The 72,089-nt window shown below is 45.0% G+C and overlaps 1 pseudogene; it reads right to left on the bottom strand.

Moving 5' to 3' along the window:
* Positions 1-32,087: 32,087 nt before the first annotated feature.
* Positions 32,088-34,003, bottom strand: LOC125539120 (UDP-glycosyltransferase 73D1 pseudogene; annotated as a pseudogene).
* Between the last annotated feature and the right edge of the window lie 38,086 nt (positions 34,004-72,089).

The raw sequence follows: 72,089 nt of genomic DNA, 5'->3' as shown, positions 1-72,089 counted from the left end.
CACGTTCAGCTCGATGACGTCCCTCGAACTCTTGATCCAGCAGAGGGTTGAGGGAGAGTTTCGTCAGCATGACAGCGTGGTGACGTTGATGGTGATGTGATCCCTGCAGGGCTTCGCCTAAGCACTACGACGCTATGACCAGAGGAGTAAACTGTGGAGGGGGGCACCGCACCTGGCTAAGAGAACAATTGATGTGCTATGGGGTGCCCCCTGCCCCGTATATAAAGGAGGGGAGGAGGGGCGGCCGGCCAGGAAGGGCGCGCCATGGGGGGAGTCCTACTAGGACTCCACTCCTAGTAGGATTGGCCCCCTGTCGGTGTCAAAACCGGCCTATCTCGGGTAGGGGGTCCCGAACTGTGCGTCTGGGGATCGAAGGTAACAGGAGACAAAGGGGGACACAATGTTTACCTAGGTTCGGTCCCTCTTAATGGAGGTAAAACCCTATGTCCCGCTTGATTGTATTTGATGAGTATAGGGGTTACACGAGTTGATCTACCTCGAGATCGTAATGACAAAACCCTAGAAGTCTATCCTATATGAATTCTGGAAGCCCGGTTTATATAAACACTGGAGGGGCCTAGGGCTGTACAGAGTCGGTTTACAGAGAAAGGAAACTACACATCCGGACGTTAAGCTTGCCATCCATGCAAAGGAGAGTCCCACCCGGACACGGGGGAAGGCCTTCTATCTTGTATCTTCATGGCCCATCAGTCCGGCCCATGCTACATAGCTCGGACACCCGAGGACCCCATAATCCAGGACTCCCTCAGCAGCCCCCGAACTTGCCTTCAATGACGATGTAATATTCGGCCCATGTCTTCGGCTTTGCAAGGCATGTTATTCATTATAAGCCGGACCAATAACAATCTGGCGATAACCTCGATGTCTTTTACGACCCCCTATCGACGCTTCGATTTTCGTGCGTTGGGCGAATACGAACGGTCCATGCTTTAGGCGCGACCTCCCTGAATTTTCCAGCGCTCCTCTAAAGAAGCGCCTCAACTGGCATCCCCGAAGTCCCAAGGAAGAGGACAATGTGGAGATAAAGAGGTTGGTCAACAAGGTCAGGCTGCTCGCCCATTCCGAACTCTTGATAGTTGAGGTCATGGCGATTACAATAAAGAGGTGCGTGCAGCCTCTCCAATCTAGAGTAACTCCCGTATGGTATTACAATGGAGAAGACGATGCGTCCCGTTACTGACGGCAGGGTCCGGACACCCCAGCCAAACTGGCTTCAATTTTGGCTGATCTGTACAAGGGCAAAAAAGAAGATTTTCTCTAGTTAAACTGCCGGGAGGCTTATTCCGTGTACACCCCTATTGAATGGGTAAGATCTCGATCGTCTATTCCTATTTCATTGCGTTGCAGACACTAATCGAATTTACTTTTTTTTTGCCACCAACCAGTCATGAAGGAGGATGACCGAGGACGTCCACTGTCCTGCTCCCCAGCTGGAGGATCATAATCATGATGAAGATGCCGGCTTTTGAGAGGATCTGGATATATATATATATATATAGAATGAAAAAATGGGGTATTCTATCAGGCGAGCTTTGACGGTTCGGAAGTGGCCATGACCGCCGACTATCCTCGCCTTTACCCATTCTGCATCGTGAGTATGCAGAGGCTTCATAAGAAGAGATCCTCATCTTCATCGTTACCTCTTGTACTGATCCGGATTTTAACAGGATCGGCGCTCTAGGGACCGTATCTCCTCGAGGGCGGCCCCTACACAAGGCCGTTGTTCAAAACGAAAAGGGACCGGGAGTATAGCGGAGATCTCACAATCCTCCAAGAGGTATGTGTGCTTTAATGCATGCCTAGGCATGAGTCTGGGTTGTTAAGAGTCTCCCTTTTTATCCTTGACTTCAGGAGGAGTACGCGGAAGACTGTGGGAAAACGCCCAATTAGCCAGATGTCCACTAATTCGGTGCCGGACTCGTCAACTTGGACGCGAGCCGATGCCATGCCCGTTCTGCCTCCTCAAGAGGATTTGGATGACGTATCGGTCACGAATTCCGAAGTGGAGAGCGTGATGTATCACCGTCGATTCAAGGAGGCTATGCGTGCTTCGGCCGTGTCTGAACAAGAGTTCGCCGCATTGAGTTCGACAGATGCATATATCCGAGCCGCTCGAGACGGCCTTGCCGGAGTTATTCAGTTATTCTCAAAGAATATACATGTAAATTTGATGCAGTTTGCATGGCCATATGCCAGTAGCCCACGATACTTGAAATAGTGAAGCAAACCGATTTAAGGATCGATAATTTTTGCAGGTTCTGCAAGAAAATAACACTATGCTAGCTCAGGAGTTGAACACAAACCAGACGCGACTGAGTGCAGTCACTGCCGAACTAGCGGAATTTAAAGAGACCACGACGAGCGCGTCTAGGGAGAAAAAACATGAGGAGGAAAATGACAAACACTCCAAAGAGATAGAGAGCTTGAAGGCTCAGCTATCAGCCGCTCAGAAGGAAAATGAAAAGCTGAAGGGCGGCATGTTCAGTATGTCTTCCCCTCTTATTCAGGACCACCATAGGTACTCATGTTTAGTCCATAATGCGGAATATCATGAATTTGTTGCGCCAGGTCTGTTAACTGGCCGCCAGAGGAGGAAGTGTCCGAGTTTCAAGGCGACGTGCTAAAGGAGTTTTCCACCATGGATGCTCGGGCCGGGAAAGCCATGAGGAGTATGGTGAAGGCGTTATGACCATCTGATACCCCTCCAGAAAGTATGGAGGGCCTGGCAAACCTGTTCAAAGGTGCCCGGTGCCGGTTTGAGCTATGGAAGATGCCTGCCTGCCGTGAAGGCGCACGAGAAGCCTGGGCCATGGTGAAGACACGCTTCACGAAACTGGACCCGAATCATATGGCGCGAGTAGGACCGCAGGACCAGATGGGAAGGAAATCCCTTTAAATTTGGTCTATGATCAAGTAATGATCGCTGCGAAATATTCGCAGGAAGACTGTAGATTAGACAGCCTTATAGACGGAATAGGGAAGGAATAGGGTTTTGATTTAATGTATCAATGTACATTTATGATCAACCTTTGGTTAGATCCGAACATGTGAAATGATTTTCTCATTGCAGGATTTTAGCTTTAACCTCCGGATCAGAATGGTGGAGTGTTTCCGGATACTTAAGACAAAAGGAAGTATCTTTCTGGAAACCAGGCAACCTAGTCATTATGCTCAAACAGACAAAAAAAATCTGAGTTCGGGATGTATGTTATATTACGTATGTAAGAAATATCTTCCAAGGAAAATAGTTCCGTTAAAGGTTCCTTTCCTTGGGTCGGCATATTATAATTTCACGTGCCGGAGCGTGTGGTCTGTAATACGTAAAATTGTCTCGAAGTGCTTTAAAATAGTTGCGGTATGACAACAATTTGTCGTTTAGTTGCCGGCCAATTATTCCCTTAAGAACGCTAGCTTTCGGCTTCACCTGTCTGAGGTACATGTCCATATAACCCGGTTGTAACAATCGCAGAGGTGCTCCCTTTATGCCCTAGCCAAACAATCAGGAACGTAGGGCATAAGCACAGGAGCGAGGCAATCTAGCTTGGCAAAAAATTAAGTCATAGAGGTGCATATAATGTCAAAAAGGATGTATATCCGCAAACGACACATATATTGTGAGCTCTAGGCTTGGTATAATAATGAGCTTCTACTTGCAGAAGCCCCCAGTGATGGCAGGGTGTGTACATTTAAGGATGTGTACCCCTCAAGTCTTTAGCTTATTTGAACACACCATCGGAAACGTATAAAAAAGAAAAAAAGAAAAAATTGAAAAGAAGACAAAAGAACGAATAAGAAGCATGGTCATACTTATGCGTAGAATCTTCGGAGCCAGGCAGCTTTCCAAGGGTTCGGCTCTAAGCGATTATCCGATGCATTGCGAAGGCGGTAGGCTCCTCCCGTGAGAACTTCGTCTACAATGAAGGGACCTTCCCATTTTGGTTTGAGTTTTTCCTTTTTCTTCTCTAGGAGGCGTAAAACAAACTCACCGACGTTATACGTCTTTACCAGCACTTCTCTGCTTTGGTATCTTCGAGCTTGTTGTTGATAGAATGTGGAACGAGCTTTTGCGACATCAGGCTCCTCCTCCAGGCCATCTAGGTCGTCCTGCCAATCGAGCTCGGCCTCTCTCTCTCTTCATACAGGTGCACTCGAGGTGAATCATGAATAATGTCGCAGGGCAAGACAGCCTCTGCACCGTACACCATGAAGAATGGTGTGTATCTGGTCGTGCGGTTGGGCGTGGTCCACAGCCCCCAGAGTACGGAATCGAGTTCCTTGACCCAGTGTTTATCTGACTCCTTAGAGAACACACTACTCTGGGTTTTATGCCGCTCATTATCAGGCCATTAGCCCGTTCGACTTGACCATTTGTTTGAGGGTAATATACAGAGGCGTAATCGAGCTTGATGCCCAAGTTAGCACACCAATTTTTTTACCTCATTGCCTGTTAAGTTAGAGCCATTGTCAGTAATAATGTTGTGCGGGACACCATAACGGTGTATGACACCGGATATAAAATATATCACCGGTCCGGTTTCAGCAGTTTTTACTGGTTTGGCCTCTATCCACTTAGTGAATTTATCCACCATGACCAGTAAATATTTCTTCTTATGGCTTCCCCCTTTAAGGGGTCCGACCATGTCTAGGCCCCAGACCGCAAAAGGCTAGGTAATGGGGATAGTTCTTAGGGCAGCGGGCGGCATATGGCTTTGATTGGCAAAGAGCTGGCATCCAACACAGCGTTGTACAAGGGCCTGTGCATCTGCTCGGGCTGTGGGCCAGAAGAAGCATGTATGGAAGGCCTTACTTACGAGGGCCCGAGCTGCAGCGTGATGGCCACCGAGGCCAGCATGTATTTCGCCCAAGAGTTGTCGCCCCTTCTCTTCGGAGATGCATCTTTGAAGAACTCCGGTAGTGCTTTTCTTGTAGAGTTCTCCTTCATGAACTTTGTAGGCTTTGGAGTGTCGAACTATGCAACGGGCCTCGTTCTGGTCATCAGGGAGCTCCTGCCTATTAAGGTAGGCTAAGAAGGGTTCGGTCCATGGAGCAATAACTGCCATGATTACATGGGTGGAAGGTGTCGGTTCAGTGCCTGAGCCCTCGATGATATCGGAATCGTGTTCGGCCTCCGGGGGTGTGATCAGTGCCGGACTGGTATTTCCGCTCTCATCTTGCCATACCACGGATGGCTTGAAAAGCCTTTCCAAAAAGGTGGTAGGCGGGGCGGGGTCGTTTTTAGCGCCCATTCGAGCAAGGATGTCTGCTACCTGATTACTATCCTGAGCCACATGATGAAACTCGAGGCCCTCGAACCGAGCTGATATCTTGAGTACGACGTTGTGATAGGCCACCATCTTTGGATCTTTTGCATCAAATTCTCCATTTATTTGAGATATCGCGAGGTTCGAATCCCCACGCACCTCAAGGCGTTGTATGCCCATAGAAACGGCCATCCAAAGTCCATGCAGTAGTGCTTCATATTCGGCTGCGTTATTGGAGTCCGTATACAAGATTTGTAATACATAACGGACTGTGTCCCCTGTAGGGGATGTTAGGATGACACCAGCCCCCAATCCGGCTAATATTTTGGAGCCGTCAAAGTACATCACCTAGTTGGAGTATGTACTGTACTCTTGGGGGAGTTCGGCTTCTGTCCATTCGGTGACAAAGTCGGCCAACACCCGAGATTTAATAGCTCGGCGTGGCTTGTATGTCATTTCAAATGGTAAGAGCTCCATAGCCCATTTGGCAATGCGGCCGGTGGCATCTCGATTGTTTATGATGTTGTTGAGTGGCACTTTGGAAGCCACCATGATCGAGCACTCTTGAAAGTAGTGTCGCAGCTTTCAAGATGCCATGAAGACCGCATACGCTATCTTTTGATAGTGCGAGTATCGGGATTTACATGGTGTAAGGACCGCGATACATAGTATACTGGTTTTTGGAGTGGGAATTTGTGTCCCTCTTCCTCTCGTTCGACAACGAGCACATCGCTCACTACCTGGTGAGTTGATGATATGTACTGTAGCATAGGTTCGCCGACGTTTGGTGCGGCAAGGATTGGGTTGTTCGGTAACAAAGTTTTTATTTCTTCCAACCGGCCGTTGCTGCATCTGTCCACTCAAAATGATCGGTACATCGGAGCAGGCGATAAAGTGGGAATGCCTTTTCTCCCAATCTGGAGATAAAGTGGCTCAAGGTTGCCACACACCCAGCTAGTTTTTGGACCTGATTTAGGTCTGTTGGTGTTGCCAATTATGACAAGGCTTAGATTTTGGCTGGATTTGCTTCGATTCCTCTATTGGAAACAATGAACCCGAGAAGCTTTCCGGCCGGGACGCCGAACACGCATTTTTTCGGATTGAGCCATATGTCATATGTTTAGAGGTCGTCGAATGTGAGGCACAAGTCGTCCACCAATGATTCGACATGTTTTGTTTTGATGACTACATCATCTACATATGCCTCTACCGTCTTGCCAATTTGTTTTTCCAGGCATGTTTGAATCATGTGTTGGTAGGTGGCGCCGACGTTTTTGAGTTCGAAAGGCATAGTGTTGAAGCAGAAAGGCCCATACAGAGTAATGAATGCCATTGCGGCCTGATCGGATTCCCTCATCTTAATTTGATGGTATCCGGAGTATGCATCGAGGAAGCACAGTGAATCGTGTCCTGCAGTTGCATCAATGATTTGGTTAATGCGGGGCAGTGGGAAGGGGTCCTTAGGGCAGGCCTTGTTGAGGTCTTTGAAATCGACACAAAGGCGCCAGGATTTATCCTTCTTTGGCACCTTGACCAGGTTTACTAGCCAGTATGGGTGTTTGATCTCTCTGATGAACCCGGCTCCAAGTAGTTTGGCTAGCTCCTCCCCCATAGCTTGTCGCTTGGGTTCGGAAAATTGTCGCACTATTTGCTTGACTGATTTAAACCCTTTTATTATATTGAGGATGTGTTCGCCCAGTCTGCGTAGGATTCCTGGCATATCCGAAGGATGCCAGGCAAAGATGTCCCAATTTTCGCGCAGAAACGTTCTTAAAGAGATGTCCATCGTTGGATCCAGTTGTACTCCATTGGCTGATGTTTTATTAGGATCCGTTGGGTGTACCTGAAATTTGACTATTTCGTCTGCTGGCTTAAAGGGAGTGGATTTGGGCCTCTTGTCGAGGATTACATCGTCCTTGTCCACTGTAGAGCGCAGAGTGGTTAATTCCCCAGCCGCAAGGGCCTCGGATAGCGCCTCGAGGGCCAGGGATGCGGGTTTTTTGGCGCGGAGTGCTATATCCGAATCACTAGTGATAGTGATAACTCTGTTGGGCCCTGGCATTTTGAGCTTCATGTACCCGTAATGGGGTATGGCTTGAAAGCGTATGAATGCTTCTCGCCCTAACATGGCGTGATATCCGCTGTGGAAAGGTGCCATGTGGAAGAGTAACTTTTCAGGCCTATAGTTCTCCAGCGTGCCAAATACGATGTCGAGTTTGATCTTCCCCGAGCTTCATGCTTCTCGACTGGGGATGATGCCTCGGAAGGTGGTGCCGCTTTGCTCAATGCGAGTTTTGTCCATCTGCATTTTCTGGAGCGTATCTTCATATATGAGGTTCAATCCGCTGCTGCCGTCCATGAGCACTTTGGTGAGCCGAAAGCCATCTACTATTGGGTTTAAGACCAAAGTGGCTGGTGCTCGGACTGATCTGGCCTTTGGCTCGTCATCGGCGGTGAAGGTTATCGCCATGTTGTTCCAAGGATTTATTGCGGCTACCTGGTTGACTTCGACAAGGTAGCGTAATGCCCTTTTTCGCCGGTTGTTGGAACAAAAGGTCTCGAAGATCGTAAAAACGTTGAGATCGGCATCCTCCAAAGAGTGCCACACTATAGTAATGCTGGTGAGGATGGCCTCACCGCTCTTAGCCACCTTCCGGAGTACCCAACATGCCCGAAGGCTATGTGTTGGTTCGATATTCGGCGTCGTATGTATCTGACCGGGTTTATCGAGCAGATCGTCAAGGATAGTTCTATGTCCCATAAAGGGCTTGAATTTTTTGTCCGTGGGATCATGATCAGCTGCCCCGTAAGGGTGCATCCTTTTTGTCTGTTCAGTGGGCTGCTTGAAGGCAGGAGGTTCCCACCGAGCTGTTTGGGCCTTCCAGGTGCTTTCCATTGCGTTGTACTTCTATACGATGCGTGCCAAATCTACAAAGTGCAGTATGCGGCGGCGGTTGAGGGTGTTAAGGATTCCCTTGTCCGTACAGTTGCGGCAAAATATTGAAACCGTGTCGTCGTCGCAGCAATCCTTGATCTTATTTTAGACAAGGAGGAATCTGGCCCAAAAGTGGTGGACCGTTTCCTCAGGTTTGCTGTTGTACATACATTAGGTCGCATACGTCTGGAGGACCTGCATTGCTTGGGGAATATTGCTTGTGGTGGGTGGGCGGGCTAAAATCCGAACCCTGATGCATTATTGCATCCGAAGTTTGAAGAATTTGCGAGGTCACCGACCCAGGGTCCAGAGTGTCCTAGCGGTCTTCGGGCTCAACACTCGGTTCTATGTTCAGAGGACATGAGGTCTCTTCCCGAAGTTGGGTATCTGGCTCGCAGGAGTCGGAACTCCGAACATAGCTTGTTCTTAACTTAGGGGGAGAAGTATCATCGGCTTGTTCCTCTACGGCCGCTACAAGATGGGTGATCGGCGGGGACCTGATTTCCCTCTGATCGGGTTTAAGCCCAATCCGATTGTAGTCTGTTGCAACTCCCAGGGCGGCGATGCGATAAAGTAGCTCGTTTAAGGACGAGACATCTGCTGGATCCATGTTTTCAGGGTATTCAAGGCCGACGCGAAGACGATGTTTAGCGATCTCGAGGGCTGCCTTTGGCTTAAAGGCCGCATGGGCGCCTATGGTGAAACCGCCGAGTTGGAGGAGCTGTCCTCGAGCTAGGGCCTCTCCAGAGGTAATGTTGTCATTAATGAAAAGGCGAGCCATCGATCCTGCTGTTGATGACACAGTGGAACTCTCAGTGAAAGCACCAATGTCGATGTCAAAACCGGCCAATCTCGGGTAGGGGGTCCCGGACTGTGCGTTTGGGGGTTGAAGGTAATATGTGACAAAGGGGGACACGATGTTTACCCAGGTTCGGGCTCTCTTAATGGAGGTAAAACCCTATGTCCTGCTTGATTATATTTGATGAGTATACGGGTTACAAGAGTTGATCTACCTCGAGATCGTAATGACTAAACCCTAGACGTCTAGCCTATATGAATTATAATAGCCTCTACGGACTAAACCCTCCGGTTTATATAGACACCGGAGGGGCCTAGGGTTGTATAGAGTTGGTTTGCAGAGAAAGGAAACTACACATCCAGACGTTAAGCTTGCCATCCACACAAAGAAGAGTCCCACCCGAACACGGGGGAACGCCTTCTATCTTGTATCTTCATGGCCCATCAGTCCGGCCCACGCTACACAGCTCAGACACCCGAGGACCCCATAATCCAGGACTCCTTCACCCCCCCTTTTTCCTTATTTACAGGAGGGGAAAAGAAGGAGAGGGAGAGGGAGAGGGAAAGGGGGGCCGCGCCCCCTCCTCGCGGGCTTCCCTCTCTCTCCCCTAAGGCCCATGTAGGCCCAATACTTCCCCGGGGGGTTCCGGTAACCCCTCGGTACTCCAGTAAAATACCTGAACCACTCGAAACCATTCCGATGTCCGAATACTACCTTCCAATATATGAATCTTTACCTCTCAACCATTTCGAGATACCTCATCATGTCTGTGATCTCATCCGGGACTCCGAACAAACTTCGGTCACCAACACACATAACTCATAATTCAAATCATCATCGAACGTTAAGCGTGCGGACCCTACGGGTTCGAGAACTATGTAGACATGACCGAGACACATCTCTGGTCAATAAACAACAGCGTAACCTAGATGCTCATATTGGTTCCTACATATTCTACGAAGATCTTTATCGGTCAAACCGCAATAACAACATATGTTATTCCCTTTGTCATCAGTATGTTACTTGCACGAGATTCAACCGTCGGTATCATGATACCTAGTTCAATCTCATTACCGGCAAGTCTCTTTACTCGTTTCATAATGCATCATGCCGCAACCAACTCATTAGTCACATTGCTTGCAAGGCTTATAGTGATGTGTGCTACCAAGAGGGCCCAGAGATACCTCTTCGATACTCGGAGTGACAAATCCTAATCTTAATCTATGCCAACCCAACAAACACCTTTAGAGACACCTGTAGAGCATATTTATAATCACCTAGTTACGTTGTGACGTTTGATAGCACACAAGGTGTTCCTCCGGTAGGAGTTGCATAATCTCATAGTCAGAGGAATATGTATAAGTCATGAAGAAAGCAATAGCAATAAAACTTAACGATCATTATGCTAAGCTAACGGATGGGTTTTGTCCATCACATCATTCTCCTAATGATGTGATTCCATTCATCAAATGACAACACATGTCTATGGTCAGGAAAATTAACCATCTTCGATTAACGAGCTAGTCAAGTAGAGGCATACTAGGGACACTTTGTTTTTTCTATGTATTCACACATGTATCAAGTTTCCAGTTAATACAATTCTAGCATGAATAATAAACATTTATCATGATATAAGGAAATATAAATAACATCTTTATTATTGCATGTAGGGCATATTTCCTTCAATATTCACACATGTATCAAGTTTTCGGTTAATACAATTCTAGCATGAATAATAAACATTTACCGTGATATAAGGGAATATAAATAACAACTTTATTATTGCCTCTAGGGCATATTTCCTTCAGTCTCCCACTTGCACTAGAGTCAATAATCTAGATTACATTAATTGTAATGATTCTAACACCCATGGAGTCTTAGTGCTGATCATGTTTTGCTCGTGGAAGAGGCTTAGTCAACGGGTATGCCACCTTCAGATCCGTATGTATTTTGCAAATCTCTATGTCTCCCTCCTTCACGGATGGAGTTGAAGCATCTCTTGATGTGTTTGGTTCTCTTGTGAAATCTGGATTCCTTTGCTAAGGCAATTGCTGCAGTATTGTTACAAAAGATTTTCATTGGACCTGATGCACTAGGTATTACACGTAGATCGGATATGAACTCCTTCATCCAGACTCCTTCATTTTCTACTTCCGAAGTAGCTATGACGCTTCACACGTAGATCCCGCCATGACGCTTTTCTTAGAACTGCACAAATTGACAGCTCCACCATTCAATATCAATATGTATCCAGTTTGCGACTTAGAGTCATCTAGATCAGTGGCAAAGCTAGCATCGACGTAACCATTTACGACAAGCTCTTTATAACCTCCATAAACGAGAAACATATCCTTAGTCTTTTTCAGGTACTTCAGGATGTTCTTGACCGCTGTCCAGTGATCCACTCCTGGATTACTTTGGTAACTCCCTGCTAAACTTATAGCAAGGCACACACCAGGTCTGGTACACAACATTGTATACATGATAGAACCTATGGCTGAGGCATAGGGAATGACTTTCATTTTCTCTCTATCTTCTGAAGTGGTCGGGCATTGAGTGTGACTCAACTTCACACCTTGTAACACATGCAAGAACCCTTTCTTTGACTGATCCATTTTGAACTTCTTCAAAACTTTATCAAGGTATGTGCTTTATGAAAGTCAAATTAAGCGTCTTGATCTATCTTTATAGATCTGGATGCCCAATATATAAGCAGCTTCACCGAGGTCTTTCATTGAAAAACTCTTATTCAAGTATCCTTTTGTGCTATCCAGAGATTCTATATCATTTCCAATCAACAATATGTCATCCACATATAATATTAGAAATGCTACAGGGCTCCCACTCACTTTCTTATAAATACAGGCTTCTCCAAAAGTCTGTATAAAACCATATGCTTTGATCAGTTCATCAAAGCGTATATTCCAACTCCAAGATGCTTGCACCAGTCCATAAATGGATCGCTGGAGCTTACACACTTTGTTAGCACCTTTAGGATCGACAAAACCTTCTGGTTGCATCATATACAACTCTTCTTTAAGAAATCCATTAAGGAATGCAGTTTTGATGTCCATTTGCCAGATTTCACAATCATAAGCAATTGCTAACATGATTCGGATAGACTTAAGCATCGCTGCGGGTGAGAAGGTCCCATCGTAGTCAACTCATTGAACTTGTCAAAAACCTTTCGCGACAAGTCGAGCTTTGTAGACAGTAACATTACCATCAGCGTCAGTCTTGTTCTTGAAGATCCATTTATTTTCTATGGCTTGCCAATCATCGGGCAAGTCAACCAAAGCCCATACTTTGTTCTCATACATAGATCCCATCTCAGATTTCATGGCCTCACACCATTTCGTGGAATCTAAGCTCATCATCACTTCCTCATAGTTCGTAGGTTCATCATGCTCTAGTAACATGACTTCTAGAACAGGATTATCGTACCACTCTGGTGGGGAATGTACTCTGGTTGACCTACGAGGTTCGGTAGTAACTTGATCTGAAATTTCATGATCATCATCATTAACTTCCTCACTAGTTGGTGTAGGTATAATGGGAATGGTTTTTTGTGATGAGCTACTTTCCAATTCGAGAAAAGGTACAATTACCTCATCAAGTTCTACTTTTCTCCCACTCACTTCTTTCGAGAGAAACTCCTTCTCTACAAAGGATCAATTCTTAGCAATGAAGATCTTGCCTTCGGATCTATGATAGAAGGTGTAACCAACATTTTCTTTTGGGTATCCTATGAAGACGCACTTCTCCGATTTGGGTTCGAGCTTATTAGGCTGAACCTTTTTCACATAAGCATCGCAACCCCAAACTTTAAGAAACGAGAGCTTAGGTTTCTTGCGAAACCACAGTTCATATGGTGTCGTCTCAACGGATTTAGATGGTGCCCTATTTAATGTGAATGCAGCTATCTCTAATTCATAACCCCGAAACAATAGTGGTAGATTGGTAAGAGAGATCATAGATCGCACCATATCTAATAAAGTACGGTTACAAAGTTCGGACACACCATTACGCTGTGGTGTTTGATAACCCACAAGTATAGGGGATCGCAACATTTTTCGAGGGTAGAGTATTCAACCCAAATTTATTGATTCGACACAAGGGGAGACAAAGAATATTCTCAAGTATTAGCAGCTGAGTTGTCAATTCAACCACACCTGGATAACTTAATATCTGCACCAAAGTATTTAGTAGCGAAGTAATATGATAGTAATGGTAAAGGTAGCAAAAAGGTAACAGTAGCAAAAGTAATATTTTTGGTGTTTTGTAATGATGGTGACAATAGCAATGGAAAAGTAAATAAGCAAAGAACAATATATGAAAAGCTCATAGGCATTGGATCGCTGATGGAGAATTATGCAGGATGCGGTTCATCATGTAACAATTATAACATAGGGTGACACAGAAATAGTTCCAATTCATCAATGTAACGTAGGCATGTATTCCGAATATAGTCATACGTGCTTATGGAAGAGAACTTGCATGACATCTTTTGTCCTACCCTCCCGTGGCAGCGGGGTCCTATTGGAAACTAAGGGATATTAAGGCCTCCTTTTAATCGAGTACCGAAACAAAGCATTAACACATAGTAAATACATGGACTCCTCAAACTACGATCATCACTGGGAGTGGTCCCGATTATTGTCAATTCGGGGTTGACGGATCATAACACATAGTAGGTGATTATAGACTTGCAAGATAGGATCAAGAACTCTAATATATTTATGAAAACATAATAGGTTCATATCTGAAATCATGGCACTCGGGCCCTAGTGACAAGCATTAAGCATAGCAAAGTCATAGAAACATCAATCTCAGAACATAGTGGATACTAGGGATCAAACCCTAACAAAACTAACTCGATTACATGATAAATATCATCCAACCCATCACCGTCCAGCAAGCCTACGATGGAATTACTCACGCACGGCGGTGAGCATCATGAAATTGGTGATGGAGGATGGTTGATGACGATGGAGACAGATTCCCCTCTCCGGAGCCCCGAACGGACTCCAGATCAGCCATCCCGAGAGAGTTTAGGGCTTGGCGGCGGCTCCGTATCGTAAAACGCGATGAATCCTTCTCTCCGATTTTTTTCTCCCCGAACACGAATATATGGAGTTGGAGTTGAGGTCAGTGGAGCATCAGGGGGCCCACGAGGCAGGGGGGCGCCCCCACCCTCGTGGTCAGGTGGAGGCCCCCTGACGTGGATTCTTCTTCCAGTATTTTTATATATTCCAAAATAATTCTCCATTGATTTTTAGGTCATTCCGAGAACTTTTATTTCTGCACAAAAATAACACCATGGCAATTCTGCTGAAAACAGCGTCAGTCCGGGTTAGTTCCATTCAAATCATGCAAGTTGGAGTCCAAAACAAGGGCAAAAGTGTTTGGAAAAGTAGATACGACGGAGACGTATCAACTCCCCCAAGCTTAAACCTTTGCTTGTCCTCAAGCAATTCAGTTGATAAACTGAAAGTGATAAAGAAAAACTTTTACAAACTCTGTTTGCTCTTGTTGTTGTAAATATGTAAAGCCATCATTCAAGTTTTCAGCAAAGATTATAAACTAACCATATTCGCAATAACGCTTAGGTCTCATGTTTACTCATATCAATGGCATAATCAACTAGCGAGCAATAATAATAAATCTCCGATGACAACACTTTCTCAAAACAATCATAATATGATATAACAAAATGGTATCTCGCTAGCCCTTTCTGAGACCGCAAAACATAAATGCAGAGCACCTTTAAAGATCAAGGACTGACTAGACATTGTAATTCATGGTAAAAGAGATCCAGTCAAGTCATACTCAATGTAAACTAATCAGTAATGAATGCAAATGACAGTGGTGCTCTCTAACTGGTGCTTTTTAATAAGAGGATGATGACTCAACATAAAAGTAAATAGATAGGCCCTTCGCAGAGGGAAGCAGGGATTTGTAGAGGTGCCAGAGCTTGACTTTAAAGCAGAGATAAATAATATTTTGAGCAGCATACTTTCATTGTCAACATAACAACCAAGAGATGGCGATATCTTCCATTCTACACACATTATAGGCGGTTCCCAAACAGAATGGTAAAGTTTATACCCCCCCTCCACCAACAAGCATCAATCCATGGCTTGCTCGAAACAACGGGTGCCTCCAACTAACAACAGTCCCAGGGGGAGTTTTGTTTACAATTATTTTGATTTGATTTGCATAAAGCATGGGACTGGGCATCCCGGTGACCAGCCATTTTCTCATGAATGAGGAGCGAAGTCCACTCCTCTTGAGAATAACCCGCCTAACATGGAAGATACGGACAACCCTGGTTGATACATGAGCTATTCGAGCATACAAAACAGAATTTCATTTGAAGGTTTAGAGTTTGGCAGATACATATTTACTTGGAACGGCAGGTAGATACCGCATATAGGAAGGTATAGTGGACTCATATGGCATAACTTTGGGGTTTAAGGAATTGGATGCACAAGCAGTATTCCCGCTTAGTACAAGTTAAGGCTAGCAAAAGACTGGGGAGCGACCATCCAGAGAGCGACAACAGCCATGAACATGCATTAAAGTCAATGAACATTGAGTGCAAGCCTGAGTAGGATATAATCCACCATGAACATAAATATCGTGAAGGCTATGTTGATTTTGTTTCAACTACATACGTGAACATGTGCCAAGTCAAGTTACTTAAATCATTCAAAAGAGGATACCACCCTATCATACCACATCACAACCATTTTAATAGCATGTTGGCACGCAAGGTAAACCATTATAAGCTCCTAGCTAATTAAGCATGTCATAAGCAACTATAGTCTCTAATTTTCATTGCAAACATGCTTATTCATAATAGGATGAATTAGGAATGATGAACTAATCATATTTACAAAAAAGGGAGGTCGAGTTCATACCAGCTTCTCTCATCTCAATCAGTCCATCATATATCGTCATAATTGCCTTTCACTTGCACGGCCGAACGATGTGAATAACAATAATAGTGCATGTGCATTGGACTAAGTTGGAATCTGCAAGCATTCAATAAACAGGAGAATACAAGGCAATATGGACTCTTGGTTAAATCAACAATAATGCATATAGGAGTCACTTCAACAATTTAATCATGGTCTTCTCCTATCGACCCCCAAAGAAAAGAAAAGAAATAAAACTATTTACATGGGAAAGCTCCCAACAAGCAAAAGAAGAGCAGGAAATCTTTTTGGGTTTTCTTTTTAAGTACTACTACAAGCATGGAAAGTAAGCTAGTTAAAAGCTACAACTATTTTTTTGGTTTTTCTTAAGGTTTATTAAACACACAAGAAGAAAGCATAAAAAGAGAAAATAAACTAGCATGGATGATACAATGAAAAAGTATGAGCACCGACAACTAGCAATGAGTGTGTGAACAGGAATGTAATGTCGGTGAGAATTACGTACTCCCCCAAGCTTAGGATTTTGGCCTAAGTTGGTCTATGGCCACGGCTGGCCAGGTGGATGTCCAAACCTGTAACTGGGCTCGTACTGTGATGTAGCAGCTATTGCCTCATGGGCTACCGCTTGGAGATGGGCCGTCTCTGTCCTCCTCTTATACTCGTCCGCCTCCTCCCTGGTTATAACATATCTCCCTTTTGCTTAAGAGTCAAAGAAAGCAGGAGCAGGAAGAGCGACGTGATAGGTGCATCGTTTGTCAAAGATTAGTCGGTACTGGAGGAACTGACCGTTCCTCTCAACAAACTGATGACGAACCATAGCCTCATAATCCATATAAACAGGAGGCAACTCAATATCATACCCATGTATGGGTATATCAAGAAAATTAGCTATTCGGGTTGCATAAATTCCACCAAAGAAAACTCCATTAAATCTATTATTATGCAACCTATGTGCAACAATGGCTCCCAAATTATAATGTTTATATCCTAATACAGCACTCCTGAGAACACTGAGGTCACACACACACATGTGACATGCTTCATCCTTATCATTTATGCACCTACCTATGAAGAGAGCAAAATAATGTATAGCAGGAAAATGAATGCTCCCTATGGTAGCCTGTGTTATATCTCTAGACTCCCCCAAAGTTATACTAGCAAGAAAATCTCTAAACTCAGATTTGCGAGGTTCATTAGTACTACCCCATTGTGGAAGTTTGCAAGGAGTGGTAAAATCCTCTAAGTCCATAGTATAAGAATTTTCATAGAGATCAAACAGGACAGTTTGAGAATTGCGTGAAGATGAAAATTCAAACCTCCTCACAAAGGAACTAGTGAGATAGTGGTACTGACGGCACTTTTCTGCCTCGAAGCTCACAAGATCAGTGTTACGCAAATATGCGTTAAATTCTTCCTTAATTCATGCTCAATCCATGAAGTCCTCTGAAGTCCATTCACAAGGCCACACTGGGGCGTCCCTTGGTGGTTCATCATCAGCATCACGCATTGCAAGCCTGGGTCCTTGCTTCCTTGAAGTACCACCGTGGTACATTTTCCTAAACATATTTCTTCCTCTGAAAAATTTCTGAATTTTTTAGTAACTTCAAATAAAAGTGAACCAAACTCAACAAAATTGATAGCTACTACTCCTACAAGTGCCTAGAGCCTATATCATGCATCAGAACTACTTGGAACCATATAAATTTGACATGCAAGCTCAAGAACATGGTCACCTAGGCAGCACAAATTTGCAATGAATAAAGCACTAGAACAAAAACAAATTGGACCAATGGAGGAGGCACATACCAAGGAACAATCTCCCAAAGCAATTTTGTGAGAGGTGCTTTGAGCAAGGAGATCGAAAATCGCAGCAAAATGAGCTAGAACTCGTGCTTGAGCTGGATGGTGATTTTTTTGGGAGGAAGAAGAAGTGTGTGAGGAATAAGTGGGGGGAGCCACCATGGGCCCACGAGGCAGGGGGTGCGCCCAGGGGGGTGGGGGCGCCCTGGACCCTCGTGGCCAGGTGCCAGCTCCCCCTGTTGTGTTCTCAATGCCAAATATTCTCAAATATTCCAGAAAAAAATCATATTAAATTGGCAGGGCATTTGGAGAACTTTTATTTTCAGGGTATTTTTATATTGCACGGATAAATCAGAAAACAGGCAGAAAAAATACTATTTTACTTTATTTCAACTAAATAACAGAAGGTAAAAGGAGGGTACAAAAGGTTGTGCTTTCTAACTTGATCCATCTCATGCTCATCAAAAGGAATCCATTAACAAGGTTGATCAAGTCTTGTTAACAAACTCATTTCGAGTAACATGAAACCGGAGAAATTTCGAATAACACTATGTTACCTCAACGGGGATATGCACATCCCCAACAATAAGAATATCATATTTCTTCTTGACAGTAGGAAGAGGAAATTCAAAACCTCCAAAAATAATCGATGAAAATTTTCCAATAGAATTGATACTGTGGACTTGAGGTTGTTTCCTCGGAAAGTGTACCGTATGCTCATTACCATTAACATGAAAAGTGACATTGCCTTTGGTGCAATCAATAACAGCCCCTGCAGTATTCAAAAAGGGTCTTCCAAGAATAATAGACATACTATCATCCTCGGGAATATCAAGAATAACAAAGTCCGTTAAAATAGTAGTGTTTGCAACTACCACAGGCACATCCTCACAAATACCGACAGGTATAGCAGTTGATATATCAGCCATTTGCAAGGATATTTCAGTAGGTGTTAACTTATTCAAATCATGTCTACGATATAAAGAGAGAGGCATAACACTAACACCGGCTCCAAGATCACATAAAGCAGTTCTAACATAGTTTCTTTTAATGGAGCATGGTATAGTTGGTACTCCTGGATCTCCTAGTTTCTTAGGTATTCCACCCTTAAAAGTATAATTAGCAAGCATGGTGGAAATCTCAGCTTCCGGTATCTTTCTTTTATTAGTAACAGTTTCTTTCATATACTTAGCATAAGGATTCATTTTGAGCATATCAGTTAATTGCATACGCAAAAACATAGGTCTAATCATTTCAGCAAAGCGCTCAAAATCCTCATCATCCTTTTTCTTGGATGGTTTGGGAGGGAAAGGCATGGTTTTCTGAACCCATGGTTCTCTTTCTTTACCATGTTTCCTAGCAACAAAGTCTCTCTTATCATAACGTTGATTCTTTGATTGTGGGTTATCAAGATCAACAGCAGGTTGAGCTTCTACATCATTATCATTGCTAGGTTGAGCATCAACATGAACATTATCATTAACATTATCACTAGTTTCATGTTCATTACCAGATTGTGTTTTAGCATCAGAAATAGAAATATCATTGGGATTTTCAGGTGTGTCAACAACAGGTTCACTAGAAGCATGCAAAGTCCTATCATTTTTCTTTTTCTTCCTTTTAGAAGGACTAGGTGCATCTATATTATTTCTCTGAGAATTTTGCTCAATTCTCTTAGGGTGGCCTTCAGGATACAAAGGTTCCTGAGTCATTTTACCAGTTCTGGTAGCCACTCTAACAGCATAGTCATTATTCTTACTATTCAATTCATTGAGCAAATCATTTTGAGCTTTAAGTACTTGTTCTACTTGAGTGGTAACCATAGAAGCATGTTTACTAATGGGTTTAAGTTCACCTTTAACTCTAGACATATAATCACCCAAGTGTTCAATCATATAAGCATTTTGTTTCAATTGTCTACCAAAATAAGCATTGAAGTCTTGTTGCCTAACCATAAAGTTATCAAACTCATCCAAACATTGGCTAGCAAACTTAGGAGGGATTTCAGCTTTATCATATCTATCGAGAGAATTTACCTTTACTACCTGTGTCAGGTTATCAAGACCATGTATTTCTTCAATTGGTGATGGATTAAAATTATGCATTTCTTCGACAGGCGGTAAATTAAGACCATGTATTTCTTCAATAGGAGGTAAATTATTAACATCTTCAGCTTTAATACCCTTTTCTTTCATAGATTTCTTTGCCTCTTGCATGTCTTCATGACTGAGAAATAGAACACCCCTTTTCTTCGGAGTTGGTTTAGGAATAGGCTCAGGAGTTGGCTTAGGAAGTGTCCAATTATTTTCATTTGTCAACATATTATTCAATAGAATTTCAACTTCATCCGGTGTTCTTTCCCTGAAAACAGAACCAACACAACTATCCAGGTGGTCTCTGGAAGCATCGGTTAGTCCATTATAAAAGATATCAAGTATTTCATTTTTCTTAAGAGGATGATCAGGCAAAGCATTAAGTAATTGGAGAAGCTTCCCCAAGCTTGTGGGAGACTCTCTTCTTCAATTTGCACAAAATTATATATATCCCTTAAGGCAGCTTGTTTCTTATGAGCAGGAAATATTTAACAGAGAAGTAATAAATCATATCCTAGGGACTACGCACACAACCAGGATCAAGAGAATTAAACCATATCTTAGCATCACCCTTTAATGAGAACGAAAATATTTTAAGGATATAAAAGTATCGAGTTCTCCCATCATTAGTGAATAGGGTGGCTATATCATTTAATTTAGTAAGATGCGCCACAATAGTTTCAGATTCATACCCATAAAAAGGATCAGATTCAACCAAAGTAATTATATCAGGATCAATAGAGAATTCATAATCCTTATCAGTAACAAAGATAGGTGAAGTAGCATAAGCAGGATCATATTTCATTCTAGCATTCAGAGTTTTTTTGTTTAAGCTTAGCTAATAATTTCTTAAGATCACTTCTATCATTGCAAGCAAGGAAGCCTCTTTTAGTTTCTTCATCCATAACATAGCCCTCAGGAAAAACAGGCAATTCATATGTATTAGGAGAGCCTTCATCATCACTTTCATCAATATTATCAGTTTCAATAATTTCATTCTCTCTAGCCCTAGCAATTTGTTCATCAAGAAATTCACCAAGTGGCACAGTAGTATCGAGCATAGAAGTAGTTTCATCATAAGTATCATGCATAGAAGAAGTGGCATCATCAATAACATGTGACATATCAGAATTAATAGCAGAAGCAGGTTTAGGTGTCACAAGCTTACTCAAAATAGAAGGTGAATCAAGTGCAGAGCTAGATGGCAGTTCCTTACCTCCCCTCGCAGTTGAGGGATAAATCTTGGTTCTTGGATCTTTCAAGTTCTTCATAATGATAAGCAGATATAAATCCCAAGTGACTCAAAGAATAGAGCTATGCTCCTCGGCAACGGTGCCAGAAAATAGTCTTGATAACCCACAAGTATAGAGGATCGCAACAGTTTTCGAGGGTAGAGTATTCAACCCAAATTTATTGATTCAACACAAGGGGAGCCAAAGAATATTCTCAAGTATTAGAAGCTGAGTTGTCAATTCAACCACACCTGGATAACTTAATATCTGCAGCAAAGTATTTAGTAGCAAACTAATATGATAGTAGTGGTAACAGTAGCAAAAAGGTAACAGTAGCAAAAGTAATATTTTTGGTGTTTTGTAATGATGGTGACAATAGCAATGAAAAAAGTAAATAAGTGAAGAACAATATACGAAAATCTCGTAGGCATTGGATTGGTGATGGAGAATTATGCCGGATGCGGTTCATCATGTAACAATCATAACATAGGGTGACACAAAACTAGCTCCAATTCATCAATGTAATGTAAACATGTATTCCGAATATAGTCATACGTGCTTATGGAAAAGAACTTGCATGACATCTTTTGTCCTACCCTCCCATGGCAGCGGGGTCCTATTGGAAACTAAGGGATATTAAGGCCTCCTTTTAATAGAGTACTGGAACAAAGCATTAACACATAGTGAATACATGGACTCCTCAAACTACGGTCATCACCGGGAGTGGTCCCGATTATTGTCATTTTGGGGTTGCCGGGTCATAACACATAGTAGGTGACTATAGACTTGCAAGATAGGATGAAGAACTCTCATATATTTATGAAAACATAATAGGTTCAGATCTGAAATCATGGCACTCGGGCCCTAGTGACAAGCATTAAGCATAGCAAAGTCATAGCAACATCAATCTCAGAACATAGTGGATACTAGGGATCAAACTCTAACAAAACTAACTTGATTACATGATAAATCTCATCCAACCCATCACCATCCAGCAAGCCTATGATGGAATTACTCACGCACGGCGGTGAGCATCATGAAATTGGTGATGGAGGATAGTTGATGATGACGATGGCGACGGATTCCCCTCTCTGAAGCCCCAAACGGACTCCAGATCAGCCCTCTCGAGAGAGTTTATGGCTTGGCGGCGGCTCCGTATCGTAAAATGCGATGAATCCTTCTCTCTGATTTTTTTTCTCCCCGAACACGAATATATGGATTGTAGTTGAGGTCGGTGGAGCGTCAGGGGGCCCACGAGGCAGGGGGCGCGCCCCCACCCTCGTGGACAGGTGGAGCCCCCCTAACATGGATTCTTCTTCCAGTATATATTCCAAAATAATTCTCCGTTGATTTTCAGGTCATTCCGAGAACTTCTATTTCTGCACAAAAATAACACCATGGCAATTCTGCTGAAAACAACGTCAGTCCGGGTTAGTTCCATTCAAATCATGCAAGTTAGAGTCCAAAACAAGGGCAAAAGTGTTTGGAAAAGTAGATACGACGGTGACGTATCGGTGTTCTAGGTGGCGTGAGTTGTGAAACTATTCCACATTGTTTTAAATGAAGACCAAGCTCGTAACTCAAATATTCGCCTCCGTGATCAGATCGTAGAAATATTATTTTCTTGTTACGATGATTTTCCAGTTCACTCTAAAGTTATTTGAACTTTTCAAATGTTCCAGACTTGTGTTTCATTAAGTAGATATACCCACATCTGCTTAAATCATCTGTGAAGGTCAGAAAATAATGATACCCCCCGCGAGCCTCAACACTCATCGGATCGCATACATCAGTATGTATTATTTCCAATAAGTTAGTGGTTCACTACATTGTTCCGGAGAACGGAGTCTTAGTCATCTTGCCCATGAGGCATGGTTCGCAAGCATCAAATGATTCATAATCAAGTGATTCCAAAAGTCCTTCCGCATGGTGTTTCTTCGTGCGCTTTACACCAATATGACCTAAACCGCAGTGCCACAAATATGTTGCACTATTATTATCAACTTTGCATCTTTTGGCATCAATATTATGAATATGTGTATCACTACGATCGAGATTCAACAAAAATAGACCACTCTTCAAGGGTGCATGACCATAAAAGATATTACTCATATAAATAGAACAACCATTATTCTTTGACTTAAATGAATAACCGTCTCGCATCAAACAAGATCCAGATATAATGTTCATGCTCAAGGCAAGCACCAAATAACAATTATTTAGGTCTAAAACTAATCCCGAAGGTAGATGTAGAGGTAGCGTGCCGACGGTGATCACATCGACCTTGGAACCATTCCCGACGCGCATCGTCACCTCATCCTTAGCCAATCTCTGTTTAGTCCATAGTAGGGGTGGGCATTCGGTATAAACCGAAAGTTCAGTTTTTACCATTCAGTGTTTTTTGAAATTCGGTTAGGAAACTTATAAACCGAATATGGTAGCTTAAAACAGCTAACCGAAAATTCTGTTAACCGATCAATTCGGTTCGGTCTTTGGTTTATACCATAATGACCACATCAACTTACTTGCGATCAAAATGCAGGAGCGGCATCCTACTATATAGCCCAAAGTCTCACCCTCAACTCCTCAGTGGGCGAGGTGGGACTAATGTAACGAGACGCCCCCCCCCCCCGCTGGTTGTTGCATGCTCGTACACACAAGCACAGACTTCATAAAAAAGCTCACGTGGAGCTGGGCCTTCCACAATTTTGCATGCGTTGGATTAGGGCCCACGTCCTATCTCACGCACAGGATGCAGCTTGCTAGTTTCTTGGCTCTAGCGACATGGGCGCTCCTCCCGGGAATGGTTCTGGCTGACTTTGCACTGCTTTATACGCTAGCTCATGTCCATTCGGTTTTTCTTTGGTTAACCGGGATAAAAACCGAACTAAACAAATAGTGTTCGGTTAGTGAACATCAAAACCGAGTTTTTCTGTGGCAGTATAAAAAACCGAAAAATTGGTCTATTCGGTTTCGGCATCGGTTCGGTCTTTGGTTCGTCGATTTTTATACCCACCCCTAGTCCGTAGCCCCTGTTTTGAGTTGCAAATATGAGCAATAGAACAAGTATGAAATACCCAGGTGCTACTACGAGCATTAGTAAGGTACACATAAATAACATGTATATCAAATGTACCTTTGTTCACTTTGCCATCCTTCTTATTCGCCAAATACTTGGGGCAGTTCCGCTTCAAGTGACCAGTCCCTTTGTAGTAGAAGCACTCAGTTTCAGGGTTGGGTCCAGACTTGGGATTCTTTCCGGGAGTGACAACTTGTTTGCCATTCTTCCTCAAGTTCCCCTTCTTTCCCTTGCCCTTTTTCTTGAAACTAGTGGTCTTGTTAACCATTATCACTTGATGCTCCTTCTTGATTTCTACCTCCGCAACTTTAAGCATAGCGAAGAGCTCGGGAACCGTCTTATCCATCCCTTGCATATTATAGTTCACCATGAAGCCTTTGTAGCTTGGTGGTAGTGATTGAAGAACTCTGTCAATAACACTATCATCCGCAAGATTAACTCCCAGCTGAATCAAGTGGTTATGGTACCCTGACATTTTGAGTATGTGTTCACTGACAGAACTGTTCTCCTCCATCTTACAGATATAGAATTTGTTGGAGACTTCATATCTCTCAACTCGGGCATTTTCTTGAAATATTAACTTCAACTCCAGGAACATCTCATATGGTCCATGCCATTCAAAATGTCTTTGAAGTCCCTACTCTAAGTCGTAAATCATGGCACACTGAACTATCGAGTAGTCATATGATCGAGCTTGCTAGACGTTCATAACATCAACATCTGCTCCTGCAGTAGGCCTTTCACCTAGCGGTGCATCAAAGACATAATTCTTCTGTGCAGCAGTGAGGATAATCCTCAAGTTATGGACCCAGTCCGTGTAGTTGCTACCATCATCTTTCAACTTAGCTTTCTCTAGGAACACATTAAATTCAAGGGAACGGTAGCAGGGGCCATTGATCTACAACATAGATATGCAAAAACTATCAGGACTAAGTTCATGATAAATTAAGTTTCAATTAATCATATCACGTGATCCATATCAACTAAACCATGTCCGATCATCACGTGAGATGGAGTGGTTTTCAATGGTGAACATCACTATGTTGATCATATCTACTATATGATTCACGTTCGACCTTTCGGTCTCCAGTGTTCCAACTTCCAAGGCCATGTCTGTACATGCTAGGCTCATCAAGTTTAACTCGAGTATTCCGCATGTGCAAACCTGTCTTGCACCCGTTGTATGTGAACGTAGAGCTTATCACACCCGATCATCATGTGGTGTCTCGGCATGACGAACTGTCACAATAGTGCATACTCAGGGAGAACACTTATACCTTGAAATTTAGTGAGGGGTCATCTTATAATGCTACCGCTATACTAAGCAAAATAAGATGCATAAAAGATAAACATCACATGCAATCAAAATATGTGACATGATATGGCCATCATCATCTTGTGCCTTTGATCTCCATCACCAAAGCACCATCATGATCTTCATCGTCACCAGCTTGACACCTTGATCTCCGTCGTAGCGTGCTACCTCTTGAGCATGTGTTGGTTTTCCCTTGAAGAGGAAATGGTGATGCAGCAAAGTAGCGTTAGTATTTCCCTCAGTTTTTTAGAACCAAGGTATCAATCCAGTAGGAGACTACACGCAGGTCACCTAGTACCTGCACAAACAAACAAGAACCTCGCAACCAACGCGATAAAGGGGTTGTCAATCCCTTCACGGTCACTTACGAAAGTGAGATCTGATAGAGATAGTAAGATAAATATTTTTGGTATTTTTGTTGTATAGATTGAAAAGTAAAGATTGCAAAATAAATAGTAAACTAGAATTGTAGATCGGAAACTTATATGATGTAAAGTAGACCCAGGGGCCATAGGTTTCACTAGTGGCTTCTCTCAAGATAGCATATATTACGGTGGGTGAACAAATTACTGCCGAGCAATTGATAGGAAAGCACATAGTTATGATGATATCTAGGCATGATCATGAACATAGGCATCACGTCCGTGTCAAGTAGACTGAAACGATTCTGCATCTACTACTATTACTCCACACATCGACCGCTATCCAGCATGCATCTAGAGTATTAAGTTCATAAGAACAGAGTAACGCATTAGGCAAGATGACATGATGTAGAGGGATAAACTCAAGAAATATGATATAAACCCCATCTTTTCATCCTCGATGGCAACAATACAATACATGCCTTGATGCCCCTACTGTCACTGGGAAAGGACACCGTAAGATTGAACCCAAAGCTAAGGACTTCTTCCATTGCAAGAAAGATCAATCTAGTAGGCCAAACCAAACTGATAATTCGAAGAGACTTGCAAAGATATCAAACCATGCATATAAGAATTCAGAGAAGAATCAAATATTGTTCATAGATAATCTTAATCATAAACCCACAATTAATCGGATCTCGGCAAACACACCGCAAAAAGAATTACATCGAATAGATCTCCAAGAACATCGAGGAGAACTTTGTATTGAGATCCAAAGAGAGAGAAGAAGCCATCTAGCTAATAACTATGGACCCGAAGGTCTGTGGTAAACTACTCACACATCATCGGGGAGGCTATGATGTTGATGTAGAAGCCCTCCGTGATCGAATCCCCCTCCGGCAGATCGCCGAAAAAGGTCCCCAGATGGGATCTCACGGGTACAGAAGGTTGCGGCGGTGATAAAGTGGTTTCGTGGCTCCCCCGGATGTTTTCAGGGTATGAGAGTATATATAGGCGAAAGAAGTAGGCCGGTGGAGCTGCGAGGGGCCCACGAGGGTGGGGACGCACCTGGCCCCCTGGGCACGCTGCCCTACCTTGTGGCCGCCTCGCTGCTTCCTTGACGTCCACTCCAAGTCTCCTCGATTGCGTTTGTTCCAAAAAAAGATCCTCGCGAAGGTTTCATTCCGTTTGGATTCCGTTTGATATTCCTTTTCTGCGAAACACTGAAATAGGCACAAAAAACAGCAATTTGCACTGGGCCTTCGGTTAATAGGTTAGTCCCAAAAATAATATAAAAGTGCATAATAAAGCCCATAAACATCCAAAACAGATAATATAATAGCATGGAACAATCAAAAATTATAGATACGTTGGAGATGTATCATAGCGTTGTTGTTGTCTCGCCAACTATTGCTTCTACAACTATCGGTAACGCATAGTGATAAAGTAAAGCAATTACATGACGATTGCATTTCATACAATAAAGCGACAACCATAAGGCTCCTGCCCGTTGCCGATAACTTTTACAAAACATTTTCATCACATACAAAAACGTATGACACATCATGTGTTGACCATATCACATCACAAATGCCCTGCAAAAACAAGTTAGACGTCCTCTACTTTGTTGTTGCAAGTTTTATGTGGCTGCTACGGGCTTCTAGTAATAACCGTTCTTACCTATGCATAAAAACCACAACGATGTTTTGTCAAGTTTGTTGTTTTAACCTTCAACAAGGACCGGCCGTAGTCAAATTCGATTCAACTAAAGTTGGAGAAACAGACACCCGCCAGCCACCTTTATGCAAAACAAGTTGCATGTCTATTGGTGAAACCGGTCTCATGAACATGGTCATGTAAGGTTGGTCCGGGCCGCTTCATCCAAGAATATCGCTGAATCAAAATAAGACGTTGGTGGTAAGCAGTATGACTATCATCACCCACAACTCTTTGTGTTCTACTCGTGCATATCATCTATGCATAGACCTGGCTCGGATGCCATTGTTGGGGAACGTAGCATGCAATTTCAAAAATTTCCTACGATCCCGCAAGATCTATCTAGGAGATGCATAGCAACGAGAGGGGAAAGTGTGTCCACGTACCCTCGTGGACCGAAAGTGGAAGCGTTAGTTTAACGCGGTTGATGTAATCGAACGTCTTCTCAATTCAACCGAACAAGTACGAACATATGACACCTCCGAGTTCAGCACACGTTCCGCTCGATGACGTCCCTCGAACTCTTGATCCAGCGAAGTGTCGAGGGAGATTTTCGTCAGCACGACGGTGTGGTGACGGTGATGGTGGAGTGATCTGCGTAGGGCTTCGCCTAAGCACTACGACAGTATGACCGGAGGAGTAAACGGTGGAGTGGGGCACCACACGGCTAAGAACAATTGATGCGTCTTAGAGGTGCCCCCCGCCCCCGTATATAAAATAAGTAGAGGGGAGTACGCCGGCCTAGGGGCGCGCCCAGTGGGATGAGTCCCACTTGGGCTCTTAGTCCAATTCGCCCCCCCTTTCCTTTTACCGGAAGGGGAAAGGGGGAAGGAGAGGGAGAAGGAGAAGGAAAGGGGGGCCACGCCCCCTCTCCTAGTCCAATCTGGACTCCTCCCTTGGGGGGGACCCTTTTGGGCTGGCCTGCCTCCCTCCTATGGCCCATGTGGCCCATATCTTCCCCCGGGGGGTTCCGGTAACCCCCCGATACTCCGATATGTACCCGATACATTCTGAAACACTTCCGGTGTCCGAATACTATTGTCCAATATATGAATATTTACCTCTCGACCATTTCGAGACTCTTCGTCATGTCCGTGATCTCACCCGGGACTCCGAACAATCTTCGGTCATCAAAACACATAACTCATAATACAAATCATCATCGAACGTTAAGCGTGCGGACCCTACGGGTTTGAGAACTATGTTGACATGACCAAGACACCTCTTGAGTCAATAACCAACAGCGGAACCTGGATGCTCATATTTATTCCCATATATTCTACGAAGATATTTATCGGTCAAACCGTAATGACAACATATGTCATTCCCTTTGTCATCAGTATGCTACTTGCCCGAGATTCGATCGTCGGTATCTTCATACCTAGTTCAATATCGTTACCGGAAAGTCTCTTTACTCGTTCCGTAATGCATCATCCTGCAACTAACTCATTAGTCACATTGCTTGCGAGGCTTATCATGATGTGCATTACCGAGAGGGCCCAGAGATACCTCTCTGATACTCGGAGTGACAAATCCTAATCTCGATCTATGCCAACCCAACAAACACCTTTGGAGATACGTGTAGAGCATCTTTATAATCACCAAATTACGTTGTGACGTTTGATAGCACACAAGGTATTCCTCCGGTATTTGAGAGTTACATAATCTTATAGTCAAAGGAATATGTATAAGTCATGAAGAAAGCAATAGCATTAAAACTTAACGATCATTATGCCAGGCTAACGGATGTGTCTTGTCCATCATATCATTCTCCTAATGATGTGACCCCGTTCATCAAATGACAACACATGTCTATGGTTAGGAAACTTAAGCATCTTTGATTAACGAGCTAGTCTAGTAGAGGCATACTAGGGACACTGTGTTTTGTCTATGTATTCACACATATATCAAGTTTCCGGTTAATACAATTCTAGCATGAATAATAAACATTTATCATGATATAAGGAAATATAAATAACAATTTTATTATTGCCTCTAGGGCATATTTCCTTCACTATGATGGTGACAACGACATGTGTAGAGGTAACTATAGTTGATATTGGTAACTATAGAACTAACAACCTAATAACTACACAGCCGCTATGTTGATATTTGTCGTATGGACAACCTGGTAACTTTAGTATGAACAGTCTAGTAACTATATCATTAGCATCCGATAACTACATGACCGCTATGTTGGTAACTGTAGTATGAGCAATCTAGAAACTTTAGCATGCTCCTCCTGATAACTTTAGCATTGGCAGACTGATAACTATAACACGAGCAACCTGAAAACTTTAGCATGAGCAACCTGATAATTTTAGCATGAGCAACCTGATAACTTTACCATGGTTCCTGGTAAACCTTGTGTGCTGCATCTGGTGATAATCATCGGTCCCAAGTCCGATTGTTGGTTTACCTAGTTCAAACACGGTTCACATGTATACAAAACTAGATCTGAGTTAGTTAGCATTCATGTTTTGTCTATAAAAATGATTGGATCACATTAGAAAAATATATCTTAGTTAGTTAGCATAAATGAAAACCCTCAAATAGTTGTGTTGTCCTCAATCCAACCAACAACCACTAGTGATGAGTTGACTACTTGGTTAAATCTGTTACCAAGCCACCTGAGTGGGATCAGGCGATGCCTCAGTCTTTTGGGGCTCTTTCTAAAAGGAAAACACTTCCTACTAATAGTCTTATAGGAATCAATCGTTAGACCACTCCTACACCATCGATTACATTTTATCCGACAACTAAGATATATCAGGGAAGTCCCTTGCCCCATTAGAACCTCTATCTCTGGTCCATTTTCCTTTCCCACCTCACGACCGAGCACGCCATCCACCTATGATGTTGTTGCTGTTTTCTCCACCAGTGCAGCCAGATTCGATCCCTGCTCCTCGCGCTTCCAATCCACTTCACCATTGATCTCTCCATCCACCATGGTGCCCAGAATTATCCTTGCACTGCACCACTCTTCCTCAGAGATGGACCCACTGAGGTGCTTTGCCGGCACCACCACGGGTCAGCGCCTCTCCATCACCTTTCGTTGAAGCTTCATTGTTGCACGATGCGCATAGCTCGTTGAAACTCCAATCGCCACACGAGGCAAGTCATATGCATCATGCTCGCTGCCCTCAGCTTGAGGGGCTACACCGTGGCCCAAGTAGAAACCAATTATCCCAATCAATGAAAACATATGTAATTACCTATATGTGTTGTTTGTTCATGGAAGCAAATTACTCTTTCGTCAGAAGAAACTTTATTTCATTGGAAACTCATCCTAGTTCATTATAAGCATGCATCATGTTGAAAGTAAAAAGATAAAAAAAATCTCTTTGGTGGAAACGAGTTACTAGTATTTTGTTTGAAGCAGTTCTCCACTCTATGGAATCAATTTCATAATGTTGTTGAAACATATATAATATAGTTACATGATACACTTATAACTAGCGAAGCATAATTCCATTGCTACCACAAAATTTATTAAACTGGAGCAAATTTCATAACCAGGGATGCTTATTCTTCGGTCGAGGGAAGCATAAATTTGTTGTATTAAGAACAAACGTTGAAGCAAATTTCATTAAACAAGGATGCTCAAGCTTTGATTGGTGGAAGCATAAATTTGGTGTAACCAAAAGAGAACCATTTAAAAATGAATATTTGTTTAGATTAGATAGAAGCAAATTTCTGTTTGATGGGAAGTAAACTGGAATTTTAATGGAAGCGTTTAGTCGGCAAACTAGTATATACTCCATTCCTTTATATAAAGTGTATTTGTTTTTTGAGAAAATTCAACAATGTAAGGTGCATTTCTTTTTAACTCCTCATAATTCCCTTATTAGCCCTCTAAAAAATAGGAAAGTATCTCTCTCTTGATTGTCTTTATCTCTCTTTGTAGCAAAAGAAGAAAAGTATCTCTCTCTTGACTACATGTACCTATTACGTTCCTAGACTAATTGATATACTTGTGACTAACCAACAGATTTTCCAAGGGCAATTTCATCATAACTTCTCTATAATTGTGTGCCTTGGTCACCGTGTCAAAAATAATACGCCTTACATAATGAAACGAAGGGAGTAGCAGGGAAAAATCCTTTTGAAAATAATTAGTTTCCTTAACAACCGGAATTAGTTTCCTAAAATTCTGACAGGGTCAAATTAGGGGATAGTTTATAATGAATCCCAAAACATAATCTCTGTTAGTTACATATGGCGTCATTAATTTATAGCACGTTATTAATATATTTTCTTTGCCGACTTTTTTTAAATTTAGAGCAAGCTCATTTCAAGCCATGCAATGAAGATGCACATTGCTATCTATGCATCATCCTGTGGAACGTTTGGAAGGAGAGAAAACTAGACACGAGTATTTTGTCGGTTCTATAAGTAGGCAAGTAGCCAATCTTGTGAATCATTCACGAGCTGCCACAAATCTGATGTATTTTTCCTTTCTATATTTGACACCAACGAGGTCACCAGTGAACACAAATCTTGTGTGATTTTTCTGTCGGTTCTCGAAGTAGCTATTCGTAAACATTCTCTAGACTTTGCTTATTCAAATGGTAGAGCAGCTGCCAGCTTCGTTATCTTTTTTTACGAAGCAGGCAGCGCCTAACAAGAGACTTGTAGACTGAGTTGGCATGAGATACAGTTGCAACTTACAACATAGGATATGTTTTTCACTCTCGATCTTCCAAGCAAGCAAGAAACAACCCCAATCTGTTCATCAATGAGCGAAAGCAGCAGAATTTATTCAGGGCCGACATGCTGCGCTAATTTTCAGACGACGGATTGGACCAGCTTGTCCAGATTCATGCACGACGACCCGCCGTTCTCCAAAGCAGCCTTCGCTTTCGCCTTCAGCTCCTGAACCTTCCTAATCCTATCTTCCCCTTCGGCTCCTCCGTCCATGAGCTTCTCCAAGGCGCTCTTCACCTGTTCCATCCCGACCTCCACCTTCGCCCCGCCGCTGCCACCCGTCAGCACGCCCTCCGTGGGCTTGGTCACGCCGACGGAGACGCCGATCCCGAGCACGTTCACGATCAGCTTCTCGTTCAGGAACTGCTCCGCGGTGAACGGCCAGGCGGCCATGGGCACGCCTGCGGCGACGCTCTCCAGCGTGGAGCCCCATCCGCAGTGCGTCATGAAGCCCGCCACGGCCGGGTGCGACAGGATGGGTACCTGCGGCGCCCAGCCGCGCACCGCAAGGCACTGGCTGTCCGCGAGGCCGTCAGCGTCCGTGTTCTCCTGTAACCACATCTTGACATCGTCGGGCAACGCGTCGGCGCCCTTGATGACCCACAGGACAGGCCAGGGGCACGACACGAGCGCCATGCCGAGCTCCATGAGCTGCGCCGGGGGCATGCGCCCGGCGCTGCCGAAGCTGACGTAGAGCACGGACTTGGCCTTCTTGGCGTCCAGCCACGCCATGCACCGCGTTGCATCGTCTGAGACGTCCAGAGCAGGCGCGTGGCACAGGGAAACTGGCCCGACGGCGAGCACGGTCTTGCCGGTGGCTGCGGCGAGGCGCGCAGCGGAGTCGTGCTCTAGTTCTTCGAAGCTGTTCACCACGATGCCGTCGACGGCCAACTCGAACTCGCGGAGCTCTTGCAGACTCTCCGCATCGATGGAGCAGGACGGTAGGAACTGCAGCGGAAGCTGCCTCCTCGCGAACTTGCACTCGAAGGGCGGCAGGACCGGGACGTCGAAGAGCTCGTCTGGCGACGCGACCGCCTCGTGCGGCTTGTGCGTGTGCAGGTACTCGCAGCACAGCAACGCGAACGCGGAGAAGCCTTGGAAGATATAGCAGGGCACGCCGAGCTCACGCGCGATGCCGCTCGCCCACGTGTTGCACATTCCGGCGATGACGCAGCTCGGACGCCGCGGCGACGCCATGAGTCGGCAGTGCCGTGCCACCGCGTCGCCGAATCGCGTGGTGGCGTCGAAGAAGCTGGGCACCAAGTCGGGCGAGGGGACGTGGTCCAGCCTCTCGCACCCCTCCGGCAGCCCGGCCTCGACGGACGGGTACGGGATCACGGCGACCTCGATCCCGGCAGAGTCGCCCTGGGCGCCGACGCGGTCCACGCGGCTCTGGACGAGCTGCGCGCTGGCGGGCGTCGTGAGGATGGTGACTGCGGCGCCGTGCAGGGCGAGGAGGCAGCCGATGTCGACGATGGGGATGATGTGGCTGCTGGTTGGCCATGGGATGACCACGAAGTGAGGCTTTGGGGACAGGGTCGCCTCCATTTTGGATGCTTACAAGGATGCGCTTCCCGTAGCCCGTTGCCCGTTGGCTAAGCGTGATTGTGCCGGACTGCTGCGGCCGTGCACCTCGTGCCTGCGCTGTATATATAGCCTGCCGAAGGTTTGCTACTGGTAAACTGTAATCATCTCAGCATACCATGGATAGGTTCTAGAGCTGTGCTGTTGAACATCCAGCCATTAATTAGTGATTTTTCAGATCTACCATGTGCACCGGTAGCGATCAAATAATCTGTGCAGCAATTTGAAATTTCACGCGCTTCACCCGCAATTTTTTTTTGAAAAATTCACATGCTTGGCCTGAGGTGTACTCCCTCCGTTTGGAATTACTTGTTTCGAAAATGGATGTATCTTGAACTAAAATACATCTAGATACATCCATTTCTGCGACAAGTAATTCTGAACGAAGAGAATGGTTTAAAGTGCATCATCCACTGGGTCATTTTTAAGAAGATCGGCATCTTCCACGAGAAGATCGGTCGCTGAAATGCACTGGCTTAAAGAGATCCGATCTTGTCATAAAATAACCAAATCAATGTGTGTGACAATTATCTCCTAATCTACCAAGATTGTAATCCTAGCGGCACATAATGGGTTGTTGTCACGTGCCAAAAATTATACTGTACTCAGAATGGAGAGAGAGGAGAGATGAATATGACATGTGGACCCGCAGTATCAGTGAGAGTAGCCCATGATTATTTCGAGATCATCCTTTTTCCTGGTGTGGCAAATGTATTTAGGGTAGGAATCGTCTGGCATCAGTAAGTACAGGGTGCTAATTTCATAGATTCAAATGTTAGAGTTTGATTCCGCTATGCCATACAAGTTTAAAGTTTCTTTTCTGAGCTCACTCAAATAAGAAATGTGTAGACAAACATATAGGATAAAAATCTTTGTACGAACAAAATAACAATATTTTTTTATTCCAGGAAACTAATATAAAACCGTCATAGATATACTAAGGCCCTGTTCGGAACGTCTCTCCCAGCCTCATCGGCTTCGCGCATGGAGCAGGCCCAAACGTCGCAGCTCTGAGAAGCTGGCTTCGTGGAGCAGAGCATCCTCACAGTGCAAAAATAAGAAGATGGGCGAACCTTGCTCCCAAAAATTGCCAAGTGACCTCAAGGCGGCGTGCCGGTTCGCTTGATATGTCATGTCTTCCCGATACGTCCTCCAAAAAAGTGTGGCAAAACCACCGATGATCCTGTGACGGTAACATAGCGGAGGAAGGATATAGTGCTGGAATTTTGTCTATTTTGGGCCTAGCCCAATAGCAGTTTCAGAAATTCTTAATAAATCCTAGAGGCCTACGTAGCCCATTTATGCAAGGTAAGAGGTGGAACTAAAGTTTAGTCCCACATTGCTAGTTTAGAGGGAGTTGGATCTCTTTATAAGGGAGGTTCTTTCCCCACTTGTATGAGTATGAGAACAAGAGGGATATCCACGCGCGCTCCTCCTCCGCCGCCCGCCTCGCCTCATCATAACGCGCCGCGGGTTGCGGGAATGAGCCGATATCTAATTTTTTGCCACGCACTACGAGTATACGAAAGGTCACACGGAAGCTGAAAAGATTTTTGCGAAAGTGGAGTTCGAATGCGAACGGTGCAGCCCTTCGGCTGCTGGCTGTTCGCTTCATCTCCGTCTCTTCGTTTCGCCTCCCGTCGCTGCCCTCTCACCTCCTTCTCTTGCGCCTATAAAAGGGAGGTCGCTCCTCCCAGAGAGACGCACCAGAACTACTCCTTCCCTCGCCATCGGTTCCATCTCTGAGCTGCTACTGTCTTCCTCATCCCGGCTTGCGGCGTGTACCGCACGTCGGGACAGTAGGCCTCCGAGACCGCACCTTTTGAGTCCTGTACGGGAGAAGGGTGATTAGGTTTTTGGGGAGCGCTCAGCGCGACTACTGGCTGCTTCATCACGGACGATCCGGTCGCCGACGACTACTTCCCCGACGACGACTTCTTCCCCGACGTCCACGACCTCCTCGACGACATGGCAGGCGAGGACACCGGCCCCAAGTCCAGCGCTTCTGCTGCTGCTGTGCCATACGTGTTCTTCTCCTTTCTGTTAGAGGTCCTGCTACAGTTCTTGGCTCTAGTTTCTGCCCTACGTATGTTAGGTTCTATGTCGTTTAAGCAACTTCATCTAGTGTCTGTTCTAGATGTGTTTAGCTCAAGTTCATATATGCAGACGATGTTTACCTTCTCTCTGTCAGATTGCATGACTTGCTTTATATTTGCTATATTAGTCATGCTTTATCTAGTATTTCTGTTAGCAAAATTATTTGGTAAATTGCATAATCCAAAAACCTTATTATAGGCAATTTACACCAAGTGGTTTTGTTGTTTCCATGAGACCTCCTATGTTTGAGGGTATCCACTATAAGAGGTGACGTGTGAGAGCAGTCTTATGGTTTCAAACCATGAGTTGCTATGACGCCACTCTCGGCAAACCTGAAGGAGAGCTTGATGCTGAACGGGCACAAGCTTTTCAGAAAATGGATACTCTGTTTAAAGCTGCTCTCTTGAGTGTTCTTGGTGAGAACATAGTTGATGCTTATGCATCAATTGATAATGGAAAAGATATGTGGGATGCACTCGAGGCCAAGTTTGGGGTCTCGGATGCTGGCACTGAGCTGTACATCATGGAGCAATTCTATGATTGCAGGATGATTGAAGAGCACTCCGTGGTTGAACAAGCTCATGAGATACAGTCATTTGCTAGAGAACTTGAGCACTTCAGTTGTATGTTACCGGACAAGTTTGTTGCCAGAGGTATCATCACTAAGCTTCCTCCTTCGTGGAGGAACTTTACTACCTTACTGAAGCATAACAGACAGGAGTTTTCCGTCCCGGATCTCATTGGCACTCTTGATGTGGAAGAAAAGGGAAGAGCAAAGGAAACACGTGCTCGAGGTATTGAGGGAGGATCTAGTGCCAATCTGGTACAGAAGAAGAACTTCCAGCCCCACAAGTTCAAGAACAAGGGCAAGTTTGATGGTAAAGCAAAGTTTGATGGAAAGAACAAAGCTGTGCAGCACACGAACTTCAAGAAGAAGAATGACAAGAAGAAAGATGCTTGTCATGTGTGTGGCAATCTTGATCATTGGGCTCCTAGTTGCCCTAATCGCTATGACAAGCGTCACCCTGGGAAAGGCGGCAAGACCGCTAATGTTGTCATTGGAGACACTGACTTGAAGGATGATGGGTATGTTATATTTCCCACTATTCTTTCAGTATGTCATTCTCCTGATTGGTTGATTGACACGGGTGCTAATGTGCATGTATGCGGTGATATTTCCATGTTTTCGTCTTATCAGACCGCAGGGACTTCAACCGTGCTGATGGGCAACGGTTCAAGTGCTTATGTTTGTGGTGTTGGCACGGTCGATCTGAAGTTTACTTCGGGGAAGATCGTGCGGCTGAAGAACGTGCATTATGTCCCCTCCGTCAATAAAAATCTTGTTAGCGGATCTCTTCTATGTAGAGATGGCTACAGGCTTGTCTTTGAGTCGAATAAATTTGTAATATCCAAGTATGGAACCTTTGTTGGTAAAGGCTATGAGTCAGGAGGTCTGTTTCGTTTATCCTTATCAGACGTTTGCAATAAAGTTGTTAATCATATTTGCAACAATAGTGAATCAAATGTGTCGCATTCACGTCTTTGTCATGTTAACTTTGGTTGCATGTCGCGACTAGCGAAGTTGAACTTAATCCCTAGTTTCACCGCTGTCAAGGGATCTAAGTGTCAAGTTTGTGTGCAAGCTAAGCAACCTCGTAAGTCTCACACGACTGCGGAAACGAGAAATCTTGCACCACTAGAGCCCATACATTCAGATCTATGTGAAATGAATGGTGTTTTGACAAAAGGTGGAACGAAATATTTCATGACGTTAATTGACGACTCCACTAGATACTGCCGTGTGTATCTTCTGAAATCTAAGGATGAGGCTTTGAACTTTTTCAAGATCTATAAAGCTTAAGTGGAAAACCAACTTGATCGAAAAATCAAGAGGCTTAGGTCTGACCATGGTGGAGAGTATTTTTCCAATGAATTTGATGCTTTTTGTGCGGAACATGGTATAATCCATGAGAGGACGCCTCCCTATTCACATCAGTCAAATGGGGTGGCCGAAAGAAAGAACCGTACTCTAAGAAATTTGGTTAACGCCATGTTAGACACATCGGGTCTCTCCAAGGCATGGTGGGGGGAGGCGATTTTGACTGTATGTCATGTCCTAAACCGAGTTCCCACAAAGAACAAAGAGATAACTCCATTCGAGGAATGGGAGAAGAAAAGGTTAAAACTCTCTTATCTACGAACATGGGGTTGTTTGGCGAAAGTCAATGTTCCAATTCCAAAGAAGCGGAAGCTTGGACCAAAGACTATGGATTGTGTTTTCCTGGGATATGCTTTTCATAGTATTGGCTATAGATTCTTGGTTGTAAAATCTGAGGTACCTGACATGCATGTCGGTACGATCATGGAGTCGAATAATGCGACTTTATTTGAAGATATCTTTCCCGTGAAGGATATGGCTACCTCATCTAATCAGGAGATGCCTAGTTCATCGAATCAGGAACCAGTTACAATTACCGAACCTGCCATTTCGATGGAACACTTTGAAAGTCCTGTGGAGGAGAACAATGAAGTTCCTACTAGGAGCAAGAGACAGAGGACTGCAAAGTCCTTTGGTGATGATTTTCTTGTGTATCTCATAGATGACACTCCCAGTTCTATTTCAGAGGCCTATGCATCTAAAGATGCTGACTACTGGAAGGAAGCGGTTCGTAGCGAGATGGATTCCATCTTGGCGAATGAAACTTGGGAGATAACTGATCGTCCGTATGGGTGCAAACCTATAGGATGCAAATGGGTATTCAAGAAAAAGCTTAGGCCTGATGGTACTATTGAAAAGTACAAGGCTCGGCTCGTGGCTAAGGGTTATACCCAAAAGGAAGGTGAAGACTTCTTTGATACTTACTCACCCGTGGCTTGACTGACCACTATTCGAGTTCTACTTTCATTAGCTGCCTCGCATGGTCTTCTCGTTCATCAAATGGATGTTAAGACTGATTTCCTAAATGGAGATTTGGACGAGAAAATTTATATGGAACAACCAGATGGGTTTGTACTAGATGGTCAGGAAGGAAAAGTGTGCAAGTTGCTGAAGTCTTTGTATGGACTCAAGCAAACACCCAAACAGTGGCATGAGAAGTTTGAAAGAACTTTAACAGCTGCAGGCTTTGTTGTAAACGAAGCTGACAAATGTGTGTACTATCGCCATTGTGGGGGCGAGAGAGTTATCCTTTGCTTGTATGTTGATGACATACTAATTTTCGGAACAAATCTGAATGTTATTAAGGAGGTCAAGAATTTCCTATCTCACTGTTTTGAGATGAAGGATTTAGGAGTGGCTGATGTCATTCTGAACATCAAGTTGTTAAGAGACGATGATGGTGGGATTACATTGCTTCAATCTCACTATGTGTAAAAGATCTTGAGTCGCTTTGGCTATAGTGACTGCAAGCCCTCTCCAACATCATATGATGTGAGTGTGTTACTTCGAAAGAATCGAAGAATTGCTAGAGATCAATTGAAATATTCTCAGATTGTTGGCTCGCTTATGTATTTAGCCAGTGCTATAAGACTTGACATCTCTTTTGCTGTTAGCAAACTGAGTCGGTTTGTCTCAAAATCAGGAGATGTGCATTGGAAAGCTCTAGAGAGAGTTTCGCGTTATTTGAAAGGCACTGCGAATTATGGAGTTCACTACACCGGGCACCCAAAGGTGCTTGAAGGGTATAATGACTCAAACTGGATCTCAGATGCTGATGAGATAAAGGCCATGAGCGGATATGTATTCACTCATGGAGGTGGCGTTGTTTCTTGGAAGTCTTGCAAGCAGACCATCTTAATGAGGTCAACAATGGAAGCAGAACTCACATCACTAGATACAGCAACGGTCGAAGCAGATTGGCTTCTTCGGCTCTTGAATGACTTGCCGGTTGTTGAGAAACCTGTACCGGGTATCCTTATGAACTGTGACAATCAAACTGTGATCACGAAAGTGAGTAGCTCAAAGGATAACATGAAGTCATCAAGACACGTTCAGAGAAGGTTAAAGTCTGTCAGAAAAATGAGAAACTCCAGAGTTATTGCATTGGATTATATCCAAACGTGTAAAAATCTGGCAGATCCTTTTACTAAGAGTCTATCACGTAATGTGATAGATAATGCATCGAGTGAGATGGGTATGAGACCCACAATATGAGTTGTTCACAGTGGTAACCTATTCTTTATGATCGGAGATCCCGTGAATTAGATGTCGAAGACAAGCTGTTGGTCAACTGAGAGGAGAGTATCCTTACTATTCACAATACCACTCCATGAAGATGCAATACTCTCCTAATCTGCATGGCAGGTTGATGTATATCTTAATGTGTTCTAAGTGGCTCATTTAAGCAGAGATGTTATCCTGCAGAACATCTTTTGAAGAACACACCTATATGAGTCTGATTGTCAAACGTCGCAATCTATGAGAGTAGGGTTCTCTCTAGTAAACTCATGAAGTTCACGGAGTATGACGCATAAGCTCCACCCACGGGGAAGACCCACGGTAGCCATGTATCGGTCAAGGCTTTATGTGAAGCTAGATTCGCAGAAAACTTGCAGTTCAAGGCCTAGTCCACTGTTCAAGTTGCTTACTAGTGTAGCATAGAGTTCTAGATGGAAGTTCAACTTAACAGTCTCCACTGCAGTACCGGTATATAAAACAGTGTTCTGGAACCAAAGGCAAATTTTGTGTGCCTCTGGGATCTGGTGGGGAATTGCTGGAATTTTGTCTATTTTGGGCCTAGCCCAATAGCAGTTTCAGAAATTCCTAATAAATCCTAGAGGCCCACGTAGCCCATTTGTGCAAGGCAAGCGGTGGAACTAAAGTTTAGTCCCACATTGCTAGTTTAAAGGGAGTTGGACCTCTTTATAAGGGAGGTTCTTTCCCCACTTGTATGAGCATGAAAACAAGAGGGATATCCACGCGCGCTCCTCCTCCGCCACCCGCCTCGCCACGCCACGCCTCGCCTCGTCACGACGCGCCACGGGTTGCGGGAATGAGCCGATATCTAAATTTTTGCCACGCACTACGGGTATACGAAAGGTCACACGGAAGCTGAAAAGATTTTTGCGAAAGTGGAGTTCGAATGCGAACGGTGCAGCCCTTCGGCTGCTTGCTGTTCGCTTCATCTCCGTCTCTTCATTTCGCCTCCCGTCGCTGCCCTCTCGCCTCCTTCTCTTGCGCCTATAAAAGGGAGGTCGCTCCTCCCAGAGAGACGCACCAGAACTACTCCTTCCCTCGCCATCGGTTCCATCTCTGAGCTGCTGCTGTCTTCCTCATCCCGCCTTGCGGCGTGCACCGCACGTCGAGACAGTAGGCCTCCGAGACCGCACCTTTTGAGTCCTTTACGGGAGAAGGGTGATAAGGTTTTTGGGGAGCGCTCAGCGCGACTACTGGCTGCTTCATCACGGACGATCCGGTCGCCGACGACTACTTCCCCGACGACGACTTCTTCCCCGACGTCCATGACCTCCTCGACGACATGGCAGGCGAGGACACCGACCCCAAGTCCAGCGCTTCTGCTGCTGCTGTGCCATACGTGTTCTTCTCCTTTCTGTTAGAAGTTCTACTACAGTTCTTAGCTCTAGTTTCTGCCCTACGTATGTTAGGTTTTATGTCGTTTAAGCAACTTCATCTAGTGTCTGTTCTAGATGTGTTTAGCTCAAGTTCATATATGCAGACGATGTTTACCTTCTCTCTGTAAAATTGCATGACTTGCTTTATATTTGCTATATTAGTCATGCTCTATCTAGTATTTCCGTTAGCAAAATTATTTGGTAAATTGCTCATATTTCCAACATATACCTCTCTAAAGTGGTCAAGGTTGTGTGGCGAAGCTTCTAGGGACACAAGAGCAGCCGCTGAGAGGTCATGTTTGTGGTTCAACATTGGAAACCATGTCTTAGTTTAATGCACGATATCTCTACTCTTTTTATATAAAAAAACCGAGTTGATGATGATGGTGTGCCTGTCATATTACAAAAGACCGTCCGATCTATATCTGACGAATAGAAAGCAAAATATGGCAATTTTGCAAAAAAGATACCTGCACCTCTCTTCAAATTTATAGATAAGGCCTTCCCTCGTTCATCCTTATCTCCCACAACTTCATTGTTGGTCAATTAAAAAGAAACCTCTCAAACAATCTGACATGGTGGTCACTGCCAGCGCCATCCATCCTATGCCTCCGCTTAGTCCAACCACCAATCACCACCACACCCCACTCCTCCTCACCTTATCTCCCCTTTTTCTCGAGATATCATTAGTTTTTACACATGGGATTACCCCCACATGGGTCAATCACAATAGGTATTTGCAAAAAAAATGCATCTTGATGTTCCGTGCAATGCACGGGCATCTTGCTAGTAAGACAATGAAAGTATGGTATCTGTGGTGGATTACAAGATGGGGCAGCAACCGACATGCATGCGATAACAAGAATGGGGATATCGCTGTGGTGGTAAGGGCCGCGATGGTGGTGAGAAAGGATAAGAGAGCCACACGGAGGACGAATAAAGAGTGTGGCTTTGGACCTAAAACCAACGGTTCAACAAGATCGACCCCGCGAACTAACATGTGGTTGGATGATTAGGAGAGCGGTGGTATCCCCAACCCACCATGTTCAAGTCCTAGACTTACGTTGGTGCTCGCATTTTTTGGATTTGTTTCAGGACTTTTGACGATGTGCGTTTAGTGGAAGGAGATGTTCCCGTCAACTACGAAGACATCTATGACGACTTCGTCAATCTTAAGAGATGTGTCGCTCGAAGGGGTAGGACGTGTGTGCATGCGCTCATAGGAATGAGTATATGTGTGTATGTATGAGCATCTGCGTCCGTACTGTGTTAGAAAAACAAGATCGACACCTTCCATGAAAAAAAACAGGTGAGTGTGCATGTTAATTTTTTCGATAAAGGAAATATACTAATATCGTGAAGATACCAATTACACCCGGCCTCTCCAACAATGCAATGTCGTAAAGACATTATGGATGCACACAGCCAAAAGACAATAATAAGAAAAAAAGATTCCTCGTAGTTGCAGAACGAACCACCACCTAGACAACACTCGAAGTCCTACTTCTTCAAAACGACACCTCCAAGAAGGAAACAATGCAGAAGTACCGTGATCGCCCAATCCTAGATCTTAGGTTTTCACCCAGTAGAAGATCCACACTCTCAAATTAATGACTTCGACAAGGGCACTACCAGGCACAACCAATTAAGGCCAGACCTTGGGCTTTCACCCTAAAAGCTAAGACTCTCTATTCCGCCTGTGTTGCCGTTTCCACTTGCCGCTGCCGCTGCCACGAGTCACGAATCACCAAGCAAAGTCCCCATCGCCACGAAGACCCGATCCTCTATTACAAGACCTCAGACCTCAGCCACCATGACATTCTCTGTCACTGCCTTCATCATGGAAACCAAAATACCGACGTGTCCCATACTGTCAGCAGACAACAAAGCTTCGCGTCACACCCTACTAAAGCCACTCGGGCTGAAATCGGGGCGCACATGACCGAATCTCATCCGATCCAAAAATCTACAGGCGTCAAGCACCCAATGATAATCTCCAACCGAGCATTCCGGAACTCGTCAATGGCCAGATCCATGAGGGTCGGCAACCGGTAAAACACCATCTTACACCAAAAAGAACCAAAGGACCTTGCCACCCGCCGGCTCCCAACAGTAGGCCGGAGATCTTAGCGGGCACCACCGCCACCACACGCACCACGCGGAGATGAGTAGCTGAGCCGCACCGAACCCCCCGAACCGGACGCCGTGCCACCCTCGCGGCCACTACGGCAGTTGTGGTCGCCAGAGAAATCCGGGACCGCCGCCCCGTCGCCCATCTTCACCGTAAGAACCATGTCGTCTAGGGTCATCATGGAGCTCCAACCGGAGATCCCGCAACACAAGAGAGATGGGGGCCCCGCCGCCATCAGTGCGCGAGGAGGATGAGGACCCGCCACTGCCGTCAGCCTTGCGGCTTAGACCGAAGGCATCCTTCGGCAGCAGCAAGGGGAGGAGGATCAGAGTAGGAAGGGGCGGCGGCGCGCTCGTGGGATCCCCCCGCGAGCGATGCGGGGGCAATGCCCTTTTTTCGCTCAAGTGTGCATGTTGATTAGGTGCACAACATCCTGGCATTAATGTACCGGCGGCGCGTAGTACAAATGGACCCCGTACTGATTCAGAAAGGTCTTCCGTTGGATATCCCATACTCAAGGATGGATGTGAAAGCAAACAAGACCACGGCACAAGCTAAACGAGGATTCAAGTTAATTACCACTAGGAATTTTGTGTGCAGCGGACCTCTCTAGAAACCTTCTTTAGTGTACTTGGTCTGTACGACCGACAACAACTAAATGCGTATCACAATCCGGTATACTTGGTTGAATCGTACACCTGAACAGGACAATGCTGGAGCTTATCTATTCTGATCATGGTGTACTTCGAGAACACAACGTGTGCCGGTTTCCTATCATCAACCTGTTGATCTTGATTCATGTAAAGACACCGGGATCTTTCCTTGGACGTACTCCTTAAAAGTTCCAGAGGATTAACACAATCAGACTGCCGCACGAATTGGTACACTGTGGCACACTATGACGAGCTATCCTATGCGGTCCAGCACTGATCAGGAGGTGTATTTTTTTGTCTATTTATCTTTAATTATGATAGTACAACGAACACTAGAAATAATAAAAATAATAAAAATTACATTCAGATCCTTATACTATACAGCGACGACTACAAGCACTAAACCGAGTCGAAGGTGCGCCGTCATCATCATTCCTCCCTCGCCCGAGCCGGGCAAAAATCGGTTGTAGTAGATAATCGAGAAGTCGTCGTGCCCAAGTCCTCATAAGACTAGCGCACCACCACGTGACATATGTGGTAAGCAATTCAAACTAATCCAAAAAAGACTAGCGCAGCATAACAACAACCGCCGCCGTTAAAGAGTAACATAAATCAAAAGGTTCAACATAAAGACACATGAACATAGACGAACTACGATAAGATCCGAGCAATCTTTCTAACCAAACTATGGACGTTTTGCATTTTGGGCGATGCATGCAGACAATAGAATCATCCGAAAATCAAGCACGCTAAAAAAGGGATTGCCCTCTGTTTTGTTTTATTCAATCTTAGCAATTCTCATTTGAGTGACAAGATTATTTAGTTTTTGTTGTTGTTGTTCAAACACAAAGGTAAGAGCATTGCTTTCTCTCTCAAAAAAATGTTAGGGCATTGATCGTTTCATTAATTAAGGAGAAAATTGTTGCTTAATTAATTACGAAAAAACATACAAAAGAATCAAACCCAATAAGCGTCAGAACAATGTCGCCTTCTTGTTGCGTCCACGTCGACAGAGGCGCACTATTCGCATGCTCGTTGTAGATTGACAATTAAAGCGAGCAAGTGAGATGAAATTTCCAGGAAGCTTCGTACTTGCCTCGTTCCGCACGAAGCCAGTCCTTTTTCTCCTCACACACGTCTCCTCCTTCTCTCTTTTACATAGGCAACCGCTCGAGGAGAGATGGGCGGTGGGTGACGGGCCCATGGAGAGCAGCAGCGACCGACACTGGAGGAGCAGCAGCGGCTGACGGGGGCAGACCAGATCAGCGTGTTACGGGAGCGGACGGGGCGGCCCTCACGGCCAGAGCAGAGCGGAGGCGACGGGTTCTGCTGAAGCCAGCGTGACAGTGTAGCGGGCGGAGAGGGCGAGGCTGAGTCGCGGTTGTTAGACATAGAGTTGTAAACAAACTGGACATGTATCTCAAATCTCCTCTATCTCCTCCCGTATCTTTATCTCGTTCTGTTTCTGTAAGAACCGAATCCTAGAGATCGGTAACCTCCTTCTAAACCACGGCAGAGGTATTTTCTGCCCACAATCAATATAAACAATGCGGCTCCTCCACGAGGAGTAGCAATGCTTCCACTATTTTCTACATGGTATACAGAGCCAATCTCTTCCAGTCAATCTAGTGTCCACAGAAAACCAATCCGCCATGTCTCCCACCTCTTCTCCTGTCGCCCTGAACCTTGGAGCGCCACCCACCGAGAAGCTGACGAGGGGAAACTTCCTCCTCTGGAAGGCCCAGGTCATGTCGGCCCTGCGAGGAGCACAGGTCACCGGACTCCTAGATGGCACCAATGCAGCACCCCCGAAGGCGGTGAAGCAGCAGCAGTCGGATAAGAGCACAATTATTGTGCCAAATCCGGTCTACGGACCATGGCCGGCGAATGACCAGCAAGCCCTCAGCTATCTGTTGAATTCCCTCTCCAAGAAGATACTTGCGCAAGTCATTAGTAAGGAGAATGCCCTCAATTTGTGGACTGCACTTACGACATTGTTCGCTTCGCCATCGCAATCACGGATCACGAACCCGAGGATCGCCATCTCCAACACCAAGAAGGGAACCATGCCCAGCACTCTGTTTATGGCCAAGATGAAGAGTCTAGGAGATGAGCTAGCTACTTTTGTTTCGCCCGTCTCTGATCCAGAGATGGTCGACTACATCCTAGCTGGTTTTGACCGTGACTACGATCCAGTGCTTGCAGCGGTCGACGTCATAAAAAAAATTCAATCTCTGTTGGTGATTTGTTTGCGCAGATCTCTACCTTTGATCAAAGGATGGAGATGCTCGGAGATCCACCTGCTGGCGGCTATCATGCGTCCGCCAACGCGGCCTACAGAGGGCGTGGCCAGGCTCGGGGAAAGGGCCCTCGCGACCGAGGTTCCAGAGGGCATGGACGTGGGGAGCGCCCCTCTCCTTCTCCAACCCGTCATGGTGGTGGCAGTGGCTACCACCAGTGCCCACGACAGCAACAACAACATCAGGATTGGGACTTCCCCGAATGCCAAATCTTCTACAAGCACCATGCTGGCAGCACTAGGGCGTGCTGGCATCATTACGACGAGGACAACCACAAAGAAAAAGGGGCCAACGTCGTCACCACCAACTCTTATGGTATTGATACTAATTGGTATGCAGATTCGGGCGCAACCGAACACATCACCGGGGAACTCGACAAACTAACGATGAGAGAGAAGTATCATGGTGTTGACCAAGTGCACACGGCGAGCGGTTCTGGTATGGAAATCACTCATATTGGAAATTCAATTGTTAAAACCCACGTTAAAAATTTACATCTAAATAATGTTCTGCATAGCCCTCAAGTATCAAAGAATCTTGTTTCAGTTCATCACTTTACCCTTGATAGCAATGTTCTCATCATATTTTATCCCTACTCTTTTGTTATCAAGGATTTGACAACGAGGAGAGTGAACCTTAGAGGAAATTGTGAGGGAGGCCTCTATCCACTCATATCATCATCGTCTTCATGGTCAAATAAACAAGCATGGAGTGCCACCAAGCCAACTTCGGCAAAGTGGCATAGTCGCTTGGGTCATCCATCCCCTACTATTGTTCAGCATGTCCTTAGCAAAAATAAACTTACAACAAGCTAAAAGTCATCAATTGTCATACCCTATTTCTACCAGTGTATCCGCAGCTCCATTGAAACTTATTTTTTCAGATGTGTGGGGCCAGTCCCAACTCCAGTTGGTAGATTCTCATATTATGTAAGCTTCATTGATGACTATAGCAAATTTACTTGGATTTATTTGTTAAAGAATTGATTCGATGTTTTCCAAATGTTTAGCAATTTCCAAAATCTTGTTGAGTTTTTCAAAAAAATTGGAATATCACATCATGTGTCTTGTCTTCATGCTCACCAAAAAATGGCTCAGCGAATGAAAACATGGCCATGTTGTTGAAGTATGACTAGCATTTCTAGCTAATTCTTCTATGCCTCTAAAATTCTGGGATGAAGCCTTTTTAACGGCTACATATCTCATCAATATTCATCCTAGTAAAGTCATAAAATTTGGCCCCCATCACATGACTTTTTGGTATTACTCCTGATTACACATCCCTTCGCATCTTTGATTGTGCATGCTGGCCAAGACCATACAATACACGTAAACTTGTGTTTCGTTCCAAAAAATATGTTTTCTTAGGTTACAGTTCTATGCACAAGGGAGTAAAATGCCTTGATGTTTCCACAGGTAGAGTCTACATCTCCAGAGATGTTGTGTTCGATGAATCTGTTTTTCCTTTCCAATCCCTCCATCCAATTGTCGGTGCCCTTCTTCGCAAGGAAATCCTTCTTATTCCACATGACCTCCAGAGTTTTGATCACGGGGGAGACAATTGTGATGACCAATGTGATAATAACCATGCCAGCTCCAGTCTCTCTCTTATGCATGTGCATGTCCCTGAAGAAAACGGAGCATCAAATGGTCAAAACGATCAAAATTTGCCAGAAAATGGTGCTATATTTCATATGGATGGAGAAGAGGGAGTAGGCGCACAGTACGAGGAGGATTCGGCGGTGCCTGGCATGCTTGTGCGTCCATCAGTTTTGGATCACGCGCGATCTGCGCTGGATCCTGTGCCTGGCAGCAGACAGCGGGGCCGGGCGACTGCAACCCAGTCCGACGTGACCACGTCATCACGCGGTGGAGCGGGTGCGCGCATGCGGCCGACCGCACCAGGACCAGCGGGTGATGATACGCCTCTGTCGTATCTACTTTTCCAAACACTTTTGCCCTTGTTTTGGACTCTAACTTGCATAATTTGAATGGAACTAACCCGGACTGACGTTGTTTTCAGCAGAATTGCCATGGTGTTATTTATGCGCAGAAACAAAAGTTCTTGGAATGACCCGAAACTTCACGGAGATTATTTTCGGAAATAATAAAAAATACTGGCAAAAGATCAAGGCCTGGGGGGCCCACACCCTAGCCACGAGGGTGGGGGAGCGCCCCCTACCTCGTGGGCCCCCTAGAGCTCCTCCAACCTCAACTCCAACTCTATATATTCGTGTTCGGAGAGAAAAAAAAACCAAGGAGAAAGATTCATCGCGTTTTACGATACGGAGCCGCCGCCAAGCCCTAAACTCTCTCAGGAGGGCTGATCTGGAGTCGGTTCGGGGCTCCGGAGAGGGGAATCCGTCGCCATCGTCATCATCAACCATCCTCCATCACCAATTTCTTGATGCTCACCGCCCTGCGTGAGTAATTCCATCGTAGGCTTGTTGGACGGTGATGGGTTGGATGAGATTTATCATGAAATCGAGTTAGTTTTGTTAGGGTTTGATCCCTAGTATCCACTATGTTCTGAGATTGATGTTGCTATGACTTTGCTATGCTTAATGTTTCACTAGGGCCCGAGTGCCATGATTTTAGATCTGAACCTATTATGTTTTCATGAATATATGTAAGTTCTTGATCCTATCTTGCAAGTCTATAGTCACCTACTATGTGTTATGATCTGGCAACCTCGAAGTGACAATAATCGGGACCACTTTCGGTGATGACCGTAGTTTGAAGAGTTCATGTATTCACTGGGTGTTAATGCTTTGGTCTGGTACTCTATTAAAAGGAGGCCTTAATATCCCTTAGTTTCCGCTAGGACCCCGCTGCCATGGGAGGTTAGGACAAAAGATGCCATGCAAGTTCTTTTCCATAAGCACGTATGACTATATTCGGAATACATGCCTACATTACATTGATGAATTGGAGCTAGTTCTCTGTCACCCTAGGTTATGACTGTTACATGATGAACCACATCTGGCATAATTCTCTATCACCAATCCATTGCCTACGAGCTTTCCATAAATTGTTCTTCTCTTATTTACTTTTCTGTTTCTATTGTTATCATCACTACAAAATACCAAAAACATTATGTTTGCTACTGTTACCTTTTGCTACCATTACCGCTACTATCATATTACTTTGCTACTAAATGCCTTACTGCAGATATTAAGTTATCCAGGTGTGGTTGAATTGATAACTCAGCTGCTAATACTTGAGAATATTCTTTGGCTCCCCTTGTGTCGAATCAATAAATTTGGCTTGAATACTCTACCCTCGAAAACTGTTGCGATCCCCTATACTTGTGGGTTATCAAGACTACTTTCTGGCGCCATTGCCGGGGAGCATAGCTCTATTCTTTGAGTCACTTGGGATTTATATCTGCTTATCATTATGAAGAACTTGAAAGATCCAAGAACCAAGATTTATCCCTCAACTACGAGGGGAGGTAAGGAACTGCCATCTAGCTCTGCAATTGATTCACCTTCTGTTTTGAGTAAACTTGTGACACCTAAACCTTCTTCTGCTATTAATTCTGATATGTCGCATATTATTGACGATGCCACTTCTGCTATGCATGATACGTACAATGAAACTACTTCTGTGTTTGATACAACAGTGCCACTTGGTGAATTTCTTGATGAACAACTTGCTAGGGCTAGATAGAATGAAATTATTGAAACTGATAATATTGATGAAAGTGATTATGAAGGCTCTCCTAATAAATATGAATTACCTATTGTGCCTGATGTCTATGTTATGGATGAAGAAACTAAAAGAGACTTTCTTGCTTGCAATGATAGAAGTGATCTTAAGAAATTATTAGCTAAGCTTTAACAAAAAACTCTGAATGCTAGAATGAAATATGATCCTGCTTATGCTACTTCACCCATCTTTGTTACTGATAAGGATTATGAATTCTCTATTGATCCTGATATAATTACTTTGGTTGAATCTGATCCATTTTATTGCTATGAATCTGAAGCTATTGTGGCACATCTTACTAAATTAAATGATATAGCCACCCTGTTCACTAATAATGAGAGAACTCGCTACTTTTATATCCTTAAAATATTTCCGTTCTCATTAAAGGGTGATGCTAAGATATGGTTTAATTCTCTTGATCCTGGTTGTGTGCGTAGTCCCCAGGATATGATTTATTACTTCTCTGCTAAATATTTCCCTGCTCATAAGAAACAAACTGCCTTAAGGGATATATATAATTTTGTGCAAATTGAAGAAGAGAGTCTCCCACAAGCTTGGGGGAGGCTTCTCCGATTACTTAATGCTTTGCCTGATCATCCTCTTAAGAAAAATGAAATACTTGATATCTTTTATAATGGACTAACCGATGCTTCCAGAGATTACATGGATAGTTATGCTGGTTCTGTTTTCAGGGAAAGAACACCGGATGAAGCTGAAATTTTATTGAATAATATGTTGACAAATGAAAATAATTGGACACTTCCTGAGCCAGCTCCTGAGCCTATTCCTAAACGAACTCCGAAGAAAAGGGGTGTTCTATTTCTCAGTCCCGAAGATATGCAAGAGGCAAAGAAATCCATGAAAGAAAAGGGTATTAAAGCTGAAGATGTTAAGAATTTACCTCCTATTGAAGAAATACATGGTCTTAATTTACCGCCTATTGAAGAAACACATGGTCTTGATAACCCGACACAGGTAGTAAAGGTAAATTCTATCTATAGATATGATAAAGCTGAAATCCCATTTACTAAGTTTGCTAGCCCATGCTTAGACGAGTTTGATGACTTTATGGTTAAACAAGAAAACTTCAATGCTTATTTTGATAGAGAATTAAAATGCAGTGCTGATATGCTTGAACACTTGGGTGATTATATGGCTAATGTCAAAGGTGAACTTAAACTTATTAGTAAACATTCTTGTATGGTTACCACTCAAGTAGAACAAGTACTTAAAGCTCAAAATAATTTGCTCAATGAATTGAATAGTATGAATAAGGACTATGTTGTTAGAGTGGCTACTAGAACTGGTAAAATGACTCAGGAACCTTTGTATCCTGAAGGCCACCCTAAGAGAATTGAGCAAGATTCTCAGAGAAATAATATAGATGCACCTAGTCCTTCTAAAAGGAAGAAAAATAAAAATGATAGGACTTTGCATGCTTCTAGTGAACCTACTGCTGAAACACCTGAGAATCCAAATGATATTTCTATTTGTGATGCTGAAACACAATATGGTAATGAACCTGAAACTAGTGATAATATTAATGATAATGTTCATGATGATGCTCAACCTAGCAATGATAATGATATAGAAATTGAACCTGCTGTTGATCTTGATAACCCACAATCAAAGAATCAATGTTATGATAAGAGAGACTTTGTTGCTAGGAAACATGGTAAAGAAAGAGAACCATGGGTTCAAAAACCCATGCCTTTTCCTCCCAAACCATCCAAGAAAAAGGATGATGAGGATTTTGAGTGCTTTGCTGAAATGATCAGACCTATCTTTTTGCGTATGCGATTAACTGATATGCTCAAAATTAATCCTTATGCTAAGTATATGAAAGATATTGTTACTAATAAAAGAAAGATACCAAAAGCTGAAATTTCCACCATGCTTGCTAATTACACTTTTAAGGGTGGAATACCTATGAAGTTAGGAGATCCAGGAGTACTAACTATACCATGCTCCATTTAAAGAAATTATGTTATAACTGCTTTATGTGATCTTGGAGCCGGTGTTAGTGTTATGCCTCTCTCTTTATATCGTAGACTTGATTTGAATAAGTTGACACCTACTGAAATATCTTTGCAAATGGCTGATAAATCAACTGCTATACCCGTCGGTATTTGTGAGGATGTGCCTGTTGTGGTTGCAAACGTTACTATTTTAACAGACTTTGTTATTCTTGATATTCCCGAGGACGATAGTATGTCTATTATTCTTGGAAGACCCTTTTTGAATACTGCAGGGGCTGTTATTGATTGCACCAAAGGCAATGTCACTTTTCATGTTAATGGTAATGAGCATACGGTACACTTTCCGAGGAAACAACCTCAAGTCCACAGTATCAATTCTATTGGAAAAATTTCATCGATTATTTTTGGAGGTTTTGAATTTCCTCTTCCTACTGTCAAGAAGAAATATGATATTCTTATTGTTGGGGATGTGCATATCCCCGTTGAGGTAACCTAGTGTTATTCGAAAATTCTCCAGTTTCATGTTACTCGAAATGAGTTTGTTAACAAGACTTGATCAACCTTATTAGTGGATTACTTTTGATGAGCATGAGATGGATGAAGTTAGAAAACACAACTCTCTGTACCCTCTTTTTACTTTCTGTTATTTAGTTGAAATAAAGTAAAAATAGTATTTTCTGTTAGTTTTCTGAATTATCCGTGCAATATAAAATACCCTGAAAATAAAAGCTCTCCAAATGCACTGCCAATTTAATATGATTTTTTCTGGAATATTTGAGAATATCTGGCACTGAGAACACAACAGGGGGAGCAAGCACCTGGCCACGAGGGTCCAGGGCGCGCCCTACCCCCTGGGCGCACCCCCTGCCTCGTGGGCCCACGGTGGCCCTCCTCCACTTATTCATGCACCCACACACTCCTTCTTCCTCCCACCAACACCATTATCCAACTCAAGCACGAGTTCTAGCTCATTTTGCTGCGATTTTCGATCTCCTTGCTCAAAGCACCTCTCACAAAACTGCTTCGGGGGATTGTTCCTTGGCATGTGAATCCTCCATTGGTCCAATTAGTTTTTGTTCTAGTGCTTTATTCATTGCAAATTTTTGCTGCCTAGATGACCATGTTCTTGAGATTGCATGTCAAATTTATATGGTCCCAAGTAGTTCTAATGCATGATATAGGCTCTAGGCACTTGTAGGAGTAGTTGCTATCAATTTTGTTGAGTTTGGTTTACTTTTATTTGAAGTTACTAAAAAATTCAGAAATTTTTCAGAGGAAGAAATATGTTTAGGAAAATGTACCAAGGTGGTTCTTCAAGGAAACAAGGACCCAGGCTTGCAATGCGTGATGCTGATGATGAGCCACCAAGGGATGCTCCAGTGCGGCCTTGTGAATGGCCTTCAGAGGACTTCATGGATCGAGCAGGAATTAAGGAAGAATTTAACGCATATTTGTGTAATGTTGATCTTGTGAGCTTCGAGGCAGAAAAGTATCGTCAGTACCACTATCTCACTAGTTCCTTTGTGAGGAGGTTTGAATTTTCATCTTCACGCAATTCTCAAACTGTCGTGTTTGATCTTTATGAAAATTCTTACACTATGGACTTAGAGGACTTTACCACTGCTTGCAAACTTCCACAATGGGGTAGTGCTAGTGAACCTCGCAAATCTGAATTTAGAGATTTTCTTGCTAGTATAACTGTGGGGGAATCTAGAGATATAGCACAAGCTACCATAGGGAGCATTCACTTTCCTGCTATACATTATTTTGCTCTCTTCATAGGTAGATGCATTAACGGTAAAGATGAAGCATGTCACATGTGTGTCCCTGACCTCAGTATTCTTAGGACTGCTGTGTTAGGAGATAAATCTTATAATTTGGGAGCCATCGTTGCACATAGGTTGCATCTTAATAGATTTAATGGAGATTTCTTTGGTGAAATTTATGCAACCCGCATAGCTAATTTTCTTGGTATAACCATACGTGAGGATGATATTGAGTTGCCTCCTGCTTATTTGGATTATGAGGCTATGGTTTGTCATCAGTTTGTTGAGAGGAACAATCAGTTCCTCCAGTACCGACTAATCTTTGACAGACGACGCACCTATCATGTCGCTCTCCCTGCTTCTACTTTCTTTGATTTTCAGGCAAAGGGGAGATATTTTATAACCAGAGAGGAGGCAGAAGAGTATAAGAGGAGGGCTGAGATAGCTCGCCTCCAAGCTGCATCCCATGATGCAATGACTGCTGCATCTCAGTACGACCCCAACTACAACTTTGGATATCCGTCGGGCCATCCGTGGCATTAGACCAACTTAGCCCAAAAGCCTAAGCTTGGGGGGAGTACGTATTTCTCACCGACATTACATTTATGTTCACACCCTCATTGCTAGTTGCCGGTGCTCATACTTTTTCATTGTATTATCCATGCTAGTTTATTTCCTTTTTATTGCTTTCTTCTTGTGTGTTTGATAAACCTTAAGAAAAAAATTAGTTGTAACTTTTAATTAGTTTACTTTCCATGCTTGTAGTAGTAATTAAAAAAGAAAACCCAAAAATATTTTATGTTCTTCTTTTGCTTGTTGGGAGATTTCCTGTGTAAATGGTTTTGTTTCTTTTCTTTTCTTTGGGGGTCGATAGGAGAAGACCATAATTAAATTGTTGAAGTGGTTCTTATATGCATTATTGTTGATCTGACAAAAGATCCCATATTGCCTTGTCTTCTCCTGTTTATTGAATGCTTCCATATTCCAGCTTAGTCCAATGCACGTGCACTATTATTATTATCCACATCGTTCGGTCCTGCAAGTGAAAGGCAATTATGACGATATATGATGGACTGATTGAGATGAGAGAAGCTGGTATGAACTCGACCTGTCTTGTTTTTGTAAATATGATTAGTTCATCGTTCCTGATTCAGCCTATTATGAATAAACATGTTTGCAATGACAATTAGAGATCATAGTTTCTTATGCCATGCTTAATTAGCTAGGAGCTTATAATGGTTTACCTTGCGTGCCAACATGCTATTAAAATGGTTGTGATGTGGTATGATAGGGTGGTATCCTCCTCTGAATGATTTAAGTGACTTGACTTGGCACATGTTCACGCATGTAGTTGAAACAAAATCAACATAGCCTTCACGATATTTATGTTCATGGTGGATTATATCTGACTCATGCTTGCACTCAATGTTCATTAACTTTAATGCATGTTCATGGATGTTGTCGCTCTCTAGTTGGTCGCTTCCTAGTCTTTTGCTAGCCTTCACTTGTACTAAGCGGGAATACTACTTATGCATCCAACTCCATAAACCCCAAAGTTATTCCACATGAGTCCACCATACCTACCTATATACGGTATCTACCTGCCGTTCCAAGTAAATTTGTATGTGCCAAACTCTAAACCTTCAAATAAATATCCTGTTTTGTATGCTCGAATAGATCATGTATCAACTAGGGCTGTCCGTACCTTCCATGTTAGGCGGGTTATTCTCAAGAGGAGTGGACTCCGCTCCTCACTCACGAGAAAAGGGCTGGTCACCGGGATGCCCAGTCCCATGCTTTATGCAAATCAAATCAAAATAATTGCAAACAAAACTCCCCCTGGGACTCTTGTTAGTTGGAGGCACTCGTTGTTTCGAGCAAGCCATGGATTGATGCTTGTTGGTGGAGGGGGAATATAAACTTTACCATTTTGTTTGGGAACCGCCTATAATGTGTGTAGCATGGAAGATATCGCCATCTCTTGGTTGTTATGTTGATAATGAAAGTATACCGCTCAAAATATTATTCATCTCTATTTCAAAATTGAGCTCTGGCACCTCTATAAATCCCTGCTTCCCTCTGGGAAAGGCCTATCTATTTACTTTTATGCTGAGTCATCCTCCTCTTATTAAAAAGCACCCGCTGGAGAGCACCTCTATCATTTGCATTCATTACTGATTAGTTTACATCGAGTATGACTTGACTGGATCTCTTTTACCATGAATTACAATGTCTAGTCAGTCCTTGATCTTTAAAGGTGCTCTGCATTTATATTTTGCGGTCTCAGAAAGGGCTAGCGAGATACCATCTTGTTATATAATATTATGATTCTTTTGAGAAAGTGTTGTCATCCGAGATTTATTATTATTGCTCGCTAGTTGATTATGCCATTGATATGAGTAAACATGAGACCTAAGCGTTATTGTGAATATGGTTAGTTTATAATCTTTGCTGAAAACTTGAATGCTGGCTTTACATATTTACAACAACAAGAGCAAACAGAGTTTGTAAAAGTTTTTCTTTATCACTTTCAGTTTGTCAACTGAATTGCTTGAGGACAAGCGAAGGTTTAAGCTTGGGGGAGTTGATATGTCTCCGTCGTATCTACTTTTCCAAACACTTTTGCCCTTGTTTTGGACTCTAACTTACATGATTTGAATGGAACTATCCCGGACTGACACTATTTTCAGCAGAACTACCATGGTATTATTTATGTGCAGAAACAAAAGTTCTCGGAATGACCTGAAACTTCACGGAGATTATTTTTGGAAATAATAAAAAAATACTGGCAAAAGATCAAGGCTAGGGGGCCCACACCCTAGCCACAAGGGTGGGGGGCGCGCCCCCTACCTCATGGGCCCCCCTGGAGCTCCTCCGACCTCAACTCCAACTCTATATATTCGTGTTCAGAGAGAAAAAAACTAGGGAGAAAGATTCATCGCGTTTTACGGTATAGAGCCGCCGCCAAGCCCTAAACTCTCTCGGGAGGGCTGATGTGGAGTCCGTTCGGGGCTCTGGAGAGGGGAATCCGTCGCCATCGTCATCATCAACCATCCTCCATCACCAATTTCATGATGCTCACCGCCGTGCGTGGGTAATTCCATCGTAGGCTTGCTGGACGATGATTGGTTGGATGAGATTTATCATGTAATCGAGTTAGTTTTGTTAGGGTTTGATCCCTAGTATCCACTATGTTCTGAGATTGATGTTGCTATGACTTTGCTATGCTTAATGCTTGTCACTAGGGCCCGAGTGCCATGATTTCAGATCTGAACCTATTATGTTTTCATCAATATATGAGAGTTCTAGATCCTATCTTGCAAGTCTATAGTCACCTATTATGTGTTATGATCCGTTAACCCAAAGTGACAATAATCGGGATACTTACCGGTGATGACCGTAGTTTGAGGAGTTCATGTATTCACTATGTGTTAATGCTTTGTTCTGGTACTCTATTAAAAGGAGGCCTTAATATCCCTTAGTTTCCGTAAGGACCCCGCTGCCACGGGAGGGTAGGACAAAAGATGTCATGCAAGTTCTTTTCCATAAGCACGTCTGACTATATTCGGAATACATGCCTACATTACATTGATGAATTGGAGCTAGTTTTGTGTCACCCTAGGTTATGACTGTTAGATGATGAACCACATCCGGCATAATTCTCTATCACCGATCCATTGCCTACGAGCTTTCCATAAATTGTTCTTCGCTTATTTACTTTTCCGTTGCTATTGTTATCATCACTACAAAATACCAAAAACATTACTTTTGCTACCGTTACCTTTTGCTACCATTATCGCTACTATCATATTACTTTGCTACTAAATACCTTGCTGCAGATATTAAGTTATCCAAGTGTGGTTGAATTGACAACTCAGCTGCTAATACTTGAGAATATTCTTTGGCTCCCCTTGTGTCGAATCAATAAATTTGGGTTGAATACTCTACCCTCAAAAACTGTTGCGATCCCCTATACTTGTGGGTTATCAGGTGACACAACGGCAGGTCCGGAATCCCCTGCGCAGGTAACCAGGGCGGCCTCCACCGGTTACAATACAGATTCGGCCACACCGTAGGCCACTGGATCACTTGCATCACCTCATGTAGGATCGTCTGCGTCAACACATGCATCAAATCTGGATGGCTCTTCGGGATCCTCTGCGTCTAGCCAAAAAGTGCAACCTCCTATGTAGCAGCAACAAGTTAACACTTCAAGGGCCATGACCCGGTTGTAGAAAGGTATTAGAAATCCAAAAATAAGGACTGATGGTACTATACCATATGGTATGCTATGTATTTCTGGTGAACCAACAAAGTTGGATGATGCACTTGGAGATTCCAGATGGAAAAAGGCAATGGACGAAGAATATGATGCACTTGTGAAGAACAAAACATGGCATCTGGTGCCAAACCAGAGAGGTAAAAATATTATTGATTGCAAATCTATATCTATATCTATACCTACTATTAAAGGGTTGATCACTTCTTACTCCCGAATTATCGTCCATTCGGTCCGTTTCTTCGTACGTCAGATTCTCCGCTGCTTTCGATATTTCCTTACGTCGCTCGGTTGGGCCTCTAGTTGGGCTTTTGTGTGTTTGTATTTCTACCTGGGAGCCCACATAGGGGGTAAAGAAGCAGGGGCAAAAAATGTGTTTGGGCCAAGAATTGAACTTGCAACTTCAAAGTCATGTAATTATTGTGCTACCAGACAACCTAGCTGAATCTTTGGTTTCAATTGTAATGTTATCTGATCTATTAAATAGTACCACCTTGCCTTTTTACATCCAATCCTTCTAACTTACATAGGTCTTTCAATTTTCAGGGTATCAAGGAGTCATCTCAAAAATCAATAAGTGAAGGGTAAAAATTGAGCTCTATAGAGAGGATTTCAACTGACGTTTCAACATGCAGCAAGAGAAAAAAGGATGGAAAGGATATGATAAGGAATTGAGCCAGAATAGTAAGGAAATCAGTCTATGCTAAAGAAAAATGGATTTGAGAAGGAAATTTAGACATGAGAACAAGGAAAGCAGTGCAGCATGCTAATTTGGAAAGAGAATTGAGACGAGGATCCACGCAAGAAGCTAAGTTGGTTCATTGTGGCATGGGAATAAGGAAGCTAACAAGAGCACCGGACCTTTGGGGATTATAACATGCACTTGCACATTTAAACATATACGTGGGTCAATAAAAAAGATTTTTGGTGGCAACTAGGCGGGAGGAGCGCACTGAGATGAAGGAGGAGAAAAGTGGAGAGTCAGCAGGCTGGGTCAACCTATCGCGGTCTCTCGATCGATCCGGAGCAAAGCTACTCAACGAGTGTGCGAGACGACATGCGGCTCTCTTGCAGAGGGTGGCAGCGGACGGGCTGGGCGGGCAGAACAACAGCGGCGGCCGGATCCAGGTGAGCAGCGGTGGGACCTTCCAAGGTAGCGGGTTTCACCGAGGCGGCGCCATGGTTGCTCCAGCTTGCTCCTGAAAGAAAATGAGGCAGGATGAGAGAGAGAAAACTGGGAGGAAGGAGAGAAACGAGGGGAGGCACGGCAGGGCACTGTCCTGCTGGTTGCTCCGGCCAAGATGGGATGAGTCGCGACACTCATCTCCTGTTAAAACAATAAACAAGCGTGAAGATTCTGCTGTCGGTGTCAAAACCGGCGGATCTCGGGTAGGGGGTCCCGAACTGTGCGTCTAAGGCGGATGGTAACAGGAGGCAGGGGAGATGATGTTTACCCAGGTTCGGGCCCTCTTGATGGAGGTAATACCCTACGTCCTACTTGATTGTTCTTGATGATATGAGTATTACAAAAGTTGATCTACCACGAGATCGTAGAGGCTAAACCCTAGAAGCTAGCCTATGGTATGATTGTACGTTGTCCTACGGACTAAACCCTCCGGTTTATATAGACATCGGAGGGGGCTAGGGTTACACAGAGTCGGTTACAAGGGAGGAGATCTACATATCCGTATTGCCTAGCTTGCCTTCCACGCCAAGGAGAGTTCCATCCGGACACGGGACGAAGTCTTCAATCTTGTATCTTCATAGTCCAATAGTCCGGCCAAAGGATATAGTCCGGCTGTTCGGAGACCCCCTAATCCAGGACTCCCTCAGTAGCCCCTGAACCAGGCTTCAATGACGATGAGTCCGGCGCGCAGTATTGTCTTCGGCATTGCAAGGCGGGTTCCTCCTCCGAATAATCCATGGAAGATTTTGAACACAAGGACAGTGTCCGGCTCTGCAAAACAAGTTCCACATACCACCGTAGAGAGGTTAATATTTCCAAAAATCTAATCTGCTGACACGTTTTGACAGCATGACATCATGCCATGGCCCGGTCATTATTCAAACCGTTTTTCTCAACCAGCACCGCACATATCGCGAGGCGGTTTTCTTGAGACGTCTTGTCAAAGCAGAGATCGTGTTCCCCTTATTACGGGATTCTCATCAATTCGGATGTGGGTAACTCAACCGCGCCATCAATTACGGCGCTTGGGGAATAAGCGATTTTACCAGGCAAGTGGGGAGGCGCATCGCCTCCTCCGCCCTTATAAAGGGACAAAGATTCACTCTTTTCACCCACGCCTTCTTCCTCCTTGCTTACCCATTCCCGCATACTCGAGCTCCAGCGCCCAAGCTCGCATTCTTCTTCTCAAACCACTCCAAGCATGTCCGGAGCAGGAGGCAAGTGGACGGTCTCCTCCGTCACGGAGGAGAACATCATAAGTTATGGGAAGCCGGATATATGGCCGCGGATATCGCGCACCGGCTGCCAAATGCAGGGCAGATCATCCCAACACCCGAACCCCATGATAGGGTAGTTTTTCTTACCCACTTTGTCCGCGGACTGGGATTTCCTCTCGACCCGTTTGTCCGCGGGCTCATGTTCTACTACGGGCTGGATTTTCATGATCTGGCCCCCAATTTCATCCTCAACATCTCAGCGTTTATCGTCGTGTGCGAGGCCTTCCTCCGCATCAAGCCCCATTTCCGCCTGTGGCTGAAGACCTTCAATGTCAAACCGAAGGTGGTGGTCGACCAGCAAGCGGAGTGCGGAGGCGCCATGGTGGGCAAGATGCCTAATGTCACCTGGATTGAAGGCTCCTATGTGGAGACCATAAAGGGGTGGCAATCGGGGTGGTTCTACATCACCGAGCCGCGCGACACCAACTGGGCGGTGGCCCCCAAGTTTCGATCCGGAATCCCCACGCGGCTCACTTCCTGGAAAGAGAAGGGCCTATCCTGGGGTTCTTCGGTAGAGCTGACCGGACTCCAGACCTGCATTAGGAACATGATGAGCAAGAAAATCAAGCTCGTCAACATGGTCCAGGTCATGCTCTTCCGCCAGATTCTCCCATGTCAATGACGGGCATTCAATTTGTGGGAGTTTGACCCGGCCAAGCACCAGACACTGCGAGAGCTCTACGACACGACGCACAAGGACGTCTGGAGGGTGCTGCTCAAGGGCGCCGAGGTTCGTCCTTCCCTCACCGAGGACCGCGGACTCAGCGCAAAGCGCCATGCCAATCCGGTAGGTTTCGATATCTCATAGGGTATTTATTTGCCCCAGTTAAATCATGTGCGGGATCTAAGCTTCCATGTCATTAACAGGACTGGATAAAGACAGTGGAGGAGCTCGATTGCCCATCCCCCCTGCCTGAAGATTCGGCAAATGCTCTCCTAACGGAGATGCTGGCTCCGGCACCTTACGAGGTGCCGGCAAAGAAGACCAAGAAGAAGGCCACGGGGACCCGAAAGGGTCTCCGGCGCAAGGTTGTATCAGACTCATCGTCCGATGACTCCGACGCGCACTCCTCCCATGAAAATGAGGAGGAGGAAAGTTCTCCCCCTCAGCTGGGGAAGAAAAGAAAAGGAAGGCCGACCCAACCGGGGAGGCCAAAGGGTCCAAGAAGGGAAGGACCCTTCATCCGGACTGCTCCACGACGGCCGCCTGCAGCGGCAACGAGTGGCTACCCAGGGTTAAGCCCCTGGCGAAGTCGTAAGTATCCGGACACCATAGTAATTCATGGTATGTTTTATTTCACAGCTTTTCCTCATGCCGAACAAGATTATGCAGTCTGTCCCGAGCTCATCTCGATGTATCTTCGTCGAGCGGTTCATTGGACTCATCGGATGTGAACAACGGTTCTCTTCCGACTGCCTCCACTCCTCGTCCTACGGACAACGCCGTGGTGTTGTCTCAAAAGGAACCGAGCCAAGGGGAGGTAGTCCTGGGGGCGCCTCGAGGCGACCTTCCGGACCCTGAGCGTAAAGGGAGCAGGACTCCCATGGGCTCCAGGTTCGGCCCCCAGCCGAACACTGCACCAAAATCTTTGGTGGTTCCGGACTCCGGTGGGCGACCCCCCGTTAAGGGGGGAAAGCCACCCGTGCCAGTGTCCTCTGTCCATACAGAGGCACCGGACAACTTGCTGGAAGCGCTTCGCGGCGCTTTCATCGGCGAAGAGCACCACACTATCATGAGTGCGGTGATCGATAAAGTTTAGTCCGCCAAAAACGGACCGACCGAAGCTTGCGCCAGCCTCCTAACAGGCTTTGAGGTAAGAAATCAAAATATAAGAAGATATTACCGCATAGATAGTAGCCCCTGATGCTCTATTCGGCGTTCGAGTAGAAAGGCCGAATAGAGGATCAAATGATGACTCAGGAGTCTAATCAGAATATATCTATGTGTATGTGCAGGCTTCACTGCTGGCCGCTGCCGCACGTACTACGGAGGTCTCTGCACTGAAGCAGGACCTGGAGAGGTCTGAGAACGAGCTCGGCCTTACCAAGAGGCAGATCAAGGAGAGCAAGGGTAAGCAATACCTTGTCTATATATAAAAAAGAAGTTCGGGTGTAAAGTAATAGGATCATCATGAATTTGCCAAGGGCCACGACCGAAGTGGCGGCCCTGAAGAAGGCGCTGTCTGAGGCTGAAGACAAAGCGGCCAAGGAGCGCTTTGAGCTGGAGAAGCAAGAAGCCCGAGTAGGCGAGGTGCAGCAAGAGCTCGAGGCTCTTGCCAAAAAGCACGAGTCCTTGGACCTTGACTCTAAGACGCGAGAGTCCGAGCTCGCGCAGGTGCTTGAAAGCATCCGGAGCACCAAGGCTGAAGCCCACAAGGCCCTCCAGTAGATTGATGCGGTGAAGAAGATAACATCGGGTAAGGCATTCATTATGCAAAGCAAGCATGTGGAGGAAACTTTCCTTTTACTTACCCGAGTTCGGAGCTCTCCAGGGGCGTTCGCAGATCTTCCCCGCAGTGTGCTGGATGCCGTAGAGTTTTACCGAGCTCAGGAGGGGAGCTCGACGAAAAAGTTGTTCTGGTCTCAGTATACTGGGACCGAACACCCCGTGCCCTTGAGCGACCAGCTGAAGCAATTGGTCGAGCTTCACAAGGCGGCCGAACAGGCCATGAGGGGCCTTATAGTCCGGATGTGGCCTGACGAGCCCCTGTCCGGCAGCTACTTTGGTCTGGTGAGGCGGCTTGTGGATGCCTGCCACGGCTTGAAGTCATAAAGCGGCCCGTCTACATCGAGGGTGCGTGCAGGGCTTTTGCCCGGGCGAAGGTGCACTGGGCGAAGCTGGACGCCGTGAAGCTGGTGAAGGAGGGGCCGCCGGAGGGCAAGGAGCATCGCTGCCCCGAAATGTATTATGAGAGTGTCCTGAAGGGTTCCCGCCTTGTGGCGGATGAATGTGCCAGGGATGTAATTTTTGAATGAACATGCTCATGTGATCCTGTAATATGAAATGAGTTCATTTGCGCCATGCGACTCTTTTTTAATTTAAAATATTACCTTATGTGCGGCCGTTTATAAAATCTGAGAGTTGGCCAGTCGTTGGCTTCTGCCCCCATGTAACTAGTACTGGGGTGTTCGGGATAAACCTGAGCACTCTTTACCCCAATTTTGGGTCCTTCAAGGGAGGTGTTCAGCGCAACGAACCAGGCAATCTGACTATAAGGCTTTATCACTCTCACTTAGCCATTTTTAAATTTTGGCGAAGCCCCTAGTATTCGGAAGGCCAAATTTGGGGCGCTATACACGCCTAAGACGAACAAGGCCGACTCCTCGCCCAAAGCAGAAAAAGTCTTTAAGGACTTGAGACCTCTCGAACAGCGACCAGTCTCTCGCCTTATCATGACAGTCAGTTTTCGGCTTTCTCTACTGAGGTGCTCGTCCGGAAGAACCGGGACACAATCGCAATAGTTCTCCCACCGCTACCTTAGCCGATATAGCAGGACGTAAGGTACCAAAGCATGGGAGCCGGGCAAACCCAACTATTGACCCAAGACATGATTCAGAGCTGATGCATATAGTGCTATAAGTTCGGGGTGCCGCACTATCGAAAGTGTTCGAACTTCTCACGCCGTATTATGGGGTAAACGAAAGCCCCTGGCGTACTGACTGTACCCGAATATACGAGTGCGGATTGTCGCAAATGGACATATAAATAAAATAAAAAGGATGAATAATGCGATAATAGACTAATGCTATGCATTGTTATTTAAATAATACGTTGAAGCGTACTGGTACAAGTAGTGCAATAAGCAGAAAGTAGGACTATTCGAAATGTCCTATCCAAGGGCAAGCTGCATATGTATAGTAGAAAGCGGGTATATCAATTATTTTTAGAGACCACCTGGGGGTTCCCGTGTACATCTTAGCTTCTTGCCGCCTTGGTTGTTCCTTCCCGTAATGTGTCCGACAATCGTACTGCCGGAAATGGCTTCCAGATAGTTAGGCCCTGAAAGAGAAAAGAAATGATAAAGGTACAACCCCTAGGGCGGTTAAGCCGCGTTGCGGGACGTGCCCTAATCGTGCCCCCGCTCATGTCCATGGTATTTTCAGTGCGTAATTATGTACACGTGTCACGGATTTCGTCGCTTGACTGGGACTGGGGCGGGGGCCGAATTGCTAGGCGAGCTCTGAACGTGCCAGGCAATCCTGTTGCAGTTTACTCTGGACTCGCTTGAAGGTGTTCGGGGGCTGTATCGCCGAATTAGTGGTTTGCCTTAAAAGGCTGCTTTGTGCTTCTGCAGCGAGGGCCGCAGTGTGCTCTTCCGTGTGGAGCGAGCGTTCTGTGTTTCCATTCACTATTATGACCCCTCGAGGTCCTGGCATCTTGAGCTTGAGGTATGTGTAATGCGGTACCACATTGAATTTTGCAAATGCAGTTCATCCGAGCAGTGCGTGATAGCCACTGCGAAACGGGACGATGTCGAAGATTAACTCCTCACTTAGGAAGTTGTCCGGTGATCCGAAGACCACTTCCAGTGTGATTGAGCCCGTGCCATGGGCCTCTACACTTGGGATGACGCCCTTAAAGGTGGTTTTGGTGGGTTCGATCCTTGAGGTATCGATACCCATTTTTCGAACTGTATCCTGATAGAGCAGGTTCAGGCTGCTGCCGCTGTCCATAAGGACTCGAGTGAGGTGAAATCCGTCGATGATGGGGTCTAGGACCAGTGCGGCGGATCCGCCATGATGGATACTAGTGGGGTGGTCCCTACGATCAAAGGTGATCGGGCAAGCAGGCCATGGGTTGAACTTTGGGGCGACGGGCTCCATCGCATAGACGTCCCTTAGTGCATGCTTCCGCTCCCTATTGGGAATGTGGGTTGCGTATATCATGTTCACCATCTTCACTTGTGGGGGAAACCCCTTCTGCCCTCCCGTGTTCGGCGGCCGGGGCTCCTCCTCGTCATCACTATGTAGCCCCTTGTCCTTATTTTCGGCATTTAACTTGCCGGCCTGCTTGAACACCCAACACTCTCTATTGGTGTGATTGGCTGGCTTGTCGGGGGTGCCATGGATTTGACACGAGTGATCCAGTATGCGATCCAAACTGGACGGAGCCGGAGTACTTCTTTTAAATGGCTTTTTCCGTTGACCGGATCTAGAGCCTCTGAATCCGTCGTTGACTGCCGTATCCTCGGTGTTATCGCCATTATTGCGGCGCTTTGGTCTGTTATGACGTTGTCTGCCGTTGGCAGCTTTGGTATCCGAAGTGCCCAGATTCCTCGATGTGTTGTTGTTGCGAGCCAGCCAGCTATCCTCGCCCACGCAAAAGCGGGTCATGAGTGTCGTGAGGGCTGCCATAGACTTCGGTTTCTCCTGGCCAAGGTGGCGGGCAAGCCACTCGTCACGGATGTTGTGCTTGAATGCCGCTAGGGCTTCTGCGTCCGGACAGTCAACAATTTGGTTTTTCTTAGTCAGGAACCATGTCCAGAATTGTCTGGCCGATTCCCCTAGCTGCTGAGTTATATGGCTCAAGTCATCAGCATCCGGTGGTCGCACATAAGTGCCCTGGAAGTTGTCAAGGAATACGTCTTCCAGGTCCTCCCAACTGCCGACGGAGTCTGCTGGCAAGGTATTCAGCCAATGCCGAGCTGGTCCTTTGAGTTTTAGTGGGAGGTACTTGATGGCATGTAGATCATCACCGCGAGCCATGTGGATGTGAAGGAGGAAATCCTCAATCCATACAGCAGGATCTGTTGTACCATCATACGATTCGATATTTACGGGTTAAAAACCCTCTAGGAATTCGTGATCCATAATTTCATCAGTGAAGCATAGGGGGTGTGCGGCGCCTCTGTGCCGGGCTATATCACTACGCAATTCATATGAGTTTTGTCTGCTGTATTCGGCTCGGCCGGATTTACCTTTGGTGTATCCGGCATGACGATCATTGTTCCGCATTGGCGCACACGCCCGTGACCCGTATATTGACCTTGCGAGTTTTGCCTTACTGTCCAATACGTCTCGCAGGTCCCGTGTGTTGCCCCGGGCCTTGGTATTTTTGATTGAGTGGCGGCGGGGTGCAGGCTGAACTTCAGGCCGAAACGCCTCTCTGGCTCGACCACGTCGTGGCCAGTTAACCGCATCGTACACTGGTGAATGAGATTTCAATGCTTCCTCCTAAAGGTGAGGTAGCAACCTGCGTTTTGGGTAACTCTTGGAGAGGTGCTCGAGTTCGTATTCCTCGGCTGCAAGGACTTTGGTCCATCTGTCTGCTAGCAAGTCTTGATCAGCTTGAAGCTGTTGTTGCTTTTTCAACAGGCTATTTGCTGTGGCCATAAGCCGACGCTTGAAGCACTCCTGCTCGATGGGATCCTTAGGCACGATAAATTCTTCGTCGCCGAGGCTCACCTCATCTTCAGAGAGAAGCATGTAATTGTCCTCCTCCAGTTCTCCATCTGCTGCCTGCTCTGGAGGGCTAGCTTGTTCATCCTTCGGCTCTACATCATGATGGAGGGGATTGTGGTTTTCTTCGGCACTATCCGGAGTGTTATTGTCTCCTGTGCCGGTATCACTACTTTTGCTGTGGCGGGACTTAGAGCGTCGGCGCTGACGTCGGCGCTTGGGTTGCTTCTTAGAGGGGTCATTCTCCGCTGTCTCGTCGCCATTGCCTTCTTTGGGGGTGTCCACCATGTATATATCATATGATGAGGTAGCGGTCCAGCGCCCTGTGGGCGGTGGTTCCTTCTTGTCTCCTGCATCGTCGTCCATATCGTCGATGTCTTCGGAGTCGAAGTCGAGCATGTCGTTTAAATCATCGACAGTGGCTACTAAGTGGGTGGTGGGTGGGTAGCGAATTTCTTCGTCATCCACATCCCATTCTAGCCGGACATAGTTCGGCCAAGGGGCTACAAGCGTCAAGGCCGGATGGTAACAGGAGGCAAGGGACACGATGTTTTTTACCCAGGTTCGGGCCCTCTCGATGGAGGTAATACCCTACTCCTGCTTGATTAATATTGATGATATGGGTAGTACAAGAGTAGATCTACCACGAGATCAAGGAGGCTAAACCCTAGAAGCTAGCCTATGGTATGATTGTTGTATATGGGGTTGATTATCTATCGACTAGCCTGGCCTCGGTTTATATAATGCACCGGAGGCCTAGGATAACAAGAGTCCTAGCCGAATACGCCGGTGGGGAGAAGTCCTTGTCTTGATCGCCAAGTCTTGTGGAATCTTCCTTGTATGCGGTAGCCGTCCGAACTGGCCCATGAGTATACGACCATGGGGGTCCTCGGCCCAATCTAATAGATCGGGAGACGACGTGGTGAGTACCCCCTAGTCCAGGACACCGTCAGTAGCCCCCTGAACCGGTCTTCAAGTTAGGTACGCTCCTCGATTCTTCCGAACTATTCTTCATCTTCAGTTGCTGGTCTTGAAAACTGGTTCAACAAATCTTCTTTATCTTCGATCTTGAGGATCGCCGAAATGCATTCGACGAGTTTACACGTCGGGTATCCGAGGAGCCCCTTTAAGTTTCCGGCCTTTATCAATGCCTTGTTTATTTTTATGCCACACCTCGGGTTTGAAGTTGTTCCCGGGAGGCAGGGTCCTCTTGCGTTCGAGCTCCAACGCCGAACTGCATTCGAGGTATCTTTTGCAGCCGAGCACCAACGCCGGACCGCTTCCTAGCTCTAGCGCCGGAATGTATCCGAGCTCCAACGCCGGACTATGTATCCGAGCTCCAACACTGGACTGTATATCCGAGCTCCAACGCCGAAATATATCCGAGCTCCAACGCCGGACTGTGTCCAGGCTCCAATGCCGGACTATATTCAAGGTGTCATATCACCTTGGTTCAAAAAAGTTGAAGGAGTTTAGCCGCGCTTAATGCCGGAAATGCCCTCTATGGAGCCAGCCACTAGCGCCCGAGCTTTATGCCGGACTGCTTCTGAGGTGTAGCACCACCCCGACTATGGGCCGATTTTTTGTCAATATTTTTTATTGGTGCAATTTATTCTCTGCCGAGATATATAGCCAGTAGCCCTCAAGGTGTGTATCGGTCTAAAACCCGAGATGCACATGAAGGATGACATAAGACCGCTGATCCCAATAGCCGCTGAGACTCAGGTTGATTTGCAAAATCGGCCTGATGATCAAGTCCTAGCTCGGCAGAATACTTCGGGACACAAAAGCGGCGTGCTCAGTCCTCAAGACTCAGGTTGGGTGCGGCCGACCAACCTGAGGATCAAAATATCCTCGGAAACTATATTGCACATAAAATTTTCTGCATTGGACAAGCAATGCAGTAGCCCCCGAGACACTGGTCGGGTGGCAACACCAGATCAGGGGATCGATGTGCCCCTTTAATATTTGTAAATAATAAGCCCGAAGCCCAGTATCCCCCGAGCCTTAATGCGGGCACGGGTGGCCGAATTAAGGATCAATATCCATAGTAAAATCACAAATTATGTGTAATGACTCTATGTATCTAAGTACTTTACGTCATTAATGCTTGGATCCGCATTGTACAAAACTTTGTTGACCGACCATCGGCTTCCACCTCCTTGGCCAGTAGCCGAGGAGTGTTTGTCCTACTTTATAAAGCCTTTATGAGGGCAAAGATTTACGAGAAACAAGGCAATCTGGCCACACGGTTTTATAAACAAAGGTACGCAGAGATATATGTTATATTACTGTTTAACAGAAGAAATGTATTCCAAAGAAAATAGTCCCGCTATCGGTTCCTTTCTTTGGGTTGTCATGCTAAGCATGATCATGAAACCTCAGCTCGAATGTAAGAGCAAAATATCGAGGATTTAGTTTGGGAGGCCAGTTAATAGCCCCCGGTAGTGTTCGGCGACAGTCGAGGTCAAGCCGTAAACACTTCGGCCAATGTTATGAATGGCCCGTCATAGTCATCGGATCGCTGACCAGTTTACGCTTATTGTGACAGTCAGTTTTCGGCTTTCTCTACTAAGGTGCTTAACCATGTGAGCTGGAAGCACAATCGCAGTGGTTCTCCCTTTGCACGCCTAGCCGAACAAAACGGAACGTAGGAAGCAAGTGCAGGAGCCGGGCAACCCAACTATTGACCGAAGACACAATTCGAAACCGATGCATATATAGCAATATTTGAGAATGTTTTGCCGAATCCCTAAAGGTATCCGGCGTTGCACTGCGAGACTAATGCTGGAAAAGCACAAATAGTTTAAAAGTGCCAAAAAGCTTGGAAAACTAAGAAACGTCAGTAAAAACATGACGTCTGAACAATATCAAGTGTTCGGTGCCAATCCGAAAGTTGGTCTTAGAAAAAGGAAGTGCTTCTGTCGTGCTTTAACATGATACATCCTATCTCAAGACTTCGAGCGGGTCAGCCTACGGCTTCAACCTCCTATCCCGAGGGCGGAGTACTTCTCATCAGGCCAGTTTAGCAAACTAAACTCTAGCGGCTTTGAGAGAGAACTTAGGCTCCCCGGCTAGTGACCGCACACTCATGTCGAAAGAAGGAGTGATAAATAATAATAAAACTTTGCAACGACTAAGAAGAAGAACACTTATTATAAAATGGCTCAAATAAACTTAAGAGCCCTCAAGTGACTTGGGTAGAAGAATGATTGCATGTACCGAAGTACTTATATCATATCTATGTTCAACCGAACTTTAAACGCGTCTTAACCGACCGTCAGCTTCTCCCTCTTCGGTCAAGGACCGAAAAGTGTTATGTACTCCATCGGTCGAGAATATCGACGGTGTTTCCAATAACCAGGCAATCAGGACATAAGGCTGTAACAGACAAAGCGCGCTCAGGGAACTTATGCCATATTACTGCGAAGAGTAAGAAGCATCTTCGAGGAAAATAGTACCCCCACCGATACCTTTCTTCGGTGCTCATTGTTATTATGAGACTTGTGCAATAGATTTTTTGTACTCATGAGTTCCGTTGTGTGCCGACCATCATTGAATAACTATAAGAGCGCTAGCTTTCGGCTTCACCCAGTCTGAGGTCCGGCTCGGGTGACCCGATCGTGACAATCGCAGAGGTGCTCCCTTTACTCCCTAGCCGAACAATCGGGAACGTAGGGGTAAACACAGGAGCGAGGCAACCCAGCTTGCAAATCGCTTAAGTCAATGTGGTGCATATTGTGGCGTAATACACGAACAAGGAACGAAGCCGTACAAGTATAATCATATGCAACAGGAAAAGCTTCATAAAGGAAGCCCCCAAGTAAACGGGGTATTTGAATTTATGCGTCACAAACAAAGTTTGGACAAGGAAATTTTTTAGAAGCAACTTTTTGCAAAAAAAGTATAATGCTTGGTCGAACCGAACGCAAGTTAGAAATTAAAGCTTTGAGAATGAAAGCGACTTAGCTGGTTAATGTGTTCGGTATTGATGACGCGGTCCGAGCTTGATGCGGGGCAAGGTTCCATCCCTCAAGCCGGTCCCGAGGTGGTGGAGCGGAGAGCTTGACATGCCGAAGTGGTGACATAGCACGATCAATGCAGACCGGCAGAGTGACGCCGAAGTCCTCGGATCATTTTCCTGTGCACAAAAAATAGTGCAAACCAGAGATAATAGTAAGAATGATAATTAAAAAAATCGTTGCATAATAAATAATCTATGCAAAGTGAGTAATAAAAGAAATATGGCCTAGCGCCGAAGTCAAGTCGATGCAGGGCATCGGCGTGATGCGGTAAAGGCGTGGCAAAGCCTGAATTCGCAGGTCGGTTCGAGCTCCGAGTGCGGCGTTCGCCGGACTATGTACGGAAACTGACCGAAGCACCATGCGACTGTCGTTAATGCAGCCACCATTTGATAGACCTGTGTACATATGACGGACAAACCAGAGTAATAATTCCTTGGGAAAAATGAACCCAAACAAGCAAAAAATACTGGGATTAATAGCACCTGGTTTATTTGTTGTAGTAATCCGAAGGAAGGTGATTCCTAAAATTGGGACCCGCTCCGCACACCCATTGCCTGATGGGCAATAAAATGACCGCATGACAATGCTGGTAAAGGTTGACTCACCGAGGCAAAGCCCTTGGCCCAGCTAACGTGACGGAGCTGGTCGGCTAGTGACGATGAAGTGTCCGGAGTAGGTTGATGAAGAGATGGCGAAGCCCCCGGTCTAGCCGAGATGTCGAAGCCTTGATGTCAGCTGATGAGTCGAAGTAGGTCGGCGTGATGGACACCAGCTTGAAGAAGCAATAGTGCGGCCCTGTCGATGCAGGTCGTGACGTGATCGATGCTGGCTTGATGAAGCGACCGTGCGGCGATGCCGGTATGCCCGCTCC

The sequence above is a fragment of the Triticum urartu genome, chromosome 2A, assembly GCF_056163025.1.
Source record: "Triticum urartu cultivar PI428250 chromosome 2A, HENAU_Tu73, whole genome shotgun sequence".
NCBI classification, from domain to species: domain Eukaryota; kingdom Viridiplantae; phylum Streptophyta; class Magnoliopsida; order Poales; family Poaceae; genus Triticum; species Triticum urartu.
This window is presented reverse-complemented; position numbering and strand designations above follow the sequence as displayed.